Source organism: Coturnix japonica, chromosome 17, assembly GCF_054131305.1.
Source record: "Coturnix japonica strain WE chromosome 17, WE-NBRP24, whole genome shotgun sequence".
NCBI classification, from domain to species: Eukaryota; Metazoa; Chordata; class Aves; order Galliformes; family Phasianidae; genus Coturnix; species Coturnix japonica.
The window spans coordinates 5,948,613-6,019,822 of record NC_140679.1 but is presented as its reverse complement, the minus strand read 5'-3'; the positions used below and the strand labels follow the sequence as shown (position 1 = coordinate 6,019,822).

The 71,210-nt window shown below is 46.2% G+C and overlaps 1 protein-coding gene and 3 long non-coding RNA genes across 4 annotated transcripts; all 4 read left to right on the top strand.

The window, feature by feature from the left end:
- Positions 1-17,811: 17,811 nt before the first annotated feature.
- Positions 17,812-31,248, top strand: LOC146758105 (obscurin-like protein 1). The gene is made up of 4 exons (XM_085518325.1): positions 17,812-18,073; positions 27,417-27,664; positions 27,888-28,000; positions 31,140-31,248. The coding sequence occupies exons 1-4, from the start codon at positions 17,910-17,912 to the stop codon at positions 31,173-31,175; spliced, it is 561 nt and encodes a 186-aa protein (XP_085374451.1). The 5' UTR covers positions 17,812-17,909; the 3' UTR covers positions 31,176-31,248.
- Positions 31,249-33,983: 2,735 nt separating this feature from the next.
- LOC146758104 (uncharacterized) lies at positions 33,984-37,786 on the top strand. The gene is made up of 3 exons (XR_014935393.1): positions 33,984-34,069; positions 36,668-36,827; positions 37,187-37,786. It is a non-coding gene; the product is annotated as an uncharacterized LOC146758104 (long non-coding RNA).
- Position 37,787: 1 nt separating this feature from the next.
- Positions 37,788-43,295, top strand: LOC146758103 (uncharacterized). Its single transcript, XR_014935392.1, has 3 exons — positions 37,788-37,866; positions 42,233-42,391; positions 43,093-43,295. It is a non-coding gene; the product is annotated as an uncharacterized LOC146758103 (long non-coding RNA).
- Positions 43,296-46,360: 3,065 nt separating this feature from the next.
- Positions 46,361-48,893, top strand: LOC146758102 (uncharacterized). Its single transcript, XR_014935391.1, has 5 exons — positions 46,361-46,400; positions 46,666-46,808; positions 47,291-47,489; positions 48,195-48,331; positions 48,580-48,893. It is a non-coding gene; the product is annotated as an uncharacterized LOC146758102 (long non-coding RNA).
- Positions 48,894-71,210: the final 22,317 nt, after the last annotated feature.

Genomic DNA, 71,210 nt, shown 5'->3' with positions numbered 1-71,210 from the left:
CAAGTACTCAAAGGCCACAATGAGGTCTCCCCACAGCCTTCCATTCTCCAGGCTAAACAAGCCCAGATCCCTCCACCTTTCCTCATAGGAGAGCTGCTCCAGCCCTCTGATCATCACAGTGGCCCTCCTCTGGACCCCCCCCAACAGCTCCACATCCTTCCCAGGCCTGGACACAGTGCTGCAAATATGGCCTCACAAGAGCTGAGCAGGAGTGGACAATCACCTCCCTCTCCTGCTGGCCACCCCTTTTTCAGTGCAGCCCAGAACACACATGGATCTATCTTTTCCATACGGTTATTCCCATCTGTGTACATATATATACCACACCTACACCCCCACAATCTGCTACAACTCCATAGAATTTTCAAGGTTGGAAAAGACCTGGATGATCTTATGATCTTATGATCTCAGATCTTATGATCTGGATGATCTTATGATCATCCAGTCCAACCATCACCAATACTTCCCAGTTAAATCACATCCCTCAACACAACACCCAAACTTTTTGTGAACTTCCCAGGGTCGGTGACTCTACATGAGAGAAAAGGGCACTCAGATAAGGGATTCTGCATTTGCTATTAGCAGAGGTGGGATGAGACCGAGCACTGCCCCAGCTCCTGGGATAACGCAGAAGGGCTGAGACCTTCCAGCTGCTTCCACCCAGGGTCACACAGCAAAGCCGACCCTGCAGGAGTCTGCATCATTCTTTGCATGGCATTGCTAAGAGGAAGATCCCCCCCCTACCCTTGGCTCTACACTCCAGCTGCTGTCTGCCATCTGTAAAGCCACCACAGCTCTCCTACTGGAGTTCCCATCTGCACAGTGACAGCTTGGTTTCTTCTTACTGTCAAAGCAGCCACAGCCTCAGTGCTTCTCAAATCTCCCCTTTTCAGCTGATTTCCTCTTTCTAGTGACTGGGCAATTCCTCCCTCTCACAGTCATCCCTCTGCCCCACTCTGTGCCCACAGACCCACAGAGGGCACACAGAGCCAGCCCTGTCCCAGCTGCTGCTGCTGCTTCACATCTGACAGTCTCAGGAGCTGAGATCCAGGCCGAGACAGCAATGCCCAGACATGGTTTGTAGGACGTTTGTGATAGGAAATAGGGAGGTTTGTGATTAAACCTGCCCCCTAAGGAGGAAGGCAATGCTGCCTGCAGCCCCAGCAGGCATTACAAAACATCCCCATTTACAGGAGGGTTTTAAATAACACAATTCAGGAACTACAACTGCACAAATTCCCGCATGCCCTGCAATAATTTTGGGAATGGACAAGGTTCTACCACCTGTGCAATGCCATAGAAATAACAACCATCCACCTGTAAACCTCCATCCTCTCCCCTGCTGCACAAAGGGAAGCTCAACAGCAGTGCACAAATGTCCCAGCAATGTCTGAGCACTGCTCTGTGCATCCCAACCTGCTCATCCCATCCACTCCTGGCTGGGCAGCAGGATTGGGGTGGCACACTGCAATGGGCACAGAGGAACATGGAAGCCCCACACATGTGAGGAAGGGGCTGGCTGTGCTCCACACTCACGTTATCAGACGTGATTTGCCCTTCTGTGGGGAGCCTCTGCTCTTTCCCAGCTCATCCTCCAGCGTCTGGGACTCCAGGATCTCATTCAGGCTGTTGTTGGCTGCGGGGCAGCTCCATGAAGAGCCTCCCCTCCACCGACCGGCACACAACAGCCGCTCCCGCGCACTGCGGCTCAGCCAATCGGAGCCGGCGGAGCTGCCGCTGCCCGATGGGACCCCCCCCCCCCCCACATATTGACCCCCCAGACGAGGAAGAGGAGGAGGAGAGCGACGAGGAGCTGCCGCAGGAGCTGACGTTGGGGCGGGGGGGCAACGCGGGGGGGGGTCGGCAGTGGAGGGTGGGGGAGGGGGTGGGGCAGCATTACCCCTGGACCCCGTGGACCCCCCCCCCCCAGCCAAAGTGCTGCTCTCCGACCCCCGCGGGCTCTTTGTGCAGCCGCTGCCCTCCAGTTATAGGACACCCCCCCCCCCCCTATATTGCGCTTTGCTCACCCCCACCTCCGGAACCCCCCCCCCACTCACCACATCGCCCCCTACCCCCCCGGGTGGGGTTATGGGGGGTGAGGGTGGGGTCGACGATTTGCCGTAAGCCGCGCCGGGATCGTGTGACAAACCCCCCCCCCCCCATCAAGCTGTCGGGGGGGGGGCTCAGCCGTAAGGGTAAAGCGGGGGGGTTAATGACGGGGGGGGGGGCAGCGCTATAGGGAACGCAACTAATCTAACCCCCCCCCCCCCCCCATTAACACCCCATTGTTTGTGGGGGTGGTGGGGGTGGGGCACACAATAACCCCCCCAAAGGCCAAACAGCCCCAACCCCCCCCCTCAAAGCCGCTGCCTTACGCTGTGCCCCCCCTGCATGAAGGGGCCCCCCCATCGATTGAGCCCCCCCCAATCCCATCTATAGTTGAGAGCTATGCTTTTTGTAACCCCCCCCTCTTAAAGCCCCCCCCCCCAATGTTGTGCACGTTGTGCTGCCCCCCATGAGCCCCTGACCCCCCCCCTTAAAAGATGGGGTGTGGGGGGGTGGTCTCGGACCCCCCCTCCTTTAAACGATGGGGTGGGGGGGGGATTGTCACTGCCCCCCCCCCACTAAAAATGGACACCCCCCTTTTAAGGGATGGGGGGGGGTGAAGGTGGTCTCGCCCCCCCCCCCCCCCATTAAAACGGACCCCCCACCCCTTTAAAGGATGGGTGGGGGTCGGTTACAGGCCCCCCCTGGCGCTGTGTGTGTATGTGGCCCCCTCCCTGTTTTGCCCCCTCCCGTGTCGGAGTGTGCTGGGAAAGGATCTCTGTGTGGAGATTGCTTCTACTAGAGGTAGTTCTATAAGACTGTTATATAGAGCTGTGCAGGGGCTGTAAATCTGTCTGCAGAGGCTGATGATCAGTTCCAAGTGTCTGCAGTCAATGCGCATGGACAGAGCCCGTCTCTGGAATTCCCAGGGAGCGTGCACCTTGGTAAGCACAAAAACTCCATGAGCAGCTGTGTTAGTTCCCTAAAGATGTTTCCTTTGACTTTAAGGATAGTAGTGCATTAACACACCAAAGGCTTTCCTTTATTCCTAGTTCTCCTATCTCCTATCAACCTCCAGCTACCACTGAAGTGATACAAGTTCTGTTTCTGTGACAGAGACATGAATATCCTTATCTTTTGATATCTCACATGTGCAAGAGGCAGAACTTTCTGTAACAGATCTTAAGCATAGAAGTGCTTCTTCCAGCACTCATGCAGAGGGAGAAGTAGAAATGTCCCTATGATTTAATCTTCCATCTCTAAATGAGATACCAGACTTGCATCTCAAGAGCATTAAGACATCCGTGTTGTTCTTCCTCAGACCCAGTCCTGGCTGTGAAATCCCCCCTAACAACTGGTGAAGCTGTACCTGAAGGGGATGCCATGTTTACTATTGACCTTACAACAATGTGTTGCGGCACTTGGTATCTCAATGGTAAAGTCTTACAGGAAAGCGAGACCTGGATCATCAAGAGAACCCAAACTACTCCCAGCCTAATCATAAAGAACGTCACCAATAACGATGATGGAGCAGAAGTGAAATTTGTTGCCAAAAATGTTGATGTCAGCACCAAGATGAGAGTGAGAGGTGTTTGCTTTGATCCTTCTCCTTTCCTCTTACAGTCAAGGCATAGTTGCTGTGATCTGATGATTAGAACTGGGGCTGCAGGCATTCACTGCCTGTACCAAATACCTGAAATTGCATCCCATGGACTGACGTGAGTCCTGGTAATGACCTAAACATGATAGCACTGAGTGTAGGGTAAGCCAGTCTACCCAGCTGCTTGGTATCTGAACCAGATTGCTTCATGCCAGCTGATGAATGTCTGCAGTTCACAGCTATTGGCCAGTGCATTCAGTCAGCAAGTTTACCACTGCATCACCATATAGCAGTACTTTCAGCTCCAGGTTCAGACAGCCTTTCTGATTGCACTGGAATAGTTTAGAAGTAGGGGAGCAATCATTCCAATAATATCTCTATCAATCAGCTTTCCATGACCAAATAGAACAAATAAACATTCATTATGGGAGGACCTGTTTGTCATTGGGTGGAAACCTCTGCAGAAGCATGTTTAGAGCATTATTAATCAGTAGAAGGAGATGTTTGGTTGATTTTTACTTAGTAAATCTGGCAAGAAGACCAAATGAAATATCTTGAATTGCTCAGCACTGACACAATGATGAGTGCAGAAACAGAAGGTGATACTTTTTCAGAGATCTTGCAGCAAACATTGACCACGTTAGCCTGATCTAAATTGAAATAACGAGGCCTTTGCTCCTGACAGGTGCTGCAGTGAGATTTACCAATAAGAGCAAAGATGTAGAAAAGATCTGCGCTTGGCTGCGTGAGGAAGCCAAACTGCAGGCTGAGCTTTCAGACACAGGTGCTACTGTGGAGTGGATGAAGGATGGGAAGGAGCTCAAGGCCAGTGAAAAATAGGAACTGCACATTGTGGGGAAGAAACACACCCTGAAAATTCACAGCGTATCTATGGATGATGCTGCAAGTTGTCAGTGCATCTGTGAGGGGGATAAAATGCTCTTCAGTGCATCTGTGAGGGGGATAAAATGCTCTATCAGCTTTCAGTGAAAGGTATGTGACAGTCTGGGCTGTGCTCTTCCGGCCCAGGGCCAGCAGACTGCATTCACCTGACTCCCCGACAGTCCAGCTGTTGTCAGACAGCATCTGGGGTGTTTTCAGTGGCTGTTTTGACTTGAACTGGCCAATCTGCTTTGTAGAGCCATTTGATTTCTGTGTTCTGTCCTGTGATTTGTCCCTAAGATATAGAGGAAGTCAAGGGAAAGATAGGAAAAAGAGCATCCCAGCCTTCCTGCTCTTCTCTCAGGGTGGCCACGAGAGATGATGTAAACAGCTCTTTTTGTAGCAGTGATCCCAAACGTAGAAGAGACCTGTGAAGAGTCACAGGGATGTTTACTTAGCTGTCATTCCATGGTGGGCTTTTTCTGACACAGATGGAGAGAGAAACTGAACTTTCCCACGCAGGTCTCTGTTTTGCTGCAGGGTGTAGGTCTGATCTCTGAGATCCACACGCTGGGCCTTGATTGCAATAAATGAGAGCCCTTTGTTTGCTCCAGTGGAAGACTTTCCATTTCTGCAGTACCCTCTGCAGATGACACAAATGCAAATGCACCTTCTTCCCAGCAACAATTGCCTTTTTTTTTTTTACACTGAGTTTGCATGAGGCTCTTCATCATATTCTGCTGGCTTGTCACCCTTGTTGGTCCGTGGAGAAACAACAAAGCCCTAGAGTAGTGTATGCACATGAATCTTTTAAGTCAATTATTCCACTGTGTGTTAATAGGGGCCAGTTTTATCATCTAACTTCTGCGCTCCAATTAATTTCCATAAAGGAATTCTGTTTATCTTTTCAGTCCTAAGTGATATCTCCATCTTTTAGGCTCGATTTGTTTGCCAGGGGGTTACAGTGCAGTAATAGATACCCCCTCCATTGATTTCCTTCTAGTTTGCTTGTTCCAATTCTTTCCTCAGTTTTCCTATTTTAGACATTTTCTTGAAGCCTTGGGCTTCTTCCTTTGGCTCTGTCCCCTGTCCAGTGTATGTCCTTCAACTTGTGGAGATAAGGTAATCTGGTACGTGGTTTATAAAAGCTGCCAATTTGCCAGCATCTGAATTAGAATCCAGCAATTAGAACTAGGACTAAACGTGCACGTTTGATCTTATGATAAATGAATGCCTCATGGTCACCAATGTCCCTGCAGTTCTTTACCATCATACATATTTTATGTGTCCATATTTTGTTTCAGCACTGGCAAACTTCGTAATCAAAGAGACAACTGGAGGAGTAATCAGGGCCGTTGCTGGAAAACAAGCTGAATTTGTTTCTGAGACCTCTGAAGCCAATGTCATGGTGAAGTGGTACAAAAATGGCAAAGAAATAACAACCAGTAAGAAATTCACAATGGAAGATAAAGGGAAACTGCATAAGCTTGTGGCTTCAGTTGTAACGAAAGTAGACGAGGGAACATACATCTACACAATTGGAGATGACACTCTGATTTTTGATTGGAAAGTCTCAGGTAAGTTTGTGAGGCAAACATAGGATCACAATCCATGTAAAGCACTTCAGACTTAATTCATTTGATTTGTCCAACCCTGTGGGTTTCCAGTATTTAGGACAAAGTTTGCATATCTCTATTGAAGCAGTTCTGAACTTCCTGTTGTCCCTATGCAAATCCACAGTATGAGCAAATCATGTAACTGTGTTGTGATGAATTCAGGACAGCCTTAGCTCCAGCTCAGGCTGGAGTCACGACTTGAGCCCTGACATCTGGGCTTCATTCTTCTAGTTCATGAATTGCCTCAGCGCTTACATCATCTTTAAACCTATGACTGAAATGGTCCTAAGTTCTTAGCATGGGAATCCTGTCTCCTCTTTTGACAAATTAAACTCCACATTTGGAGAGTTGAGTGTCTCCTGCTGTACCCGAAGGACATTGTGATCTCTGAGGTGTCTCCCTGAGGTGCTGTAAGCACAGCCATTAGCTCATAGTGCAAGTAAAACACTGTCAGGTCAAGCCTGGAGGAGTAATGCTTGTCACTGACATGTTCCTGTTCAGGGTGGAGCTGGAGGGTAAAATAACACAAGAAATTGTCATTGAAATTCAATATCTGTGAAATTCAGCTGGCTGCATTCACAGAACCTGGCGTTAAGGTCTGTTTTTTGGTGTATATCTCGAGCCTATTTTCCATAACCCAGTTTTCATTTATGAACTGAAGCTCTACTGAAAGCCTTTCGCTGTAATCTATCTATGTGATATTGATTGATGCTATTAGTTCTTAACAGCTTGACTCTAGAGGGACTGTTCTTCTTTGGTCACCTAGTTTTAAAAGAATAGATGGCTCCTGTCTATTACAATTTTTAATGCATTATTTGTTCTCTGATGCCATAAATGTGCCTGGCATAGCAATTGGCCTTGGTATATTCAGTGACTGAAAGCAACAGTTGTTGCTGTAAGAAATGCAATACTAAGCTAGGTCTGCCTGTAGCTGACAGCCATCAGCTTGCTCCTCAGGCAGGTTCTGTCTGGATGGAATGAAGGGCTTGAAATACTGATGTGCTCATCAAACGCTGCTTGTTAGCTTAGAGACAAGGTGTTGAATTGGTTTGTTCATGTATTGAAAACACGTTACTTAGCTGCCTTCATTTTAGCTTCAGAAGAACATGTGCAGAATACAGAATTGATTAAAAGAAATAAGAACTGTCTGCATAGAACTTACTCTTTCCTTACACAGGAGAATCAAGCACACGTTTGTATGTGAGTACCTCCAGAGGTGAAACTCGATCACCCAAATGTAATGAGCAGAGACATTACAATCAGTTCTAACTGTATCTTCATGCTGAATAAGCCTGAGTCAGGATGTAAACCACTTTCTCTTTTTTTCTTCAGATGAAGCCATTAATGTTGTCAACAAGCCCAAAACGACTCCAGAAATATCAGTCAGTCCTTCTGAAGACCTGGAGCTGGTGTGTGAGGTGTCAGCTTCAAGCGGAGCTGTCGTATGGAAGAAAGATCAAACAGAGGTGAAGCAGGACCAGAGGACAACCATCATCTCCCATGGGACGCACCGCAAGCTCATGGTCAAAAATGTGACCCTGAAAGACCAAGGGAGCTACAGCTGTGAAACAAAAGATGACAAAGCAACATTCCAAGTGAAAGTCAGAGGTGAGAAAATGCTTGGAATCCCAGAGATAAAGGAACGCTTCATTTTGTGTGTCTTGCATTTGGAGGATCAACTGACAGCCTCTCTGGTGCGAAACACTTTGGCTATAGGACTTTCTTTGTCATCTAGTGTCATAGCTACACTTTTCTACATGTGCTTTTCCATCCAGGAATGAATTACTGCAACAAAGAATAGGCAAGGAGGGTAACTTGTGCAGCTCTTGTAGTCAGCTGGTGTCTGCAGGGTTACAGTGCAAGAGCACACCAGGCATGCAAGGAGTGAGAAAAGGGGAGGTGTTTGAAGAGATCTGGTTACAAAATTTGAATGACACAAATAGGTGGAAAATGCAATTAATCAGACTCATAAATGGCCTGGGTTGCAAAGGCCCACAGTGCTCATCCAGTTCCAACCCCCTTCTTCCTATGTGCAGGGTTGCCAAGCAGCAGCCCAGGCTGCCCAGAACCACATCCAGCCTGGCCTTGAATGCCTGCAGGGATGGAGCATCCACAGTCTCCTTGGGCAACCTGTTCTAGAGGGCCGTTCCCTTCTGATTTACTGGAAATGTAGAGAGACATCAGAAGAAAAAAAGATAAGGGAGGAGGTTCAGTTGTGCATGCAGGTGATCTAAATCTCATGTCCAAATCTGCTATCAGACTTCAAAATGTTTAGATTTATGATATGATATGAACTGATATGCCTATCATTTCCCAAGGCAAAATAGAGGGGAAAGTATTTTCCTGTCTTAATGAGGCATCATGATGGTCCCTGTGAAGGGCAAGTATAGTGAAAATGGGAAACTGGAGTAAGCTCTGCAGCAGACTACAGCAAAATGGTGTGACTGTTGTGATGTCCCTGCAGAGAAAGAAGACGTGTTTACAAACAAGGACAAGGTACAAAAGGAGGTGAAGGCTGTACTGACTCAAAATGCCACGCTGAGCTGCGAGGTGGCCCAGGAGAAGACGGAGGTGAAGTGGTACAAGGAGGGGAAACTGATCACCTGGAGCAAGAATTTCAAGGTGGAGTCAGAGGGCAAACAGCATCGGTTGGTGGTGAGCCAGGTGGAGAAGAAAGATGCAGGGGAGTACAGCTGCGAGGCTGCTGGCCAGAAACTCACCTTCAAGATTCATGTCACAGGTGAGAGAAATTGTTTTGACTGCATTGAACCCCCCAACAAAGAAGGAGGGGAAATTTAAGTGGTTTGACACATTCAACCCCAGCATTCAGTGATGTAGACGGTGCTTAAATTCTGTTTAATTCGTGTGCTTTTCTGTTTGCCTTCTGAAGCTATGAACACTTAGGACTTGGATAGCCTCAGCTTAAAACAGGCTGGAAATAATTTGGGAATTTCCCTGGGGATCTCAAGTAGATGCAATGATAGCAAAATGAGAAGTCAATAATTACAGGGGAAATTAAAGGTTATTAAAGATATCTTCAGGGCACAAGCACACCCCTGCAAATGCTTCTTCCTAAATAGTCTCAGAGACAGCATTTGGTCACAATGCTAGATGGCAGCATTGGTGGTTTCTATTAAATTATAGAAACCTGCACTTAAAAAGGTTTTCCCGTATTTTCTCTTGTTTTCTTCTCTATAGCAGGTGCAAAAGAAATGCTTAAAAATAGAAAGCCTTCAAGCTGGTGCTTTTCTTTCCAGAAATGGAGGAAGACAGGCATTCTATTTATTAGGAGAGTCTGATAAGAAAGTGGAAAAAAGCTTTTTACCAGGGTCTATAGCTACATAACAAGGGGCAATGGTTTCAAAAGTGAAGAGGGTAGACTCAGTTTGGACATGAGAAAAGTTCTTCATGATGAGGGTGGTGATACACTGGAACAGAAGGCTGTACTGACTCAAAATGCCACGCTGAGCTGCGAGGTGGCCCAGGAGAAGACAGAGGTGAAGTGATAAAAGGAGGGGAAACTGATCATCTTGAGCAAGAAGTTCAAGGTGGAGTCAGAGGGCAAACAGCGTCGGCTGGTGGTGAGCCAGGTGGAGAAGAAAGATGCAGGGGAGTACAGCTGCGAGGCTGCTGGCCAGAAACTCACCTTCAAGATTCATGTCACAGGTAAGACAGGTGTTGTCTGAAATTCAGCAGAGAACAGTAAAGTAAAATCTAGTTTCTATTATACAGTGATCCAGGTGCAGTAGTCTGTGCTGAGGTTTTTTCCCTATACTTGATTGCCTGGGTTTGTAGCAAGTATGTGGTTTTAGTATGGCACAAAGACCTGTTTCAGTCTGTCTGTAGAATAATAATTACTGATATATGTACAATGGAAGCAATATTCAAGATATTATTCAAATCTCTCCTGTGCCTGAGATCCCAAACTGTAAGTCTTGTTCACCAAAACATTTGACTAAGATAAGTATGTGCAGTTGTGATAAAATGTTTGCTCATTAAGACCGGGATGTGGTAGCATTGTGGTGGAGTGCTTGTTCATTAGGACCGGGATGTGATGGTGGAATATGGAGGCCACAAGGGTTGCAGAACACTCTAATTTTATGGGTAGATTGTGTACTCTGCATAGTTACAGGCAAAGCGCGCCCCGATGGATACAAAGTTTCACGGAAGGACCAACCAAGGAACGACACACCAAGTGGAACGATCACGACCGACCAATTAAAGGACAATACACTCGGGATGGACCTTACAAAAGAAGTTGCAAGGGGCGGGAAGGCGCGGCAGTTGGAGGAACGAGGATTCCCCTGTCGCCCAGCGCTGAATTGCCTTTTTGTTTTACCCGCTACAATTAATAAAAGTTTCTAATTGGAACATTATCGGCTCATTGCTTGTAAATTGATGACAATTTGGCGCCGTGACTCGGACGGGAATACTGGCGTGGGTACGAGCCTGAGGGGGCGCCCCGCCTAAATAGGCGGCCTCGGCTCCTATCCTCCCGCCCTACTCCTGCCGACGATCCGAAATTTAAAACACAAAGGCAAGGAAAAACCGGTTAACCCTTTAAATTTCGTGCACGAAAGTCCGGACGAAGACGCAGGACAGGTGAGTATAGTCCGGTCTGGGTTGGGAATCCGGCGTGTGGCGAGTGTTGTGTGCTTGTGAAGGGGGGCCGGCAGCCGGCACTAACCCGAGCGAGTGTGGACCCCACAGTAGTGCGGTTCCCATTGCCCGCGAGGGCGTGGGCCACGACCTGGGGGAAGCGAGTGAATGCAACACTGAGTGAGGGCACGCCGAAGGGTGGGTACAGGGTATAAGCGGGACCCTTTCACCACCACAACCCCTAGGGCTATGGGCTCTATGGAGGGTTATTCTTTGGTGTTCCCCTAGAGCTACGAGCACTAGGGATGATTATTATTCAGGTGTTCCCCTAGAGCTACGAGCACTAGGGATGATTATTATTCAGGTGTTCCCCTAGAGCTACGAGCACTAGGGATGATTATTATTATTTAGGTGTTCCCCTAGAGCTACGAGCACTAGGGATGATTATTATTTAGGTGTTCCCCTAGAGCTACGAGCACTAGGGATGATTATTATTCAGGTGTTCCCCTAGAGCTACGGACACTAGGGATGATTATTATTTAGGTGTTCCCCTAGAGCTACGGGCACTAGGGGGAGCTACAGACGTTGAATAAAACAAGAGAGCAAGAAGTAAAGAACGAGATGGGGCAGTGTAAAACTAAACCACCCACCCCTTCTAAACGACCATCCATTCCTAAGGACTCACCTTTAGGGTTCATGCTAATTGCCTGGACGCACTATCCAGGAACAAGAAATAAAGATAAAGCAAAGATGATTTATTATTGTATAGAAATTTGGAGCGGACAACAAATTGGCCCGGCAGTATGGTGGCCTAAGTATGGTTCTAATGAAGATTGGGTACAACAGCAATTAAATTTTTGGGTAAACTCCAAAACCCCTTTCAATCAAGAAGAAAGTGACTATGCAGCAGTATGGGTCACTCGCCCAGAGGGTTTAGGAGTCCCCATTTTTAATTTGACACGAAAAGAAAAAGATGTCGAAAAACGTAAACCTCGAAGGGAAGAGGAGGCCTTAGTGGGACCCCCACCATATGCTGTACCACCAGCAATTCCCCTACCTTCTCCTCCTCAGTTGGATCATGGGCAGATGGATTCGAGAGAGGGAGAAGTACAAAAGATAGAAGGGGGAGGGCCTGTGACACGGGCAAAGGCACGACAAAATAACCTCTACCCTTTAAGAGAAATGCTCATGGGAGGTCCACAACCTCAGATGGGGTTTATATCAGTGCCCTTAAATTCAGGGGATGTTAGAGATTTTAAGAAGGAAATGGGTAATATACTAGAAGATCCCCTGGGGGTGGCAGACAGAGTAGATCAGTTCTTAGGGCCAAATGTTTATACCTGGGAGGAACTACAATCTATTCTAAGTATACTGTTCACAGCAGAAGAGAGAGGTATGATTAGGCGTGCAGGGATGCGCATTTGGGATGCTCAACATGCCCACGGGCCTGCTGCGGATATTAAATGGCCCTTACAGAATCCGCAATGGGACCATCAAAATCAACATCATAGGACTCACATGCAGGACCTGCGAACTATCATTATCCAGGGCATTAGGGAGGCAGTCCCAAGAGGTCAGAATATAAATAAAGCTTTTAAAGAAAGACAAAAGAAGGAGGAAACACCCACTGAATGGCTAGAAAGGTTACGCAAGAATTTACAACTATATTCAGGATTGGATCCCGATACACCGATAGGCCAGGCTCTGCTCAAAACACAGTTCGTAGCTAAGGCTTGGGAAGATATCCGCAAGAAACTAGAAAAGATAGAAAATTGGCAGGATCGGGGGCTTGATGAACTTTTGAGGGAAGCTCAGAAGGTATATGTAAGAAGGGAGGAAGAAAGACATAATAGGCAGGTTAGGATGATGGTAACAGCGGTCAGAGAAAGTAGGGAATTGGAAAGGAAAATGGGGGGATGGACGCAAAATCGAATTCCAGGACAGCAAAAATTTAGGAAGCCTGAAAACAGGGAGGAGGAGAGAATATAAGATGGACTGTACTCCCCCAAGGCTTCACAGAATCCCCTAATTTGTTTGGGCAAGCCCTAGAACAGATCCTGCAAGAGTATCAGCTAGATCCTGATACCAAATTAATACAGTATGTAGATGATCTATCAATTGCTGGAGAGGATGAGGGAAAGGTTTGGAAAGAAAGTATTAAATTGCTGAACTTTTTGGGACTGAAAGGACTTAAAGTATCAAAAAGGAAATTGCAATTTGTGGAAGAGGAGGTTAGATATCTAGGGCATTACCTGAGTAAAGGAGAAAAGAAGATAGATCCTGAAAGGATACAAGGAATATTGTCCCTGACGTCGCCAAGCAATAAGAGACAAATAAGACAATTGCTGGGATTAGTGGGATATTGTAGACAATGGATCGAAAATTATAGCAGTAAAGTAAAGTTCCTATATCAAAAGCTCAGTACCGATGGATTAATAAAGTGGGATAGACAAGATGAAGAGAATCTACAAAAGCTGAAGGAGGATCTCATCAATGCCCCTGTCTTGAGCCTGCCTGACTTAAAAAGACCCTTTTATTTATTCGTTAACATAGACAGTGGTACAGCGTATGGGGTTTTAACACAGGATTGGGCAGGGAAGAAGAATTAAGAGAAGGGGAAAAATTATTTGTGGATGGATCCTCTAGAGTAGTGGAGGGAAAGAGAAGATCAGGTTATGCAATAGTAGATGGAAAGACCCTCCGGGTATTGGAATCAGGACCCTTGAGTAACACTTGGTCAGCTCAAGCTTGCGAGCTGTATGCTGTTTTACAGGCACTAAAAAGATTACAGGGAAAAGAGGGCACTATCTATACCGAATTTCCTAAAGTAGGAAGATATAAATATGTATTAGTCATAATAGACCACCTCACACATTATGTAGAGGCATTCCCCACAACTAAAGCAACAGCTCAGGTAGTAACAAAAATATTACTCGAACAAATCATCCCTAGGTATGGGGTAACAGAAGTAATAGATTCAGATCAAGGACCACACTTTACATCAAGAATCACTAGAAATATAGCTGAAGCCTTGGGAATAAAATGGGAAGAACATACTCCCTGGCACCCACAGAGTTCAGGGTGAGTAGAGAGAATGAATGGGGAACTAAAAAAGCAATTGGCCAAATTAACACTAGAAACTAAGCTCTCATGGATAAAATGCATTCCCCTTGCCCTCTTAAACCTTAGGGCCCAGCCCCGGGCTGACATAGGAATATGCCATATGATGCGGGAACCCCTAAAGATCACCCGGGGGTGTTAGATAAGAACATTCAAGCTTATATCACGGAATTAATGAAGTATAAACAGGAATTGTGGAAAAAGGGACAATTGACTCAAAGACCCCCTCTTGACATTACCCTCCATCAGATAAAGCCTGGAGATTGGGTTCTGATAAAGACCTGGAGAGAAACCACACTGCAGCCTCGCTGAGAAGGTCCCTGTCTGGTATTATTGACTACCAATACTGCCATCAGAACTGCTGAAAAAGGATGGACACATGCTAGTCGTGTTAAGGGTCCAGTACAAAATCACGAATGGAGAGTCACTAGTCCAGCGGGTGATTTGAAAGTAAAACTGTCACGAAACCCTCCGTCAAGGAAAATGAGAACATGAATTAACAATGATTGTATAAACGTATCAGTATAGAATTTAATGTAGAAGGGAATATTTTGACTATTGTGAATGCAACTGTTGGGATATATTTTAGAAAGGTAGTGGACCCACTGCGAAAACAGGAATACACAAATTGGTTATTAGCCTTCAGAGTGGCCGTGGAAATTTTAATAGAAGGGGGTAAACCTGGGGGTGAATTTGGATCCTTACCAGCATCACTTAAGTGTATAACCAGTGGGAAAAAGAATAGGGTGCAGTACCCCAAAGACCCACTTGAAAGGGAAGCAAAACCAGCCCCTCCTGAAGAATACTCTTGCTGCCGAGAAGATTATACACCCCATGGCTCGAGGCAACCGAGTCGATGGGCGAGGCAGAGGAGATAAAACATGTGGAGGAGTCTGCTCCATTATGAATGAATCCAAAGATTTAGGATCCAGAAGATACCCCAAGACTGGAAATAACTCCCCCGAGCAATTAAAGACTCACTACTGCAGTGGGAAAACTGCCTATCTAAAACTAGCTCAATTGATAATAATATTAAGTCTCATTAATGAGGGTTGGGGTACAGAGGTACAGACACATGAGCCATTTAAGTGGTCCCTAATCAGAGGGGAAGATCAGAAGGTGATAAGCACAGACGTGACCCCAGGCGCTCCCATCCTTAAAAGTCAAGTATGTGACTTAGTACCAACACAACCATGCCTGAATCGCAAGGCAATCTATGCTTGCCCAGCATCAAATCCAGGGAAAAGTTATTGTAATTACCCAGGGGAATATTATTGTGCATACTGGGGTTGTGAAACGGTTTCACTGGGATTTCTGCCAGGGGGGGGACAAGATGAATATATAACAATTAGTTGGGGTCCCTCAGGTTGTACACCTCCGACTCATGGGACTCACTCTGGTGAAGTAACATGCCAACATTTAGAGATAAAAATCCTTAAAACAGAAAACACAGTGTGGTGGATAGGAAAGACTTGGGGGGTACGAATGTGGGAGCCTGGAAGAGACCGAGGGGGCCATTTCCTTATTAAAAAAGAAAGAGTTCCGCCAGACCCCCCAATAGGTATAGGACCTAACGTAGTAATAAATAACAATCAGAATAAGACAGAAGCTGTTACTGTAGGCCCGACCGAAGCAAGCCCTTATATTACCGAATATGGCACCCTTTGGAAAATAATTCAGTCTAGTTTCAAGGTGTTAAACAACACCTACCCAGAATTAACTAAGGAGTGTTGGCTATGCTATGATATAAGACCCCTTTTTATGAAGCAATAGGGTCCGTAGCGAAGATTAGGAGAAGAAATGGGACTAACCCAGCAGAGTGCCTATGGAAAAAGGGAAGGCCTAATGTTCCAGGGATAACTCTAGCACATGTTACTGGAAATGGTGTGTGTGTGGGAACTGTACCTCTAGAAAAACGACATCTATGTAATAAAACTATAGAAGTACAAAGTCAGGAGAAACCCTCAGACTGGCTCCTACCCGCAGACAATGCTAAATGGATATGTGCCAAATTAGGGGTCACTACATGCTTATCAACTAAGATATTTAATCAAACCACCAATTACTGTGTACAAGTAATTATAGTTCCACGAATCATATATCACCCTAAAGATTATGTGATCAGTCAACAAGAAACCTCTGAACATCACCTGATTAAAAGGGAGCCATTCACAGCCCTAACCGTTGCAATGCTATTAACTATAGGAGGGGCCGGGCTGGGGACTGGAGTAGCATCTTTAATAAACCAGCCACAGGGACTGAAAACCCTTAGACAATCTGTGGATGAAGATCTACAGAAAATAGATGAAGCCATCAATGCGCTTACAAAATCGGTACGGTCTTTATCAGAAGTAGTGTTACAAAATCGAAGGGGGTTGGATCTTCTCCTATTGCAGCAAGGGGGACTATGTGTGGCTCTTAAAGAACAATGTTGCACCTACGTTGATCAAACGGGGGTAGCAATAGATACAATGGCTGAACTAAGAAAACAGTTAGAACAAAGAAAAAGAGCCCAGGAGTCTCAAAGAAGTTGGTATGAGAGTTGGTTTAATGGTTCCTCCTGGTTCACTACATTATTATCCACAATAATGGGACCAGTTATTATGATAATATTAGGTTTGACCTTTGGACCCTGTATTTTAAATAGACTAATCGTTATCGTTAAGAACAGGCTAGAGGCAGCCCACCTAATGGTAATTAGAGAAAGATATGAACCCCTTGATGGGGAACGAGAAGAGGATGCTCTAGAATGGAGTCGACAAGAACTAAAACGGTTTAATGAGCAAAACAAAATAGTACAATAAAAGAAAAGGGGGGACTGTGATAAAATGTTTGCTCATTAAGACCGGGATGTGGTAGCATTGTGGTGGAGTGCTTGTTCATTAGGACCGGGATGTGATGGTGGAATATGGAGGCCACAAGGGTTGCAGAACACTCTAATTTTATGGGTAGATTGTGTACTCTGCATAGTTACAGGCAAAGCGCGCCCCGATGGATACAAAGTTTCACGGAAGGACCAACCAAGGAACGACACACCAAGTGGAACGATCACGACCGACCAATTAAAGGACAATACACTCGGGATGGACCTTACAAAAGAAGTTGCAAGGGGCGGGAAGGCGCGGCAGTTGGAGGAACGAGGATTCCCCTGTCGCCCAGCGCTGAATTGCCTTTTTGTTTTACCCGCTACAATTAATAAAAGTTTCTAATTGGAACATTATCGGCTCATTGCTTGTAAATTGATGACACAGTGAGGCTGGAGTGCATGTTGTACGTGCAGCCTTTCATGGCAGGAGAAGCAGGAACTTCTCCTAGTAGTACACTGCCTTTTTACTATGCCTTTATGTTGGAGGCTGCATCTGGATAGGTGAGTCTACTACTCACAGTAAGAGACCTGGTAGAGCTGACTATTCCCAGAGCTCAAAGTAAGATAGATATCTGCAAATCACACACAAAGAACAAAGGACTGCGTTGGTGAGCATATTTCCTTTGTGCCTTTGACAGTCACAGTTGTGGCAATGGTAGAGGCCATGAGGAGTCTGTTCAGGAAGCCAGGAGTACTGTTCTGGGTCATGAAAAGGCAGCCAGTGGTTTGACTATCGCATGTTTATGTGTTTTGATGTTTCACAGTGGGTCTTAAGTAAAAGGAACTCAGGTTTTGGTTGCCTGCAGGACAGATGCTCTTTTGGGTTAAATATGTTTGCATAGTGACTTGCAACCATGGGACTGGTGTTCAAGGACCCTCTTGGTTCCTTCAGTTCCTAGGTTCTTTCTTGCCTAGATTTGACACTTTGTTTCAACAGAAGAGCTGATATTCTCTAGTGAAGGCTATTAGTTTGGGCACAAGTGGTAACCTAAACCTGTTCCAACCTGTACATACAAACCTGCAAGATGGTCTCATTTCAGTCCTTCTGTTTTTCTTTTCTTCCCTCAGAGCCAAAACCTGTGTTTATAAACCAGGAGCAGGTGCAGAAAGAGGTGAGTGCTGCCCTGGCAGCAAGTGCCTCCCTCAGCTGTGAAGTAGCACAGGATCCAACCGAAGTAAAATGGTACAAGGATGGAAGACTGCTTGCCTCCTCCAGAAAGTTCAGACTGGAATCTGTGGGCAAAACACGGCGTCTGGTTGTGGAGCAGCTGGAGAAGAAAGATGCTGGAGAATACATCTGCGAGGCTGCTGGCCAGAAGATGACCTTCAAGTTGGAAACAACTGGTGAGCATTCGCTTTGGGAGCACTAAGCAGCTGTTTATGTGGCTGAGAGGAGGACTGGCTGTCTTCTACCCTGTGGGCATGGAACAGCCACAATTCCCCCTGAGGGAATATTTGAATATATTAATTCCATTGGCTATGTTAGAGCTCATCATGAGGTCAGCTGTTGTTCTTTAAATGCTCGTGTCATCAATTTATAAGCAATGAGCCGATAATGTTCCAATTAGAAACTTTTATTAATTGTAGCGGGTAAAACAAAAAGGCAATTCAGCGCTGGGCGACAGGGGAATCCTCGTTCCTCCAACTGCCGCGCCTTCCCGTCCCTTGCAACTTCTTTTGTAAGGTCCATCCCGAGTGTATTGTCCTTTAATTGGTCGGTCGTGATCGTACCACTTGGTGTGTCGTTCCTTGGTTGGTCCTTCCGTGAAACTTTGTATCCATCGGGGCGCGCTTTGCCTGTAACTATGCAGAGTACACAATCTACCCATAAAATTAGAGTGTTCTGCAACCCTTGTGGCCTCCATATTCCACCATCACATCCCGGTCCTAATGAACAAGCACTCCACCACAATGCTACCACATCCCGGTCTTAATGAGCAAACATTTTATCACAGTCCCCCCTTTTCTTTTATTGTACTATTTTGTTTTGCTCATTAAACCGTTTTAGTTCTTGTCAACTCCTGGGCTCTTTTTCTTTGTTCTAACTGTTTTCTTTGTTCAGGCATTGTATCTATTGCTACCCCCGTTTGATCAACGTAGGTGCAACATTGTTCTTTAAGAGCCACACATAGTCCCCCTTGCTGCAATAGGAGAAGATCCAACCCCCTTCTATTTTGTAACACTACTTCTGATGGGACCACTTAAATGGCTCATGTGTCTGTACCTCTGTACCCCAACCCTCATTAATGAGACTTAATATTATTATCAATTGAGCTAGTTTTAGATAGGCAGTTTTCCCACTGCAGTAGTGAGTCTTTAATTGTTCGGGGGAGTTATTTCCAGTCTTGGGGTATCTTCTGGATTCTAAATCTTTGGATTCATTCATAATGGAGCAGACTCCTCCACATGTTTTATCTCCTCTGCCTCGCCCATCGACTCGGTTGCCTCGAGCCATGGGGTGTATAATCTTCTCGGCAGCAAGAGTATTCTTCAGGAGGGGCTGGTTTTGCTTCCCTTTTAAGTGGGTTTTTGGGGTACTGCACCCTATTCTTTTTCCCACTGGTTATACACTTAAGTGATGCTGGTAAGGATCTAAATTCACCCCCAGGTTTACCCCCTTCTATTAAAATTTCCACGGCCACTCTGAAGGCTAATAACCAATTTGTGTATCCCTGTTTCCGCAGTGGGTCCACTACCTTTCTAAAACATATCCCAACAGTTGCATTCACAATAGTCAAAATATTCCCTTCTACATTAAATTCTATACTGATACGTTTATACAATCATTGTTAATTCATGTTCTCATTTTCCTTGACGGAGGGTTTCGTGACAGTTTTACTTTCAAATCACCCGCTGGACTAGTGACTCTCCATTCGTGATTTTGTACTGGACCCTTAACACGACTAGCATGTGTCCATCCTTTTTCAGCAGTTCTGATGGCAGTATTGGTAGTCAATAACACCAGATAGGGACCTTCCCAGCGAGGCTGCAGTGTGGTTTCTCTCCAGGTCTTTATCAGAACCCAATCTCCAGGCTTTATTCGATGGAGGGTAATGTCCAGAGGGGGTCTTTGAGTCAATTGTCCCTTTTTCCACAATTCCTGTTTATACTTCATTAATTCCGTGATATAAGCTTGAATGTTCTTATCTACCACCCCCGGGTGATCTTTAGGGGTTCCTGCATCATATGGCATTCCGTATAACATTTCGAAGGGAGATATTCCTATGTCAGCCCGGGGCTGGGCCCTAAGGTTTAAGAGGGCAAGGGGAATGCATTTTATCCATGAGAGCTTAGTTTCTAGTGTTAATTTGGCCAATTGCTTTTTTAGTTCCCCATTCATTCTCTCTACTCGCCCTGAACTCTGTGGGTGCCAGGGAGTATGTTCTTCCCATTTTATTCCCAAGGCTTCAGCTATATTTCTAGTGATTCTTGATGTAAAGTGTGGTCCTTGATCTGAATCTATTACTTCTGTTACCCCATACCTAGGGATGATTTGCTCGAGTAATATTTTTGTTACTACCTGAGCTGTTGCTTTAGTTGTGGGGAATGCCTCTACATAATGTGTGAGGTGGTCTATTATGACTAATACATATTTATATCTTCCTACTTTAGGAAATTCGGTAAAGTCAATTTGGACTCTAGAAAATGGCCTAGTGGCCAAGGGTCTTCCCCCCATAGGCAGTTTTCTTTGTACGGCTCTGTTTATCTTTAAGCACGTAATACATCCTTGAGTAATATGTCTAGCTAAATTATGTAGGCCTATACACATGTACTTAGTGGCAAAATGATCTATTAAAGCTTGGCTTCCCCAGTGGGTCCGTTCGTGCAACTGGGTCAGCACCTGAGATGCTATTGACTTAGGCAGTACCTCTCTCCCGTCAGCTAGATACCACCTCCCTTCTGTGTTTTTAGTTATTCCCATTTGATTCAGTTTTTGGTTCTTCCTTCGGTGTAAACGAAGGGGCCTCATCATGTGTCAATTCTTCCTGCCTCTCCTGCCTCAGGACCAGTTCCCTGAGGGCAGCTTGCTTAGCTTCTAGGTCTGCTGCATTATTTCCTCTAGTCTTGTAATCGGTCCCCTGTTGGTGTCCTCTAAGGTGTACCACCGCTATCTTCTTTGGTTTTCGTAGGGCCACTAAGAGTTGCTTTATTAATTCTTGATGTATTAAGTCCTTTCCTTGGGAATTTATCAATCCCCTTTCTTCCCAAATCTTCCCAAAGGTATGTATTACCCCATAACTATATTTGGAATCGGTATAGATAGTGCCCTCTTTTCCCTGTAATCTTTTTAGTGCCTGTAAAACAGCATACAGCTCGCAAGCTTGAGCTGACCAAGTGTTACTCAAGGGTCCTGATTCCAATACCCGGAGGGTCTTTCCATCTACTATTGCATAACCTGATCTTCTCTTTCCCTCCACTACTCTAGAGGATCCATCCACAAATAATTTTTCCCCTTCTCTTAATTCTTCTTCTTCTAAATCTGGTCTGATTTTTGTTTGTTCTTCTATCGTATGTAAACAGTTATGAATGAGTCCCACATTTTCGGGTTTTCCATATAAGAATTCTGCAGGATTCTGGAGACTTGTGGTCTCCAGGGTTAAGTTAGGGGCTTCCAGTAAGATACCCTCATACTTTAGAAGACGAGAATCAGATATCCATTTTTCAGCTTTTTGTTGGAGCACATTTCTAATATTGTGGGGAGATAGTACCTTTATATTGCTGTTAAAAGTAATTTTCCTGGCTTCTTCTACCAATAACGCACACCCAACAATTGCTTGTAAGCAAGTGGGCCATCCTCGGCTCACAGGGTCTAATAATTTTGACAAATATCCAACGGGTTTCTTCTTCCCTGCCCAATCCTGTGTTAAAACCCCATACGCTGTACCACTGTCTATGTTAACGAATAAATAAAAGGGTCTTTTTAAGTCAGGCAGGCTCAAGACAGGGGCATTGATGAGATCCTCCTTCAGCTTTTGTAGATTCTCTTCATCTTGTCTATCCCACTTTATTAATCCATCGGTACTGAGCTTTTGATATAGGAACTTTACTTTACTGCTATAATTTTCGATCCATTGTCTACAATATCCCACTAATCCCAGCAATTGTCTTATTTGTCTCTTATTGCTTGGCGACGTCAGGGACAATATTCCTTGTATCCTTTCAGGATCTATCTTCTTTTCTCCTTTACTCAGGTAATGCCCTAGATATCTAACCTCCTCTTCCACAAATTGCAATTTCCTTTTTGATACTTTAAGTCCTTTCAGTCCCAAAAAGTTCAGCAATTTAATACTTTCTTTCCGAACCTTTCCCTCATCCTCTCCAGCAATTAATAGATCATCTACATACTGTATTAATTTGGTATCAGGATCTAGCTGATACTCTTGCAGGATCTGTTCTAGGGCTTGCCCAAACAAATTAGGGGATTCTGTGAAGCCTTGGGGGAGTACAGTCCACCTTAATTGCTGTTTTCTGTTAGTATCTGGGTCTTCCCACTCAAATGCAAAAAAAATCGCGGCATGTCTCATCTAAAGGGCAAGCCCAAAAAGCATCTTTTAAGTCTATGACACTATACCACAAGTTGTCGGGCCCTAATTTACTTAGCAATGTATAGGGATTAGCTACAACTGGGAACCTAGATACAGTGCGCTTGTTAATTTCCCTCAGATCATGAACCAACCGATATGTTCCATCAGGTTTCTTTACCGGTAATATAGGGGTATTAAATGGGGACATACAGGGTTCCAGTAATCCTTTGCTCACTAATCTATCTATTTCTGGTTTGAGACCCCTCCTTCCTTCCAGGGAAATAGGATATTGTTTTATTTTTACTGGGATTTCAGGATTCTTGATTTTTACCGTGAAAGGGGGTATTTTTAGTTGTCCCACACTCTCGGGGGTATACCAGACATCAGAATTGATCTCTTGTTCATCCTCTACCCTAAGAGGGCAGAGTTTGATTCTCAATTCTTTATTCTCTACTTCTAGTCCTATGCCTAATGCAATAATCAGATCCCGTCCTAACAAATTGAACTCCGCTTCAGGCAGTATCAAGAAATCACCCAACCCCACTTTGGACTCTGCTTCTATCATTACATTTTTAACTATTCCTACTGTAAAAGGTTCTCCCTTTGCTCCTATTACTTTGGTAGTTTCCCGGGAAGGTTTGCATCCGAGGGGGATCTGTTGTATAGTAGACCTTTCTGCTCCTGAATCTACTAGAAACTCTACCTCCTCAGCTTGGGGACCAATTTTCAATTTTATCAAGGGCTCCTGTTGTTTCTGGGTCCCCAATATATAGAGCCCCTGACACCCCTAGTCTTCTTGGAAGGACTTTTCGTCTCTCATTCTAACCCTGCAGTCCCTCTTCAGGTGTCCCTTTTTCCTGCAATAATAGCATATTCTCTCCTCCTCCCTGTTTTCAGGCTTCCTAAATTTTTGCTGTCCTGGAATTCGATTTTGCGTCCATCCCCCCATTTTCCTTTCCAATTCCCTACTTTCTCTGACCGCTGCTACCATCATCCTAACCTGCCTATTATGTCTTTCTTCCTCCCTTCTTACATATACCTTCTGAGCTTCCCTCAAAAGTTCATCAAGCCCCCGATCCTGCCAATTTTCTATCTTTTCTAGTTTCTTGCGGATATCTTCCCAAGCCTTAGCTACGAACTGTGTTTTGAGCAGAGCCTGGCCTATCGGTGTATCGGGATCCAATCCTGAATATAGTTGTAAATTCTTGCGTAACCTTTCTAGCCATTCAGTGGGTGTTTCCTCCTTCTTTTGTCTTTCATTAAAAGCTTTATTTATATTCTGACCTCTTGGGACTGCCTCCCTAATGCCCTGGATAATGATAGTTCGCAGGTCCTGCATGTGAGTCCTATGATGTTGATTTTGATGGTCCCATTGCGGATTCTGTAAGGGCCATTTAATATCCGCAGCGGGCCCGTGGGCATGTTGAGCATCCCAAATGCGCATCCCTGCACGCCTAATCATACCTCTCTCTTCTGCTGTGAACAGTATACTTAGAATAGATTGTAGTTCCTCCCAGGTATAAACATTTGGCCCTAAGAACTGATCTACTCTGTCTGCCACCCCCAGGGGATCTTCTAGTATATTACCCATTTCCTTCTTAAAATCTCTAACATCCCCTGAATTTAAGGGCACTGATATAAACCCCATCTGAGGTTGTGGACCTCCCATGGGCATTTCTCTTAAAGGGTAGAGGTTATTTTGTCGTGCCTTTGCCCGTGTCACAGGCCCTCTCCCTTCTATCTTTTGTACTTCCGCCTCTCTCGAATCCATCTGCCCATGATCCAACTGAGGAGGAGAAGGTAGGGGAATTGCTGGTGGTAAAGCATATGGTGGGGGTCCCACTAAGGCCTCCTCTTCCCTTCGAGGTTTACGTTTTTCGACATCTTTTTCTTTTCGTGTCAAATTAAAAATGGGGACTCCTAAACCCTCTGGACGAGTGACCCATACTGCTGCATAGTCACTTTCTTCTTGATTGAAAGGGGTTTTGGAGTTTACCCAAAAATTTAATTGCTGTTGTACCCAATCTTCATTAGAACCATACTTAGGCCACCATACTGCCGGGCCAATTTGTTGTCCGCTCCAAATTTCTATACAATAATAAATCATCTTTGCCTTATCTTTATTTCTTGTTCCTGGATAGTGCGTCCAGGCAATTAGCATGAACCCTAGAGGTGAGTCCTTAGGAATGGATGGTCGTTTAGAAGGGGTGGGTGGTTTAGTTTTACACTGCCCCATCTCGTTCTTTACTTCTTGCTCTCTTGTTTTATTCAACGTCTGTAGCTCCCCCTAGTGCCCGTAGCTCTAGGGGAACACCTAAATAATAATCATCCCTAGTGCCCGTAGCTCTAGGGGAACACCTAAATAATAATAATCATCCCTAGTGCCCGTAGCTCTAGGGGAACACCTAAATAATAATCATCCCTAGTGCCCGTAGCTCTAGGGGAACACCTAAATAATAATAATCATCCCTAGTGCCCGTAGCTCTAGGGGAACACCTAAATAATAATCATCCCTAGTGCCCGTAGCTCTAGGGGAATACCAAAGAATAACCCTCCATAGAGCCCGTAGCCCTAGGGGTTGTGGTGGTGAAAGGGTCCCGCTTATACCCTGTACCCACCCTTCGGCGTGCCCTCACTCAGTGTTGCATTCACTCGCTTCCCCCAGGTCGTGGCCCACGCCCTCGCGGGCAATGGGAACCGCACTACTGTGGGGTCCACACTCGCTCGGGTTAGTGCCGGCTGCCGGCCCCCCTTCACAAGCACACAACACTCACCACACGCCGGATTCCCAACCCAGACCGGACTATACTCACCTGTCCTGCGTCTTCGTCCGGACTTTCGTGCACGAAATTTAAAGGGTTAACCGGTTTTTCCTTGCCTTTGTGTTTTAAATTTTGGATCGTCGGCGGGAGTAGGGCGGGAGGATAGGAACCGAGGCCGCCTATTTAGGCGGGGCGCCCCCTCAGGCTCATTCCTACGCCAGTATTCCCGTCCGAGTCACGGCGCCAAATTGTCATCAATTTATAAGCAATGAGCCGATAATGTTCCAATTAGAAACTTTTATTAATTGTAGCGGGTAAAACAAAAAGGCAATTCAGCGCTGGGCGACAGGGGAATCCTCGTTCCTCCAACTGCCGCGCCTTCCCGTCCCTTGCAACTTCTTTTGTAAGGTCCATCCCGAGTGTATTGTCCTTTAATTGGTCGGTCGTGATCGTACCACTTGGTGTGTCGTTCCTTGGTTGGTCCTTCCGTGAAACTTTGTATCCATCGGGGCGCGCTTTGCCTGTAACTATGCAGAGTACACAATCTACCCATAAAATTAGAGTGTTCTGCAACCCTTGTGGCCTCCATATTCCACCATCACATCCCGGTTCTAATGAACAAGCACTCCACCACAATGCTACCACATCCCGGTCTTAATGAGCAAACATTTTATCACACTCGGAGTCTAGCAATGTGGGGAAGTGGACTGCTATTTGCTGTTGAGCTTTAGGCTAAGAAGCCTGATTTTAGAGGACCTGACTTCCCCTTTCCCTTCCCCTCTCCTCCCCTTCTCCCTGGACTGAGCCTGCATGGTTTGAGAATGATTTCAGATCAAGGTAAATGAGGAATAGCCATGTGAAAACCTGTTGTTTTACTGCACTATAAGAGACACTTAGTCAAAAGACAAGTGTGTGTTCCAAGCTTGAGATTGCAGGAGATCCTAGAAACAACTCAGCTGCTCAAACCTGTAGTCTGGCTGAATATTTTATTGTCAGTTATGGTCATAAAAGGTCATGGGTAAGTTGGTCCTTCTTGTGATATACTTCTAGGCTTTCATCAGGGAAAAGCTTAATTAGTCCAAATAATCATAGCAGAAAGCACACCAAGAGCATGAGAGTGAAATTTATACTTTCTTGACGTGAAGGAAAATTTTACCTGGTTCTGCCATTCCCCAAATGTTTGTTTCCTTATGACAAGAAGAACTTTGCAAAAGTAATTTTTTTTTTCAGTCTTGTGTGCAACACAAAAAGGGGTAGAATCTAGGAGGCCACCTGAAATGTTTTTTCCATCTGGAAGGATCCATTTAAGAGCACCCATGGACCTGGTTATGAACAAGTTTTCTTCTTTGCAAAGGCTGTTGCTTAATTAGCAGATACTGTACCTGGGAGAGTGTGAAAGACAGAACTGTTTTTCTTTTATTGTCTCAAAGTTTGCTTTCTTGAGGCCTTTCTGATGATAAGACTCTGACAGGCAACTGCTAACTATCCAGGAGGGTGAATGGTGGGTGTTATCGTGCCATCCCTGCTTAGGACTGCAAAGATAAGCAGGAACAAGACAAGCAGTCTTTTCCAGGGGTGCTGCTGGGAGGAGCAGACCCCTGCAGAAGGTGGTAAATCTTGTGTCTGGCAACAGAGACCTCCAACCCTTGCTGGCTTATCTGTGGGACAGGAATGTCAGAAAAGTTAGTTTTAAATCATTTTACAAAGAAGTGTTTGTTAAGAAGAAGAAAAACCCCCACCGAAATGGGGGATAAAAGGCCCTCGCTAAACTGGGGACTTTGGAGACAAACTCCCAAAGACACCTTTGACGGAGAATTCCCTGAGGGGAAAACTTTGTCGGAAGAACCCCGGGACCGGCTTGCTGCGGAACTCCCTGGCTGTCTCCCATCCCCTGCGGCGATCAGACGAGTTCCTGAGATCAACGGACCTACTGTGTACCTCGCTGGACCCACGGTGGTGACTATCTCGCTCTCTGCAAAGACTCCTTGCTTACGTTTCCTACTTTTTCTATCGCCTACCTTCCCTTCCCCATCTCCCTAAAAATAGCTAGGACAATAATAAACTGGTTGGACCAACATTTGAACCGTTGCTTCTTAATCTCACGCCGGGTATACACATATCAAAGAACCTTGCCTCCCTCCTACAAATTGGAGCGAGACAGAGAGGAAGAGGGAAGTAAGTTGTTTTGGAAGTCCTGATGCTATTCAAGCATTCAAGGCCAGGCTGGATGGGGCTTTGTGCAATCTGGTGTAGAGGGAAGCATCCCTGCCTACAGCAGGGGGGTTGGAACTGGATGATCTCAAAGGTCCCTTCCAACCTAAACCTTTCTCTGATTCCTTTGATGATTCTGTTTCTCAGCTGCTGGTGTGAGATCTCCAACCTCTCCCCGTTGTCTTTCAGTGCGCAGATGAAGCTGGTGAAAGGTCTGCAGCCCCTGGAATTCCCTGAGAAGGGAACTGTCACCTTTTCGGTGGAGGTGTCCCATGAGGATGTGGAAGGGACTTGGCAGAAGGACGGCGTGCGGCTGAAGCCTGCACCAAATATCACGATGGGTGCCCAGGGGAAGAAAGAAGATGACCTTGAAGATGCAGGACTCATTTCCTTTAAAGCAGAAGGCATTAATTCATCGGGGAGGCTCACTGTGACAGGTATTGGTTGGTGCAAGGTGTGATTATCTGCTCTTGTCCCAGATTACTTGAACAGCAGAACCAGCTTTCCTTCCAGCTGCAAAGAATGTTATGCACTGGGCTATTGCCACCAGAGTATCCGTGAAATATCAAGAGGATTGTTGTAACATGATTGTATCTAGCACAAGTAATGATAATGTGCTCAAATTCCAACTAAATCCACATCCTTCTTTCTCCTTCTCAGAATTGCCTGTGAAAATCAGCAGACCATTTGCAGACATTAGCGTCATTCAGAAGGACAAGGTCACGTTTGAGTGTGAGCTGTGCAGGCCCAAGGTGGACATCAAGTGGTTCAAGGTATGGCATGTAATGGTATTTTCATTTCTGACTTGTCTGGAAATGAATGAGAGCCTTTAATTTCACTTCCAAGGGATGCGAGTCTGAGCTTTTGCTTGATAGCTTTTGTACTGCTCTCTTTTCTTTATGCTCTTTTATTTGCCCAGATCAGCACTCTTTGTTATTATGTCCTGAGTTCATTTATCAAGTTGAAATTGAAGTTTGTTTTGGTTTTATTGTGAACTTTTTAGGTCATGCTGCACAAAATATTGTTGGTTGAACTACAGTACAGTCTTGAGCTTCAAGTCTAACACAGAAATTCTCAGCCGGGATTTTGTAGCCTTGTTGTGAACTGGGTTTTTGGGGTGAAATCTCAGTTTTCTTTGCACCTGACAGTGTGAGAATTTGCTCTGGCACTTTGTGTACCTCCGCGGTGCTCAGCTGTTCCTTCCCTTACTTGGGGATAACGTCATTTATTCAAGGTGATGTCCAAACAGGCTTGTTAACAGTCCTCTGCAGTGCTTTAAGCTGTCATAGGTCAGCCAGAATTTCTGCATGTTCTATAGCCATTCCTACATGTTGAAAACACTGCACTGTGCTTAAGCTTCAACATATGTTCCAGTAAGCACAGTTCCATTAATTCTAGGGGAGTGGGTGAATTAAGCATAGATCTGAAGGCTCCCTTTGCTCAGTGCAGAGATGGAAGGACTAATGGAGATCTGACTTGATATTTTCCCTTCTAGGATGGGAAGGAGCTCTGTCAAAGTAAAAAAGTGGGCATTACTTCCCAGGGAAATAAGAGAAGTCTCATTATTCACAAGTGTGAATATGAAGATCAGGGAACATCCACATGCTGAGCAGCCTAAGACAAGTTTAGGTAGTTGGCAACAGGAGTAAGGGGGCTCAGGAGGACACTGTAGAGTAGTGTGAAAAATGAGCAAAGAGAGTTACTAATTGATGCCTCTTGGAAAGTAGTCCAAGAGTGGTCCTCTTCATAAACTCTCCTCTTGTGTGTGGTTTTATCTTTCCGTGCAAGTGGCTTTTGGTTTGATTCAATTGCAGTGTAGATCTCTGCATTCCTGTCCAGTTTTTTGTTTGTTGTTTTGGAGGAGAATTAGCACAAAGGGAAGCTGTTGTGTTAGAGTGGACCAGGGTGCTGTATGGCTTGTCTCTAGGAAAACTGCACAGAGAGTTGTGTGCCATGAAATATTTGTCTTCTGTGGTCCGTGTCAGCAGTGTCAGAGTTAACACCTGTCTGTGGCTTTGTGCCATTTAGTACATAAACCCACACTTGGCAAGTCAGAGAACACTACCCTGCGTACTGAGCTATCAGCCAGCATCTGGTAGAGGCTGGGTAGAGCAGGCAGGCCTCCTCTAAGTGACAGCCAAAGGGCCTGTGAATGCCTCACCATGTCCGTGCTTCCCTCTGTAACAGGGAAGGTGATTCTCACAACTGGGGTAATAAACTGTTCCTGATGCAATGAGGTGTTCATAACAAGTGATGTGTAGATCTCCCTTATCTCATAATGTCTTTTCCTGCCTGCAGTGAATATGCAGGATACTGGATCATATACCAGCTTCTTTGAATTACTGCTCATGTCAGGAGATAAAATCTGCCTATTCTTTGAACTAACACTGGCGAGGGTTAGTTATTCTGGCTACCGAGAGAATGGCACAGCAGACTAAACTCTTTCTTTTCCTTCTTTGTCAAATGCCTTTTCATCCAACTGCGTGTCCCATAGATATTCAGAGCAGTGTTGGCTGAGGGAAGTGGAAATATTTATCTCCTGTGTGTATCTGCCACCCTATTTAGGCATGTCCCTCCTAGCAGAGTGCAGAGATTGGAGGAGTTGGATTAGGCAGTGGTTTCCCTTTTGCTCACAGAACCACTTGTTCTGTGGTCTCCCAGCTACCCTGTGCCCAGTGGCCTATGCAAGATGGAGCGGAAAAGGCACATTTTATGAACAAACAGGAACCTTTCTGGTCAGATTAATACCTGTGCTCTTTTAGAGAGATTTAGGTACTAGAGGTTTTATGTACTGGAATAGGCTCCTCAGAGAGGTGGTTGAATCGCCATCCCTGGTTGTGTTTAAGAGCCATTTGGATGTGGTACTCAGGGATATGATTTAGTGTAGGGTTTCTAGAGTTAGGGTACTGGTTAGGCTGTGGTTGGACTTGATGATCTTCAATGTCTTTTCCAACCTGGGTAAATCTATGATTCTATGCAGGAACTCTTCTCCTGATGTTAATCCAAGTTGTATCCAGGCCCTTCAGAAGGAAAAGGATATAGCAGCACAGAAATATGGTCTGATTCTGACATAAATAAGTGCAGACCTGGAGAGTTAAAAGGGATTGTGTGATGTTCAAGGGATTTTGAAGCAAAGATGTCCCCTAGGTAAGATTTGTGGCTGACATTCCCCATACATTGTTTGTGGGCACACAAGCTAAGGAGAGACTAGTGATGAGCATGCAGAGAAGCCAATGGTTCAGACAGGTTTGTAGTGACACGACATTGTAGAGTTCTGTCTCGTTCTCCTTGGCGTAGTTTGGAAAATAAAGATGAGGTGATTGGTGGTAACAATATGGCTTCATCAAGGTCAAGCCAGGGCTGACAAACTTGGTGGCCTTTCATGATGGAGTAACAGCATCAGTGGATAATGGGAGAGCAACTGACATCATCTACCTGGACTTGTGCAGAGCATTTGATCCCGTCCTGCATGACATCCTGGTCACCAAAGTGGAGAAAAATGGTTTTGATGGATGGACCAGTTGCAGGATAGGGAACTGTCTGGATGGTCACACTCAGAGAGTTGCAGTCAATAGGTCAGTCTCCAGGTGGAGGGTGGTGTTGGGACCAGTGTTCTTTAACATTTCTGTAGGCAACATGGACAATGGAATCAAATGCAGCCTCAGCAAGTTTGCAGATGACGCCATCTGCAAGTATTTGGAGGTAACCAGCTGCAGTGAAGTGAGCAATTTCAGTGCCTATTGCTGATGGTGGCAGTGAGTTCAGAAGTCACACTGAATTGATGGTACCTGTTTCCATTCTGACAAAGGCTGTAGTTTCAGCTGACTTCCCGAGGCTGCCATACGTGGTGGTGACGCAGCCTTGGGCTTGTGCGTTTGCATGACTCCCACCTTTCCTTTCTGTGTCTTGCAGGTCAGCTGGTGCTGGAAGCGGCCGGTATCTGAGTAGGAATGAAGGTGAGTGCAGGAGCAGCTGCTGAGGGGAGGAAGGAAGTCCATGCTAATGAGCTCTGAAGCATCTGCAGGTCCAGTACAAAAGGAGGCAGCAGTGATGCAGGGGGCTCCCCAGCAGGAAGCTGGCTGATCCAAATGCTTGCTGAGAGTTTGCAAGCCCAAACCCTTATGGTCTCTGTAAGGGTGGCTAATAAAAAGATGTTAACCAAGATGGTGGTAAATAGTCAAAGGTTATTAGCAAAGGGAAACTCACCAATATCGATGTTTTGACCAGAAAGCTGAGGCAGTCTCAACTGGGGAGCAATCTCCAAGAGATGCTGCCTCAGTGGTGGTCAGCCTTTAAATGAGGTCTCAGAGGAGGTGGAGTCAAGGTCCACCCCTTCTGGGAGCACAGCTAGATTACTCTCACCTGTGCTCCCGCAGCTGACCCAACACTTGCCTCAGCTGATTAATCAGAGGTTCAAGCTGTGATTTCCCATACAGTCTCAAAGCTGAAGGCAGCATCTCCTTGATCTGATGGTGGTGTGCCTGAGTGAGGGAGTGATCCAAGCTGGATGCAGAAGAGTCATCTTAATTTCTCTGCTATTTTACTTCAGATGACACCTATTGGGTGTTGGTTTCTTAAAATTTGGATCTAGGAGGTGGCCTCTCCCTTTGCTTCTGGTGAAAGCACAGAAGTGCAGCAGGAGTAGAAGACAAAGAGGAACACCAATTATTTGATTCAAATGTGTAACTGTGATGGAGATGGTGAAGAACAGATCCGCCTCAAAGACATGCTTGATCACATAAGGAATGAGCATGTGATCCAAGACAGCCAGCGTGGCTTTAGCAGGGGAAGGCCATGCCGAACCAGTCTGGTGGCCTTCTATGATGGAGTGATGGCATTTGTGGACAAAAGGAAGGAACAGATGTAATTGACCTGGACTTGAGCAAGATCTTTGACATGGCCCTCCACCACATCCTTATCTCTAAACTGGAGGGATGTGGATTTGACAGGTGGACCACCTGGTGGATAAGGGATTGGTTGAAAGGCCACAGACAGAGGGTGGTGATTCGTGGTTCGATGTCCAGGTGGAGGCCGATAACAAGTGGTGTCATCCAGGAATCTGTCTTGGGACCAGTGCTTTTTTACATGGTTATCAGTGATACCAATGATGCAATCGCGTGCACCCTCTGCTGTTTGCTGTTTGCACACAGGTGCACACAAAGGGGTGTTTGTGGAAGGTGTAGGCACGTAGGTGTTCCCAGGGGTGGTTGGCACACGTCTGTGAATGCAAAGGAGGGCACACGATGCAGTGTGTGCATGGGGGTGTGCAAAGCAGGCAGGGTGGCACACGGGTGTGCGTTTGCACATGGATAGGGGAAGGCTGGGGTTACAGGTTGACCTGTGCTGAGGTGAGTGGGAGCTCACGGTGTTGCTCAGTGGTAGATTTGTTCACACTGAGTGCTAACAGGAAACTCGCACACCCTTTTTGTTTCAGCTGTGCCAGCGCTGTGATCCCTTGCTGCTGGGGTGGGGTGTTGGAATGATGGTGTGCGTGCCAAGCTCCCATCTCTTGCAGGAATCAAGTGTAGAGCAAAAGGGATGTTTGGGCCAGGTGACTGTAAGAAGGCTGGCTGCTTTGGATGATGGCAGCTGATGGAAACAGGTGCTCTGGGGACCGTTCAGCTTTTAACAGAAGACAGGGGTCCTGCAGCAAGAACGACTAGGTTCTCAAATGGCTTCAGAAGTGCACACCGAGTACATCCCCGCAGACATTTACCGGTAGGCGGCTCTTGCAGAAGAAGATTCAAGCAGCAGAACCTTTTGCTCAGCTACAGCACACAAATGCTACAAAAGCAGGAACAACCCGCAAGCTCTGGGTCTGTTTGTCTTGCAAAGGCATGCACTAACTGCGTTTGATAGTACCCCCATCCTTGATTTCCTTCCCTGCTTCTTGTCTGATGGCACTGCTGAGCCAGGAACAAGCTGCCCAGTGTGGCAGAGCATGGTGCAAAGCTGTGCTGGGACCTCCTCCCCTTCCTCTGCTACAGATCAGTGCCCCACACGTGCCATTGGGATGCTCTGGCACGGGATGTGCCTCCAACCCAAAGCTCCTTCCCACCTCCCAAGGAAAAACAAAGCAACCCAAGCATCTCCAGCAAAGCGGCCCAGCAGACAGCAGGGAATGCAAACAGCTTCTGACTGCTCCCCTGCACTCCCGTCCTAAGTAAGAGACCCTACGAGGACTGGCTGGGAAATCAGTGCATGACACACGTGAGTGTGCACAGGATTGTGCAAAGCAGTGGGGTTCCACGAGTTTGTGTGTGTGTGTATCTCTGCTGTTATGAAAGCATGGGAAGACTGCCTTACTGAGTCCCAGATAATTACTTATCCTCAAATGATTTTTCCTGGCCAAATTTAGAGCCACTCACAGGTAATCGAGACCAACAGGCTGTTGTTGCACAGTCAACAGGCACAATCTAGATGATCAGCTGAGGAAAATAAAGCATCATGCCAAGGGTACTAGATAAGGGAGCAGCTTGAGATCTGCATATTTATGTGATACTCATGGTGTTAGACAATATTTGCCTAGAGAGGTCACATTGAATGAAAGCAAAATATAAGATGAATGAAAATATACACAGGAGAAGAAGCCTCTGAGGCTTCTGAAGTGTTATGACCAGAAGACATAAACTCTGTTAAAGCAAACATTTCTCTCTATTGTTTGTGTTATTCCAGGCAGGCCTTGATTACCGCCTGAACACATGTTGAGGAAGCCCAGCTTATGCAGCACCAGAGCTAATCCAGGGCAAAGCATATATTGGCTCAGAGGGATGTAGAGCGGTGTTTGTTTTCCCCTCTTTCCCTTCCCTCTCCACAGAGCATTTAAAGGCAGTGGAGCTCAGGTAGGCTCTCTTGGTTTCCCTTCTGAATTCTGCTAGGTTGCATTGCTTGGTAGCTCTCAGAAGCTGTCAGTGGCCACAGACTAGAAAAGTGCAATTGGTCTCAGTTCACACAGCTGGCTGGTTTGTCTCAGGCTAATCCTGAACTGCCTCAAGTGACTGCTTTGGGGCTCTACAGAACAGCAACTTCAGAGATCTCTTTCTATTACTAAGTTTTTGAAAGAGCAATTTGCTCTGTTAATTATCCATCATTTATGTGCAGTCTGTTTTGTCAGACTTGTCTTTAGCTTCCAAGTTGTATGTGAAGACTTGTTTGCACTGTAATGCACAATGTACTAAAAACTGAGAGATGTAAATGCAAAGAGTTTTTCCAGCTTTGATTTCATGTCTGGAATTTTGGAACCCACTGCTTGCAGTTGTTAATCTGTCCAAACTGGTCTGGTTTGGAATGCCCTCATCCTTCTTGAATCGCTCTGCTGTTAAAGGCAGAGCAATTCCTACAAGTGCCATGGCCCCACTGTTGTTCTAATTCTTGTTTCTTTGTTTTCCACACGCTGCTTTTCAAGCCTCCTTTTTCTTTACAGTCAAAGTGAGAACTGCACTGTGAGGTGTCTGAACCTTGTTGTGCCTCTACATAAATAGAACAGCAGCAAAGCCTGACAGGTGACTGTGCTGACAGCTCTCGTAGCCAGTAACACGTAACTGTGCTAAATCCCTTGTGACGGCTTTGATTTCATTTTTGCCAGTGAAATCCTTGTAAAAGGAACTGCAGCAGTGTGATGAGCTAAGGTGAAGATGCTGGTTTTAGTAGTGCTCTAAGCTGAGTGGAAGGGCAATTGAATGAGGGTTATATGCTTTCTCTGGGACAATAAGGCTTTTTTTCCTGAGGGAAAGAGCCAGCTTTTCATGGGCTATATGTGGGCTTTGGCAAGGGCAGACAATCCAGTCTGTCAGGAAGCCATTTGAGGTGCTTCAGGTTTGTAAGCTTGTCTTTTAGTTTTTCAGGCGGATATTTGGAGCATGGGTGTAGTGCTGTATGCTCTGCTGTGTGGGTTTTTCCTTTGGATGATGACAATATGATGGCACTCTACAGGAGGATACCAGTGGGTATCAGTGGTGCTAGAATACACTGAGAAGGGAAATAGCTGAGCTTGACAAGAGGCCTTGCTTTTCGGATGGCAGAACATGCTGAGCTGTGGGTAGAAAGGCCACAGCACAGTCTGCTGAATATTGTCCCTGTTTTTGCTGCTTTGTCTACCAGTATTTTGTGGATTTGGTTCTACACTTGGTTGGCCTATGTGGCACTGTAGCCTAATTCTGTACCATGATAGCATACAGAATTTAAGGAGAAGTATTTTCTTGCCAATGGGCTGGATTTTTTGTATCTGGTTCTTCAACTGGCTGCTCCCTATACTATCTGTAGTAAAAATATAGACACATCATTTGATTTCCCTGAAATGAATGTTCCTAAATGCCAGCCCTTCTCATGTCTACAAAGAGCAAAGTTCTGCATTTGCTATTAGAATTTCCTCTTCCAGAATCAGGAGGAAATGTAGGACCCCACAGATTGCCTTCAGAATTCAACAGTTAGTTGTGTTTCCTTTCGGAGAACTTAATCAGAATGCAGTATAAAAATTGATAATCTCATGGGTATTAAGTTGCAGGCTTGCTATTTCTGCACTGAATTTGTTTTTATTTTACATGGTTGTGATCTGAAAGTTGCTTGAAACGCAGGCACCTCGGCACTGTTGTGTAACTGAATTTCACACATTATAGATCTTGAAATATAAAACTCTGACTTGTTTTCAGTCTGCTGCTTGAGTCTAATCAGGGTCATAGTGTCTGTGTGAAGTGGAGTATGTGGGGAGATTGTTGCTGCAGATCCTGGGAAGTTGCTGTGTATTTGCAGACAATGGCTGCTGTTGGTCACTGGGTGCCACTGTTGCTCTGAAGAACAGCTGTGCTGTGCATGCAGCACAGCATGCTGTGCACGCCATGGAACTAGGAATCAAGAAGAGATAGAAGCGTCACTTCTGCTCTAGTAAAAGGTCTCATCTGCTGACAGGCTTTTGTACTTGAATTCAGAACTCAGGACCTGTTGCCATAGAGGAACTAGTTGCTGAAGTTGGATGACTCTTCCTGTTTACTCCTTGTAATATGTAGCCATAACACTAACTATTTAAAAAACATCTGAAATCATGGCTAATTATTGACTGCTGCACAGCAGAACACTACCACGGTGAGATTGGGCTGTGAGATGACTTGAAAGCTGTTTCCTCAGTATAGGTCTTATTCGTGCAGCTGGGACACCTTGATGAAGACTGTGTAACAGCTTTCTGTGTTTCACAACAAGAGAGAGTAGATCAGCATTAACGTCAGACGTAATAAACGTATGTCAGTAATTCTCTGTATTTAAGCCCGCTACTACAGTAAATAACCTTACTGTATTAACAGACTCTAACACTCACTTATTCTCAAACATGAAATATTTCACACCTTTCAGAGGTAAGGTACCACTGCAGAACTTCATAGTCTACCTAATAACTACATTTCTGAAGTTCACATTTATTCCTTTTTTCTCCTTTAATTGTGTTTTCTCAGCCTTTCTGTTATATTCTACCATGCTGAAATCCTTATGAATCTCTGGAAGTCCAGGCAGACTCAAAACAGAAACTGATGGATGAACAGCAGATGTCACATGCTGGCTTAACTCCCTGCTTTGAAATATTTCACTAATAGGTGGAAAATATCAACACGTCAGGTAGGACAACCAAGCAAATTTGGGGAATTACAGTTCACAAATACTTCAGAAAATGAATTAATTCCAGTAACTTTTGAAAATAAATGGGAAAAGCTGAACTGAGTGCTGCTAGAGATGCTGTATAAATGTCAATAATGACATTCCAAGGTGTAGAAGAGATTTAAAACATGATGGGTACTCTGGCATTAAACTGAATCTGAAAGTTGTCTCTTGCAATTGAGTTGTCTTTCTATTAAATAGAAAGTGGTAGAATTTGAAGGATTGTTAAGATTTCCATATAACCTTAGTAAGACTAGATATAAAATATAAGTTTTATCTAGGCGAGATCGTTTGTGGAGTCACTGTTACTTCTTTTTTAGGTACAGGGAATAAAGAGAACAATCGACCTACAAGGGAAAAACGTTCTTCCGTTCACGTCTGTGATATTTTCACAGTCTTAACTCAAAGGACTTCTAATGCCTGATAAGTAATTCAAGCTTATTATACTACACTGAGTCTGTCAAGCATTGTACCCACGGTTCTCATAGTAGTCAAAAAGCTGCTGAAAATCCAGCTGAATGTCGATGCTCCTTGGAGCTGGGCTGGAACTTGCCCCCAGAAATGGGAGTCCAGCTGAAATGCTGTGCAAACTGAATTAGTAGGAGCTTTGCCATTCACTTCAGTAGAGAGATTCTGGCACCAGCTTTAGTTTTCACTTCCAGCAATTGTACAATACACTAACTTTCAAGCAAAAATGAGAATAGTCTGCTTCTTTATCTCAGACATATTGTGTGAATCAGCTGAGGCCTGAAACTACCCTAATGTGATCAGACGTGAAGGTTGCACATCAAGGGGAAAATATGGCAGACATGCAGAAATTTTCTTTGTACTGACAATGTTTCTGAAGAGATCTACATCCTCTTGTTTTCTAGCAGAATTACGACCAGTTGTGGCAACCTATCTCTTGCTTCAGTCTAAGAAGGCTCATGGCAAGCACATTCCCTTGAGAATTCCATCCCAAACAGGACGTGCCAGTACCACACAGTCAGGAAGCCTGGGGGTAAGTTTTAGAGTTCAGCACAAGGTTCAGGTCAAAATGCCTCTGTGTGCTGAAGCTCTGCCCGGGTAAACAGTCTGGTGGCCTAAACATCGGTGAGGGAGCATGTGTGCAACCGGTCTTAGTCATCAAATCTTGTTCTATGATAAGGCCACCGACTCAGTGTATGAAGGAAAAGGATGTAGTCTTTCTAGATTTCAGGGAGGCCTTTGATCCTGTCCCTTTGGCTGCATGTTCCCAACCTTCCATCAGGAAGCCAGGAGTACTGTTCTGTGTCATGAAAAGGCAGCCAGTGGTTTGACTATCACATGTTTATGTGTTTTGATGTTTCACAGTGGGTCTTAAGTAAAAGGAACTCAGGTTTTGGTTGCCTGCAGGACAGATGTTCTTTTGGGTTCAATATGTTTGCATAGTGACTTGCAACCATGGGACTGGTGTTCAAGGACCCTTTTTGTTCCTTCAGTTCCTCGGTTCTTTCTTGCCTAGATTTGACACTTTGTTTCAACAGAAGAGCTGATATTCGCTTTGGGAGCACTAAGCAGCGGTTTATGTGGCTTAGAGGAAGACTGTCTGTCTTCTACCCTGTGGGCATGGAACAGCCACAGTTCCCCCTGGAAGAACATCAATGACCCACACCACTAATTGGATTCTCCTTTTTAATGTAGTGGTAGCGAGGTGAAAATGTGGCTGTGGAATATTTTTACTAAGGAACTTCTATATAGATTTTGTTCATCTTTGCGCACCTCATCACCTGATCTGTGTCAGTGAGCAGAAGCTGAAAGCAGGCATGGGATGTTCTGAAGAGCAGAGAAAGAGATAGGGAGGAAGGTGATTAAGACAATCCCCTCTGCTGCTGTGTGTCCCAGAACTGCCCAGTTCTGTGGCAAAGTGTTGTACAAGATGAAGAGGCCAAGAGATTGGGAGTAGAATGAATAGAAAATATGCCTTACTTAGGCCATACTCAGCGTATTAATACTTCTCAGTTAGTTTTAGAATTCTAGAAGTGAAAGGTAAGGAGGTAGAAGCCTGCAAGTTGTGTCCTTTTTTACAGCTGCTCTTTTCTTATGGGAGGATGAAGTGATGAAGATTGGTCTATTCTACAAGCTGTTCCAACCTTTACTCTTAGTCTTAATGCCCCTTTGTGACATCATAATGCCCTTTGTGACATCATAATGCCATTTGAGACATCATAATGACCCTTTGTGACGTGATAATGCCCCTTTGTGACGTGATAATGCCCCTTTGTGACGTCATAACACCCCTTTGTGATGTCATAACACCCCTTTCTGATGTCATAACACCCCTTTCTGACGTCATAACACCCCTTTCTGACGTCATAATGCCCCTTTCTGATGTCATAATGAGCCTTTCTGATGTCATAATTCCAAATTGTGATGTCATAATGCTTTTTTGTGACGTCATAATGCCCTTTGTGACGACATAATGCCCTTTGTGACGTCGTAATGCCCTTTGTGATGTCACAATGCTCCTTTGTGACGTCATAATGCTCCTTTGTGATGTCATAATGCCCTTTCTGACGTCACAATGCCCCTTTGTGATGTCATAATGCTTCTTTGCGATGTCATAATGCTCCTTTGTGACGTCATAATGCCCCTTTGTGATGTCATAATGCTCCTTTGTGATGTCATAATGCCCTTTCTGACATCATAATGCCCCTTTGTGATGTCATAATGCTTCTTTGTGAGGTATCTGTGGTGCCATTGATAATGAAGTATGATGAACTGGAAGGCTTTCAGTAGAATTGCAGCCCTAACATAAACAATGACATGAACTCTGGAATTCTGTGTAAAATCATTACCTAGCTTGTGGTCCGGCTCTTCAAACCAAAGGCTATGAGGTGCTGCTCTTGTTGACACAGGCTGTGAAAGATGACTTGAGCTCTAAGAGTAATTTCCCTTCTGCTCTTGATATGAACGTCAAATCCACAATTAGAATATTAAGAACATAATATAAAAGTTTTTTCTGCTGGACTGAGGACTGGGCAGTAAGATACCGGATGAGGTTTAACAAAAGCAAGTGTAGAGTCTTGCACCTGGGTAGAAATAATTGCATGCACCAGTACAGGCTGGGGGAAGAGCTGCTGGAGAGGAGCTCTGCTGAGAGGGACCTGGGCGTCCTGGTGGACAACAGATTAACCATGAGCCAGCAGTGTGCCCTTGTAGCCAAAAAAGCCAATGGCATACTGGGGTGTATTAAAAAGAGTGTGTCCAGCAGGTCGAAGGAGGTGATCCTCCCCCTCTACTCTGCCGTGGTGAGGCCTCATCTGGAATATTGTGTCCAGTTCTGGGCTCCCCAGTACAAAAAAGACAGGGATCTCTTGGAAAGAGTCCAGCGGAGGGCCACTAAGATGGTGAAGGGCCTGGAGCATCTCCCCAATGAGGAGAGACTTAGGGAACTGCATCTGTTTAGCCTTGAGAAAAGAAGGCTGAGAGGGGACTTGATCCAGGTTTATAAATACCTGAGGTGTGGGAGCCATAGTGGTGAGTCTGGTCTCTTTTCAGTAGTGCGAGGGGATAGGACTAGGGGTAATGGGATGAAAGTACAGCATAGGAAGTTCCGCACAAATGTGCGGAAGAACTTCTTTACAGTGAGGGTGACGGAGCACTGGAACAGGCTGCCCAGGGAGGTGGTGGAGTCTCCTTCTCTGGAGATATTTAAGACCCGCCTGGACACCTACCTGTGTGACATGGTGTAGGGAGCCTGCTTTGGCAGAGGGGTTGGACTCGATGATCTCTAGAGGTCCCTTCCAACCCCTACGATTCTGTGATTCTGTGATTCTGTGACTTCCATTAGCTGTTAGCCATAGTTTGGAACTTGCAAAGCAATCATATTGGAGCCTTGCTGGGCAACCTGCTCCAGTGTCTCACCACACCCACAGTAAAGCATTTCTTCCTAATATCCAATCCTAATCTACCTTCTTCCCATGTAAAGCCATTTCCCCTCATTCTGTTGCTACCTGCCCTTATAAAAAGTCCCTCCCCAGCCTTCCCTGTAGGCCCTCTTCAGATACTGGAAGGCCACTCTAAGGTCTCCTTGGAGTCTTCTCCAGGCTGCAGAGCCCCATCTCTCTCAGCCTGTGCACATAGCAGAGGTGCTTTCAGCCCTCTCTGATCACCTTCATGGCCCTCCTCTGGACCTGCCTGAACATCTCCAAGTCCTTCTTGTGTTGAGGGCTCCAGAACTGCGTGCAGTGCTCCAGATGGGGTTTCAATGAGAGGAGTGTGGAGGGGCAGCACCACCTCCCTCGACCTGCTGGTCATGCTTCTATGCTTTAAGCTTATGCTTTAAGGTCCTATATGCTTTAAGGTTTAGATAGTGCAGTCGCCTCACCTCTTCAGGTTTATCTATGAAGGTCCCTTCCAAGTGAACCGTGCTGATCCAGACAGTTCGGACTGCTCATTAAAATGTTTTAGTAAGTTGGGCTGGTCCTACGAAGTAGTTTGACTGCAGTAAGCAATGTACATGGTGCGCTGTGAGTACTGCACACATTCCTCTTGGCAGCTTGTGGAACAGACATTGTGCATTGTTTGGATTGTGTAAGCATTCCTGTTGGTCTCTTGTGATGCTTACCTTCTTAGAGCACCTTTCCTCGTTTGGCTCTACATATTTTGCTACCTTACTTGTTCTGTTTGGCTTAGCAGGGAAGGTCTTCTTCTGAAGCATCCTCAGTCTTGGTCTGGGCAGCATACTTAGAAATGACATGGATGTTACATGAGTGGGTGGTCAAAGGGGGGAAGAACTCACCTTTCTGATCTGTTTCCTTTTAGAACACAGTCCTGGAGAGGATTTGCTTTCCTTGTTTCCTGGAGACTTGGATTCTTAGATGGTTTTGACTGCAGCTATTTCTGATGTTAATTCCTTTCTCTGTACTTTTAGTAGCCAAGTACACGTGGAGTGCTTTGGAATTGTCTGAAGTTGCCAGGTTGCGTGTGATCACATATGTAACGTGGAGTTATGTGTTGTGCCAGTGATAATTCAGTGTGATGAACTTGAAGGCTTTCGGTAGAATTGCAGCCCTAAAGTAAACAATGACTTGAACTCTGGATTTCTGTGTAAAATCATTAGCTGCCTTGTGGTCTGCGTCTTCAAACCAAAGGCTATGAGGTGCTGCTCTTGTTGACACAGGCTGTGAAAGATGACTTGAAGCTCTAAGAGTAATTTCCCTTCTGCTCTTGATATGAATGTCAAACCCACAATTACAGTATTAAGAACATAATATAAAAGTTGGTGCTTCTGGCCTATTGGCTTCCATTAGCTGTTAGCCATAGTTTGGAACTTGCAAAGCAATCTTATTTAGATTTTAGTGATGAAATCTTCTGATGAAATCTTCCTTTTAATTCTGCAAAAGAATCTCAATGGAACATTTCAGTCTGAAAAGGCTCTGACATATGAAGATGTGCCAGACTGCAGCCATGTGCCAGATGTGTTTGGATCCATGGAATTTTCTGATGTAGCTTCAGTGTTTGAAGAATCTCCGCTCGATCTAAATACTCAGAGAACAAAGCAGGTGTGTGAAGATGTAGTGCTAGTTTCTTACAGAAAAAATACAGCACTTAATCCAGAAATCTGCTTCTCATTGTATCTAGTGCTTACTCCATATTTAAGTATCTAGTGGACCTTGACCAAAGGAAGATACAGATTGAGCAAAGAAGTATGTTAAGCATAAATTTTGGTGCCTTCTACCTGTAGGCCATGGTTGGTTTAATGAGAACCCTAACTCCAGTGTTTTTTGTTTTCACAGAAACAGCAAGCAAGGGAACAAGTAAAGGAGTCAGTGAGGATTTTAAAACACAATGGGAAGCGATGAGGCACAGTTCATAAGATTCTGGAGTTAGGCTAAAGGTACACAGACCTTTAAAGGTACCGAAAGAAATTCAGTCTTACTGTGTTGGACAAGAAAATCCACAGTGAAGTGATTGAAATTTTGCAGCCAAACCAAGTGATAATTCATAGTTATGTTTAGATAAGCTGGTGAGGGTTAATCGTAAATGGGGAATTGACATGAACAAATAAAAAATGGCATTTGAGAGTCTATAAGAAACGCACTTATTCTAGGAAAGAATCAGAGGTTTTAACTCTTTTGTTCAATAGACAAGTAGTGTATGATGTTTTTATAAGCATTGTGTCTGACCTTTTCAGCTGTTAGAATTTCTTTGACAGTAACTTCTCCGGCTGTGATCAGAAAACCTTTTGTTCCATCTCTGGCAGCATTCGAGGCATGATACTCAACTGGGTGATATGGAATTCACACTGTCAACTCCAGTGACAAGAAAAGTGGCATCTAAGCAGCGTGCAAACACAGAGAATGTTGATGCAGAGTCAGCGTTAAGAAATGAGCTGCCCTTTGCATTTCCTGCTCCTGCTCTTTTCAAAGAGTCAGACAGAGAAGCAAGTAGAAGGCATACCCTTTCAGGCGCCTACGTCCAAAGGTATGTTGTATCTAACAAATGAAAACCTAGAACATGTGTAGCTTAGGAATTTTTTACTTTAAATATGAATGCAATCCTTGTAGGTCCTGATATTCAGAAAGATTTCTGTGTGGGGTTTATTTGGTCACAGCACATACAGCCACCAGCCTGTACATCTAACAGTGCACTGCAAGCAGTTTAACCATCTATCAGGGCACGGTACTCGTCTATTAATGATAGAAGTTCTCACAGTTTCACAAGGATCATGCCTTGAGATGCATTCAGATAATGAGACAAGTGCTGTGCTCCTAAATCTAGCATGTGCTTCTACTTCCCATCGAGATCTAGTAGATAATTTCTTTAACATTCATGATGAGGGTTTTGTTTTTATTTTTTTCTGGTCTATTATTTTGAGTGAAAGAAAAGGGTATGCTTTTATTTAAGCGTGCTTTTGATTGCAACATGCTTCTATATTAAATGTAACCTACTGAATTCCTCATGATAGCATACCAGTACTTGTGTGTATCTGTTCTCCCTAACAGAGTAAGAAGAGACTCAGTGAACCTGGACAGTGTTACCCAGGGTTGTGAGAACAGCTGAATGATTGTTGAGAACTGGTCAACTCGTGAGCCTGAGACCTGGGATCCTCCATCCTAGGGTGGAACTTTACTGGAGCATGTGGATGCCACCAAAACAAAAGGACTGTGTACAATAGACTGAGAGTTTGCTGAGTTTCTTGGTTGACAGAAAGCACAACTAACTCAGCAGCAAGTGACATATTTGGGATAGGAGATGACAGCTGGACTTTGAACCTTAAGGACTGCCAAGAAAGAAGCCATCTGCTCAACCCCTGAGCTGCAAACTGCCAAGGAACTCCATACGTTGCCAGGAATGACAGGAGGGTGCCGACCATGGATACACAGCTACGGACTGATGGTAAACTTCAAACAGCTTGAAGTGAGTAAGGGATAGCGAGGGTGCACTGGTGCTCAATATTCAGGAAGCCTATAAATCTACAGTGGGCCAAAGAATACCAGTTTTAATATCTCATGCAGTGTTTACTGTATTGGAGGCAAAAGGTGGACATTGGCTCTCACCCCAAAGATTCCCGAAATACCAGGCCATCCTGGTGGAGCAGGGTGATATAGAAATAATTGTAACTACTATTGCCAGCCCAGTATCTTTCCTTAGCGGAACTCCCCTGGTGGAGAACCAGGATGACATGACTGCTTTGAAACAACTGAAGCTGCACATTGCAGCCGGTCGGTCGGAGCTGAAGGACGAACCCTTAGAAGATGCAGAAGACGCCTGGTTTACCAGCAGCTGCAGTTTTGTGAGACAAGGAGGCTGTAAGGCAGGACATGCAGTAACTGCTACTGAGCAGGGAATGGAAGCACAACCATCAGCCGTGGGGACTTCACCTCAGAAGGCTGAAATAACTGCCTTGACGAGAGCCTTAATGATATGGACGGATGCTAACTATGTGTTTGGGATGCCACATGCTCATAGTACCATCTGAAAAGAGCAAGTATTGCTCACACACAAGGAAAAGAGCGTGATGTAAATGTACCAAGGGTAGAGTTTGATTTTGAGTTGGATTTTCTGGGCTTTGAGACACGTCTTCCAGATGCACACTGTGTTATTTCTGATGTGTTGACCTGTTGAGGTCCAGCCTTAAATGAGGATTCAAGTAATACCATAGCAGGAATGGTTTAGATTGGAATTGGAATGCAGAAGGTTGGAGCCCGCAGGAGCAGGGAATCAATCATCTCCCTATGCTTGGCACTGGTGAGTCCTCACCTTGAGTTTTGTGTTCAGTTCTTGGCCCCTCACTGCAAGAAGGACACTGAAATTCTGAGATGTGTCCAAAGAAGAACACTGAAGGTATGAGGTATCTAGAGCACAAGTCTCTTTGCAAGCACTATCTTAGAGGCAGCCTTGATTTCTCCTGCCCCAAGCTTTGTGCCACAAGAGCTCTCCTGCTTCTCGCTGTGATGTGAGACCATATGGAAGGCTCTGCAGAGGTCCTTCCTTTTCTTGACTGTATTTTGTGTGGCTTTGGACTTGTTTTCGTCTTTCCCAAAGCCCTCTGCCCAATTCTGTGTCCTTCTCTGCAGCCTTGAATTCGATTCAGAGCAGGTTCCCAAGCTCAGTGTCTGAGACATTCACAGCGTGAGCTCCCTGTGCAAGATGTATTTCAGGGAGCTCCCGAGCCCTCTGCTGACTAAGCATCTCTATGCCAAATTCTTGGTAAGCTCAGGGCAGTGTCTTGGAAATGACACGTACCTGTTCCCTGGGCGTCCTGGCTAGTGGTTGCAGCATTGCCCCAGCTCTGAGGTCTTCTTTCTGTTAGCCCCATGAGGCATGTCTTTGCCACATCCTGCCTCTCACTTGATGGCACTTGTGGTGGTGCCAGGAGGTGCTTATTTAAGCTATTCACAATGGTTGTGAGAATTCCCTTTCCTTTGCTGTTCCCCTGCTATTGATAGTATGGGGTAAATAGCAAAGGGGACTTGGAGTCAAATGCCTGCTGTGAGGAGCTGCACTGCGCAATCAGGCTGTAAAGCCCCCCAGAGCTTGCACTGCTTGGCCTTGATGGCACAGGCTGTGTGTATAATCAGGAGGGGTGTTAACTCTTTGAAAGGGCTGATAATAGCAAGACAAGGGGAAATGGTTTTAATTTGAAAGACGGAAGATTTACGTTGGGTGGTAGGGGGAGATTCTTTACTAGGAGAGTGCTGAGGTCCTGGAACAGGCTGCCCAGGTACGTTGTGGATCCCCCATCTGTAGAGGTGTTCAAGGCCAGGTTAGATGTGGCCCTGGGCAGCCTAGTAAATGTGGAAGATAGGTGGCCCTGCCAGGCAGGGGGTGGAGCTTCATGATCCTTGAGGTCCCTTCCAACCCAGGTCATTCTGTGATTCTGTGTTCCCCTCTTGGAATGTCATTGGAATGCCTCTTGGAAGTCATCAAGTCTGCCTCAGTGCTGACCACCAGTGCACTGTCCCCATGGGACTTAATAAGTCACTTGGTGTCTCTGGCTGGGATCTGCTCGGTGATAAACATGCACATGAAGAACTTAGCGATAGAGTGGGCTCCAAACCTCTTAAGGTAAACTTCTTTTTCCATTTCAACACGATGCTTAGTTCTGCTCTCCCCCAACCCCAGGGGCACAATTTCTAGATGACAGTTTCTACTCACTTGTTTAGCTGGGACAGCTGTGTCCCTGATGATCCAGGATAATTTCGTCAGTGGCATCGCTGTTTGCCCACTGCGGAAGTCTCCAGAGCCCAACCTGACAGTTTTTGGCTACAGAAATTCAGACTTGGGGAAATGACCTTGGGGAAATGACTTGTAAGATCTGCCTTTTCTTCAGATCCCAGCAGAGCCAATCTTCCTGCGCCATTGAAGCTGCCTGCATGGAGCTGCAGACTCAGTCAGCTGTGGTGGAATTCCTCATCAGCCACACAGATGTCATCTTCTGCTCCGAATCCACACCAGTCGTGGGAGAGTGAGCAGGTGAGTGTCTTCCTCCATTAGCTTGATCTTGATCTGGCACCTTGATCCAATCCAGGTCTTCTCCAAGACCTTTGAAAATTCTATTACTGTCGAGGAGACAGCAGGCTTCTGGGCTTAGGTTAGAATATGGTGCCCCATTCCTGGATCCTTAGTGTGTCCAAACACAAGCCTTACTTGGAGAAAACCATCACTGCTGTTAAGATTTTTTGCCAGCAGGTGAAGCTTGATTGAAATGTGGCAGCAAAGCTTTCTGGAATCCCAGCCCCCTAGTTTTTCTAGGATTTTTGTTTGCCTGTTTTTGATACAGTGAGCTGCTCTTAATTGTGGCTGTGTCCTTTGCCACGAGCATACCACTGAGCACACGGTTATTTTGAGCTCCTCTACTTCCAGTGGCTCGGATGAGCAATTCTGAGAGATATGCAGTACTGGGATGGCTGTGCTGTTGCTTCCTCCGCCGTCTCACCTGTGTTTTTCCCTTGCAGGGCACAGTTCTCTGCCTGGGCCCAAGTCTGTGTGGGTCTCTCCATCCACAAAGCTGCTCACCGTGCAGGAGGCACAGGCTGAGAGGAGAGGCCAGAGCAGCTCTCCTGTTGCAACACAGAGCAGCAAGATACAAGTGGAGGAAGGGCCTGCAGCTGTACTGAGGAACTTCGACGCAATCATTGATTTTCCATCTGAAAGGTAAAGAAAGAGGAATTCCCTTTCCAGCCCCTATCATCATTGTTCAGGTGATTTCTATTGGTTTATTTTTTGTCCATTGTATCTCCAAGCACTCAACTAAAAAACAGTTGCCCTACTGGCTCAGAGGAGCCACACAAGGGCGCATTTCCTTCCTGGTTGGGCAGGCAGTCACAAGATGCAGAAAGCCACGCTAGTGTCTATCTTGGTCTGTGCTGCCTGTACCTGGAAACGCTGGGGTTTTCCAGATTTCAGGGCCACGCACCTGAAACCAATTGCACTTCTCCTGTAAGAAGAGCTGTTGGTCAGACTTGCTGGCACTAGAAATTAAAGATGGCAGTGAGCTGAGGCCGAGGAGGTGTTAACGTAAGAGTCAGAGATGCTTTTGAGCTTCCCTTACGGCTGCCCAGTTCCTCAGAAAGCAGTTACGCCTGCCAGCTCCTGTCCTTTCCTGCTGCTGAGCCTTTGCTCACATGCTCTGCATCTTGCTCAAAATGGTTGAGAGGAATGTAGCCAGCAGGACTTTTGGGGGCTAAGCTGTAGGAATGGAAGCATCTCTGAATGAATCTTTGAAACAGAGGGCTTTTCTAAGCTGTGTTTCAGCAGAAACCAGGCATTGCCAGGAGCAGGCAACTGTCATCAAGGGCTCGGTGCAGCTTGTCACTCACCCTGCACCACGACTGACAACATGCTGTTTTCTCTCTCCAGACCATGTTCTCCCAGAAAGAGGAAGGAATCACCAGCTGGCAGTTGGCGTTCCTGCTTATTCCTGGGCAAACCATCCCCTGTGGCCAAATGCCAACTGCAGAGCAGTGCCAGGGAAGCAGAAGTCGTGGTCCTGACAGGTAAGGGTGAAAATCCAGCTTTCAAAAAGCTGCTTGTCAGCAACACAGGTAGAATTCATGCTTTCAGTGGGCTTGTACCTCTTTCTGTATTCCTGCATTCGAGCCCGTGCCTGACATCTTTGGTTGACTCCTGTCTTTCCCAAATGAGTCTCGCAAGCTGCTTGAAGCCTGCTTGACAGGCAGCACCAAGCCTTTGCCTCCTTGGATAGTGAAAGTTTACACTAACTGCTGTGTATCTACTCTTTCAGGTGAATCTATCCCTTGCCAGCACAGGAACCCACCGGCAAGTAGCGATGATGCCTGGCGTGCTTCCATCAATGGAGTGCAGTTAGGATGCATGAGTCACTGCAGTTTCAAGGACAGCCTTCCACGTGACAGCAATGATGGAGAGAAGGAGGTCTGACCTATTCAGTTTTGAGCCCCTCCATGCAAGAAAACCTTGCGGTTCTGGAACGTCTTCAGCTACGAAGGTAGTGAGTGGTCTGGAGCACAAAACTTACGAGGAGCAGCTGAGGGAACTAGGATTGTTCAGCATGGAGAAGAAAAGGCTCAGGGGAAACCTTATAACTCCCTATAACTTCCTGAAGGTAGGTTGTAGTGAGCTGGGGGTTGGCCTCTTCTCTCGAGTAATCAGTGATAGAACTAGAGGGAATGGTTTTAAGCTGCGCCAGGGAAGATTCAGGCTGGACATTAGGAAATATTACTTCTCAGAAAGGGTAGTCAGGCACTGGAATGAACTGCCCAGGGAGGTGGTGGAGTCACCGACAATGGGAGTGTTCAAGAAACGTTTGGATGTGCTGTATGGAATATGATTTATCCGGGAAGTATTGGCAATGGTTGGACCAGATGATCTTCTAGGTCTTCCAACCTTGATAATTCTGTGATTCTGAGCTGAGAAGCTTTTCTTGCTCAAGTCCTGCTTCCAAGTTTAACCACCTACGGGGAAGTAGATGTCACTTTTCTAGTGTCCTTCAATTCCGTGTCCGCATTTTCCTAAAAGTAAAAGAATTTGGAGGTAACCAGCTGCAGTGAAGTGAGCGATTTCAGTGCCTGTTTCTGATGGTGGCAATGAGTTCAGAAGTCACACTGAATTGACGATTCCTGTTTCCATTCTGACAAAGGCTGTAGTTGCAGCTGACTTCCTGAGGCTGCCATACGTGGTGGTGACACAGCCTTGGCCTTGTGCGTTTGCATGACTCCCACCTTTCCTTTCTGTGTCTTGCAGGTCAGCTGGTGCTGGAAGCGGCCGGTATCTGAGTAGGAATGAAGGTGAGTGCAGGAGCAGCTGCTGAGGGGAGGAAGGAAGTCCATGCTAATGAGCTCTGAAGCATCTGCAGGTCCAGTACAAAAGGAGGCAGCAGTGATGCAGGGGGCTCCCCAGCAGGAAGCTGGCTGATCCAAATGCTTGCTGAGAGTTTGGAAGCCCAAACCCTTATGGTCTCTGTAAGGGTGGCTAATAAAAAGATGTTAACCAAGATGGTGGTAAATAGTCAAAGGTTGTTAGCAAAGGAAAACTCACCAATGTCAATGTTTTGACCAGAAAGCTGAGGCAGTCTCAACTGGGGAGCAATCTCCAAGAGATGCTGCCTCAGTGGTGGTCAGCCTTTAAATGAGGTCTCAGAGGAGGTGGAGTCAAGGTCCACCCCTTCTGGGAGCACAGCTAGATTACTCTCACCTGTGCTCCCGCAGCTGACCCAACACTTGCCTCAGCTGATTAATCAGAGGTTCAAGCTGTGATTTCCCATACAGTCTCAAAGCTGAAGGCAGCATCTCCTTGATCTGATGGTGGTGTGCCTGAGTGAGGGAGTGATCCAAGCTGGATGCAGAAGAGTCATCTTAATTTCTCTGCTATTTTACTTCAGATGACACCTATTGGGTGTTGGTTTCTTAAAATTTGGATCTAGGAGGTGGCCTCTCCCTTTGCTTCTGGTGAAAGCACAGAAGTGCAGCAGGAGTAGAAGACAAAGAGGTTTTCTTGGTGACAGGAACACCAATTATTTGATTCAAATGTGTAACTGATGTAGATGGTGAAGAACAGATCCGCCTCAAAGACATGCTTGATCACATAAGGAATGAGCATGTGATCCAAGACAGCCAGCGTGGCTTTAGCAGGGGAAGGCCATGCCGAACCAGTCTGGTGGCCTTCTATGATGGAGTGATGGCATTTGTGGACAAAAGGAAGGAACAGATGTCATTGACCTGGACTTGAGCAAGATCTTTGACATGGCCCTCCACCGCATCCTTATCTCTAAACTGGAGGGATGTGGATTTGACAGGTGGACCACCTGGTGGATAAGGGATTGGTTGAAAGGCCACAGACAGAGGGTGGTGATTCGTGGTTCGATGTCCAGGTGGAGGCCGATAACAAGTGGTGTCATCCAGGAATCTGTCTTGGGACCAGTGCTTTTTTACATGGTTATCAGTGATACCAATGATGCAATCGCGTGCACCCTCTGCTGTTTGCTGAGTGGTGCGGCTGACGCAGTGGAAGGAAGGGATGCCATTCAGAGGGAGCTCAACCGAGAGTTTGGCCTAGGTGAATCTAATGAGGTTGAACACAGCAAAGTGCAAGGTTTTGCACTTGGGCTGGAGGAATCCCAGGCATTTCTACAGACTGGGAGGAGCAGTCCTTAAGAGAAGCCCCGCAGAGAAGGACCTGGGGGTCCTGGTGGATGAAAAACAGAACGTGAGCCATCAGCGTGTTCTTGCAGCTCAGAGAGCAAATGGTCCCCTGGGCTCCATCAGAAGAGGGGATGGCCAGCAGGGACAGGGAGATGATTGATCTTCATGATCCTTGAGGTCCCTTCCAACCCGGGCCATTCTATGATTCTGTGATTACACATGCTCTCAGAAATAACGGCAGCTGTACAGAAGCTGGACATATTTTGGGACAGTTCTTGTAACCAGCTGATTTTAAGACCTTGCCCGAGTCAAGAGTCTTAATTGCATGTCAGAAGAATGCTGGGAAAGTGGTTATTCCTCATTCTTTTTCATTTGCTGATTCTTTCTCTAGGGTTCCTTTTCCAAAGGAGATTCTGGTGATGGAAGCAGTTGAAGAAAGAACCAAAGCAGCTCTTGCCAAGAGTGCTTGAAGTCCCTGTGGAGAGAAGCAAAGAACTTGGGCTTCCTCTTGGATGCTCCCCACGATGTCTCAGGAAGGAGACAACTGCTGTTCCACTTTCTGCTTTGTGTGTGGAAAGGTACGTCTGGGTTTTTTCTGCTTGTTTTTTCTTTCTTTTTCTGGCTTTGAAGGAGAAGGGGTGGATCAAGGGGAGACCCACTGGTCATTTGTTACCTCAAGAACAGGATGGATTCTGCATTGACTGTGAAAAACCTGGGCTAGTAGCATGGGCATGTTTCAGGCTGGACTCTTCTTTTGCTGCTTGGTTTCCTTTTGGCTACAGGAAGACAGCTGTCTAAAGGTGTGTTTTCAGACCCACTCTCCAAAACCATGTTTCATTGTTGCAGGTGGTTCAGTGTGCTCTTGCAGGGTAGATGCTGTAGTTTGCTGTAGAATCTGAATGGTTTCTGTTCCTAGGGGAGGACTGGGAGGAGGTAGTGAGAAGAGAATTCAATGCCTAAGGTGTATCTTAGTGAGAAATGTTGGCATGAGATGATGAAAGTCTTGAGCTGTCAAAGGCCAGTGAGGCTCAGACTCCTTAACCTTCTGGAGCAGGGTGGAAGCAAGGAGTGGGCACTGCCCTCCCACAAGCTGCACTTGGTTCTGGTCTGCCAGGTCTGTGCTGGCCTGGATTTCTTCTGAGAAGTTTGTTGGAGCTGCTTGGAGTAGTGAAGGGTCTGGAAGAAGTGCTGCTCCAGAGCTATGAGATGTGCAGCTCCTTCTGAAGTGCTCCTGAGAAGGATGGAGCGCATTTGCTGCAGCTTTCTCTGCAGATGTGCTCCTCACCTTGAAATCCTCCTGGTTTGTCCTCAGCTCCTGACCACGGCCTGTTCTCTGTTTTGCAGGCTGATAACATGCAGAAGCCGCAGCTGGTGCGTGCTATGTCATCTTTAAACATACCAGCGTTTGCGGCAGCCCATGTTATTAAGAGCCACGTCACCCAGGGGCCAGATGAGCTCTCTCTGGAGGTAAGCAGTTCCAGGCGTTCCTTGTTGTCGTGCATAGAAGAGGGCAGTCCTTTCTGCTTTGTTTTCCTACCAGATTTGCTGAATCTGGGATTGATGTTTCAATCTCTTGCAGGTCGGAGATCTGGTGAGCATTGTTGATATGAGGACATATCAACAGGCTGAGCCCCTGGTGGAGAGGCAAGCGTGGCTTTGAGGTAGGCACACGTTTTTGACTAGAGAGCACAACTTCAGTAGAGTTGGGAATCTCAGCTTGGAGCTGCTCTGTCTGCAACGGATGGCTGCTGGATGCAAACAGTTGCCCTGTGTCACTGTCAGTGGACCTTCCCTTTGGCTCTGGGCTCGGGCTAATGCTCACCTGTCTTTTTGTTCTAATTACAGGTTGGGCTTTTCCCTGGTGAGTGCATGGAACTCATCAGCGGAAAAGTTCCCTATTCCCTCCTCAATTCATTGCCAAAGCCAGGTGCGTAATTTACATTTGACAACGCGAGTTAGTCAAATAGGGTCAGAACGCTACTTTCAGTGGGTTTGTTTATGCCCAAGTTCAGCAAGCTTAGAAAGAGAGCTGCATTAAGCTCCTTGGGCACCTCCAGGGATGGGGAAAATCCATTCTTGCGTGTCCTTGTTGGGAATGTTCTTCCCGTTGTTACATGCTCTGTCGAATGCGTTGCGCTCAGCTTCGTCCAACCGAGCCAGGCCTGAAATGAACTGGTTTCTTTGTTTTGTTGCACAGAGCCAAAGAAATGGGGCAAGCTCATCAACCGCCTTCGTTCCCTGCTGAAGGCCAGCCCCGGGAGAGTGAAGCAGCCTGAGCCTCCGACATTCTCCGGATCCATGTCCTTGCTTGACATCGTTGAGAGGTATTTAGCCTTCAGGACTTGAGGGCTGAGCTGTAGGAATGGAAGCATCCTCTGCTGTTTGAAACAGAGGGCGTTTCTAAGCTGTGTTTCAGCAGAAAGCAGGCAATGCCCGGAACAGGCAACTTTTGGCCAGGGCTCGGTGCAGCTCTTCCCTCACCCTGCACCACGTCTGACAGCATGCTGTTTTCTCTGCAGAATGAGTTCTCCCAGTAAGAGGGCAGAGTCAGCAGCTGGCAGTTGGTGTTCCTGCTTCTGCCTGGGCAAACCATCCCCTGTGGCCAAACGCCGACTGCAGAGCAGTGCCAGGGAGCCCTCTGAAGCAGAAGTCTTGGTCCTGGCAGGTAAGGGTGCAAATCCAGCTTACAAAACACTGCTTGTCAGCAACACAGGTAGAATTCATGCTTTCAGTGGGCTTGTACCTCCTTCTGGCGTTCAAGTCCGTGCCTGACATCTTCAGTTGACACCTGTCTTTCCCAAATGAGTCTCTTGTCAACACAAGAGCTGGAACTGCACGTGGATCACTTTCAAGACAGTGACACTGTTGCTAGAAGCCTATTTGCTTCTGCCCACCACCACTACATAGCCAAATGGCAAGAATCTCCATGGTTCATCTTGCGAACGTTCGACACTAACTGCTGTACATCTACTCCTTCCTAGGTGACCCGAGCCCTTGTATATCCCCAAGACGCAGGGCATGTTACGATGACGCATCTTCCATCAATGAAGAGTTGTTACTAAGCACAGGATGCTGCAGTTCAGATGAAAGCCTTCCGTATAACATCAGCTATCAAGAGAAGAATGTCATCATCGTTGAAGCGCTCATTCATCCCATCCATACTGAAGCTGCTGACCTGAGCCTGCCAGACTCCTCAGGCACCAGCCTGGACTCAATGTCTCTGCAGTGCAGCCCAGCCCAAGCACAGCCCGAGTGCCCCGACAGCAGCACCACCATGCAGGCTCAGGTCAGCATCACCGAGGAGAAGCTGAGCATCTCGCAGGGGGGCACAGAATCAGGACACGAGTCCCAGGCTCTGGGCAACAGCATGGTCTCTGAGCAGCTCTCATGATTACAAGAGAGGATGAGTCCCATCTTTCCTCCAGACCTCACACCCCCTCCTTTCTCCTATTGAATAAAGGCACGCTCGTGCTCAATCAACACCTTGACTGAATTCCGAGTTTTCATTCGCAGAGATTGGGATGAGTGCAAGAAACATCAAGGCAGCTCAGCTTACAACACTCTGGCTGTGGGGTTTGCGCGGCCGAGCTCTGGGTGTGTTCCCATTTTGCCTGACTTTGGGATGCCTGCAGCGAGAGCTCTGCTGCCGTTGTGTATGGCAGCAAATAGTCTCTAGCATCCTGGATGCTGCTCATGAAAACCTCAAGCTTCCCGGCTGTAGCTCTGTGATGCTTTTCAGGGCCTTTTGATGCTCTTCGATGCCGTAGCTGCTCCCTAACACCTCTGTCCTCCCGCCGTGTCCATTCCTGGCTCCCACCTGTGAGCTGTCCCTGCAGATCATCTCCAGCCCTGCCATCATCGTGCTGCGGCAGGAGGAGCTCGCCCTGACCAACATCAGGCAGTGCTGCCTGCCTCTCACACTCTCTAGACCAAGTGTAACTACGCTGTCGTGGAGACAAATGCTTTCTGTCACATCCTCCATCCCCGCAGACATTTACTGGTAGGTGGCTCTTGCAGAAGAAGATTCAAGCAGCAGAACCTTTTGCTCAGCTACAGCACACGAATGCTACAAAAGCAGGAACAACCCACAAGATCTGGGTCTGTTTGTCCTGCACAGGCATGCACTAACTGCGTTTGATAGTACCCCCCATCCTTGATTTCCTTCCCTGCTTCTTGTCTGATGGTGCTGCTGAGCCAGGAACAAGCTGCCCAGTGTGGCAGAGCATGGTGCAGAGCTGTGCTGGGACCTCCTCCCCTTCATCTGCTGCAGATCAGTGCCACACACGTGCCATCGGGATGCTCTGGCACGGGATGTGCCTCCAACCCAAAGCTCCTTCCCACCTCCCAAGGAAAAACAAAGCAACCCAAGCATCTCCAGCAAAGCTGCCCAGCAGACAGCAGGGAATGCAAACAGCTTCTGGCTGCTCCCCTGCACTCCTGTCCTAAGTAAGAGACCCTACGAGGACTGGCTGGGAAATCAGTGCATGACACATGTGAGTGTGCACAGGATTGTGCAAAGCAGTGGGGTTCCACGAGTTTGTGTGTGTGTGTATCTTGGCTGTTATGAAAGCATGGGAAGACTTACTGAGTCCCAGATAATTACTTATCCTCAAATGATTTTTCATGGCCAAATTTAGAGCCTCTCACAGGTAATCGAGACCAACAGGCTGTTGTTGCACAATCAACAGGCACAATCTAGATGATCAGCTGAGGAAAATAAAGCATCATGCCAAGGGTACTAGATAAGTGAGCAGCTTGAGATCTGCACATTTATGTGATACTCATGGTGTTAGACAATATTTGCCTAGAGAGGTCACATTGAATTAAAGCAAAATATAAGATGAATGAAAATATGCACAGGAGAAGAAGCCTCTGAGGCTTCTGAAGTGTTATGATCAGAAGACATAAACTCTGTTAAAGCAAACATTTCTCTCTATTTTTTGTGTTATTCCAGGCAGGCCTTGATTACCGCCTGAACACATGTTGAGGAAGCCCAGCTTATGCAGCACCAGAGCTAATCCAGGGCAAAGCGTCTATTGGCTCAGAGGGATGTAGAGCGGTGTTTGTTTTCCCCTCTTTCCCTTCCCTCTCCACAGAGCATTTAAAGGCAGTGGAGCTCAGGTAGGCTCTCTTGGTTTCCCTTCTGAATTCTGCTAGGTTGCATCGCTTGGTAGCTCTCAGAAGCTGTCAGTGGCCACAGACTAGAAAAGTGCAATTGGTCTCAGTTCACACAGCTGGCTGGTTTGTGTCAGGCTAATCCTGAACTGCCTCAAGTGACTGCTTTGGGGCTCTACAGAACAGCAACTTCAGAGATCTCTTTCTATTACTAAGTGTTTGAAAGAGCAATTTGCTCTGTTAATTATCCATCATTTCTGTGCAGTCTGTTTTGTCAGACTTGTCTTTAGCTTCCAAGTTGTATGTGAAGACTTGTTTGCACTGTAATGCACAATGTACTAAAAACTGAGAGATGTAAATGCAAAGAGTTTTTCCAGCTTTGATTTCATGTCTGTAATTTTGGAACCCACTACTTGCAGTTGTTAATCTGTCCAAACTGGTCTGGTTTGGAATGCCCTCATCCTTCTTGAATCACTTTTAAAGGCGGAGCAATTCCTACAAGTGCCATGGCCCCACTGTTGTTCTAATTCTTGTTTCTTTGTTTTCTACACGCTGCTTTTCAAGCCTCCTTTTTCTTTACAGTCAAAGTGAGAACTGCACTGTGAGGTGTCTGAACCTTGTTGTGCCTCTACATAAATAGAACAGCAGCAAAGCCAGACAGGTGACTGTGCTGACAGCTCTCGTAGCCAGTAACACGTAACTGTGCTAAATCCCTTGTGACGGCTTTGATTTCATTTTTGCCAGTGAAATCCTTGTAAAAGGAACTGCAGCAGTGTGATGAGCTAAGGTGAAGATGCTGGTTTTAGTAGTGCTCTAAGCTGAGTGGAAGGGCAATTGAATGAGGGTTATATGCTTTCTCTGGGACGATAAGGCTTTTTTTCCTGAGGGAAAGAGCCAGCTTTTCATGGGCTATATGTGGGCTTTGGCAAGGGCAGACAATCCAGTCTGTCAGGAAGCCATTTGAGGTGCTTCAGGTTTGTAAGCTTGTCTTTTTGTTTTTCAGGCGGATATTTGGAGCATGGGTGTAGTGCTGTATGCTCTGCTGTGTGGGTTTTTCCTTTGGATGATGACAATATGATGGCACTCTACAGGAGGATACCAGTGGGTATCAGTGGTGCTAGAATACACTGAGAAGGGAAATAGCTGAGCTTGACAAGAGGCCTTGCTTTTCGGATGGCAGAACATGCTGAGCTGTGGGTAGAAAGGCCACAGCACAGTCTGCTAAATATTGTCCCTGTTTTTGCTGCTTTGTCTACCAGTATTTTGTGGATTTGGTTCTACACTTGGTTGGCCTATGTGGCATTGTAGCCTAATTCTGTACCATGATAGCATACAGAATTTAAGGAGAAGTATTTTCTTGCCAATGGGCTGGATTTTTTGTATCTGGTTCTTCAACTGGCTGCTCCCTATACTATCTGTAGTAAAAATATAGACACATCATTTGATTTCCCTGAAATGAATGTTCCTAAATGCCAGCTCTTCTCATGTCTACAAAGATCAAAGTTCTGCATTTGCTATTAGAAGCAGATTACAGTGAAACAACACACGAGCTGGACCTGCATGAGGATCACTTTCAAGACAGTGGCTCTGTTGCTTGAAGCCTATTTGCTTCTTCCTGCCGCCACTCTATTACCAAGTATCAACAACCTCTTTCATGATTCAACTTGGAAACGTTTGACACTAACCCTTGTGTTTCTATGCCTTCCTAGGTGATTCGAGCCCTTGTCAACCCCAAAGATCCAAACCAAGTAGTGATGTGCAGTGTGTTTCCATCAATGGAGAGTTCTTCTTAAGCACGAATCGCTGCAATTCGGATGACAGCCTTCCACATGGTAACAGTGATGGACACGAGCGGCTCATCCACGTTCATGCTCTCATATCTCCTGGCTCTGCTGAAGCTCGTGACCTGAGCCTGCCAGACACCACAGTCACCTGCCTGGATTGTGACCCAGCGCCTTTGCAGTGCTGCCCATCCCAAGCACAGCCCGAGTGCCCCAACAGCAGCACCACCATGCAGGAGCAGGTCAACATCAGTGAGGTGAAGCTGAGCATCTTAGATGGGGACTTAGAGTCAGGCTGCCAGTCCCAGGCACCAGGCAGCAGCACAAGCTCTGAGCCACTCTCATCTTGACAAGAGGAGTCCCATCTTCACCCTTGACCTCTCAAGCCCTCCTGTCTTTTATTGAATAAAGTCACTCTCATGCTCAGTCATCGCCTCGACTGCATTCTGAGCCTTCATTCACAGGGATTGGGATGAATGCAACAAACAGCAAGGCAGCTCAGCTTGCAATGCTATGGCTGTGGGGTTCGTGCAGGCAGAGCTCTGGGTTTCCATTTTGCCTGGCTTTGGGATGTCTGCAGCAAGATCTCTACCATTTTGTATGGGAGCAAATAATCTCTAGCATCCAGGTTGCTGCTCATGATAATCCCAGTCTTTCTGGCTGTTGCTTTGTGATACCTTTCAAAGCCTTCTGATACTCTTTGATGCCTTGGCTGCTCCCTAACACCTCTGTCCTCCTGCCATGTTGACTCACGTCTCCCACTTTTAAGCTGGCTTTGCAGATCATCTCCAGCCCTGTCATCATCACGCTGTAGCAGGAGGTGCTCACCTGGCCCAATGTCTGGCAGTACTGCTTGTTCTGCAGATGAGCAGCTGCCTCCTCATCTCTTCAGCAACAGTAGTTTTTCTCAGGGCAGTTAGATGCAGTCACGCTCCTCTGGATTTGGTGTGTTAAATCCATGCTGCATGGCAGCAGTCAGTGCAATACAAAGGTGTTCTGTGTGCCATAGCATTTCTCCAGGGGCTGCCAAAGGTAGAAGCACAACACAGCACCATCCTTCTGACAGTAATGTCTGTGAGTGTTAGACATGTGAGCACTGCATCATCCCCAGCGTGTCAGTGCTTTTCCACACCAACCTGACTCTCACACTCTGCACTGAATGTAACTCTGCTCTTGTGGAGACAAATGCTTTCTGTCACATCCTCCATCCCTGCAACCATTTGCCGGTAGGCAGCTCTTGCAGAAGAATCAAGCAGCAGAACCTTGTGCTCACCCTACAGCATGCAAATGCTATGAAAGCAGAAATAAACTGGCATGCTCTGGGTCTGCAAGGCTGCACAAATGGGAGAGGTAGATTGTGTTTTTGCAGTGGAAGTTTCCAGTATTTTCAGTACATAGTGTAGGCCCTAACTGAATGTATAACCCTCTTGTAAAACAGCTGTATAAGTAGTTTTTCCACCAAGAAAGTTGCTGAACAGAATTAAGTTCAGACTGGGGGCATTCTGACATGGGGAGAATTGAGACAAGCACAAGATAAATACAGGGTGGGTAGAGCCCAGCACAGGACAGAATGAATGTACTGACTTTTGGAAACATTGCCCTTCTCTGTCCGCAGAAAAGTACAAGGCAGACCTAAAAACAAGAGGTTGGTAATTGACCTTCTATGGAAATGAATCCTAGCCACAGTCTCGAGGAGTCTGTGAGCCTGAGATGCTCAACCAATGAGAGCCATGAGAGCATCACCTGCAGTGGGTTTAGGGCACAGAACAGAATTGATTTCACTGACTGGTGTGCAGTTTCTCCCTTGCCAATAGGGGATGTGCGCGCAGTATTGCAATAATGAATAAGCACTGCTGCTATCGCTGCCATCTTTGCCTAACTAGAAATCTTTGACTTTGAGAGTTTCTCACACAAGGGGAGAGGGTAAGAAAGTAAAGAGGCACAGAAAACTAAGGGAAACTGCTCTTCTTTATCTTATCTATAAAAATTGATACGATGCTGTTGTGCATTTTTTTTAATTTTATTTTTAATTTTTTGCTAATGTCAGTTAAATTGTTTTAAAATATCCACACACCAAAATCTGACTACCAAGCAAATGTAATGAAAATGAAATGAAGGTGAGTTAGTGGAAAGCACAAGGCCATATTATATTAGGCTCCAGCAAATTTACAGGCAGTCACTGCACGAAGAGGTAGATCTGAGTTGCACATTATATGATTCCCACAAAGATTAAGGAAATCTGAAGCTTTCAATATATTTTTTTAATTCTTTTTTCATTTCATTTTTAAACACCTGACCCAGACCCCAACCCTCACAGGAGCTGTAAAGATAACAGCATTAACCAGCAATGTAACTCTAATCCTAACCCTTACCCTGATTCTAAAATCGTCCCTAACTCCAAATGCAACAACAAAAATGATGCTAGAAGTTTGTAGCAAAAGGAACCTTAACCCTGATCATAATCCAAAAAAAAAATCATTATGGTAACAATAATCTTTACCTTAAGAGTAATATTAATCAGAGCCCAGATGATGCCTGCATCCAATCAGAAGCATGCTTTGCATTATTTAAGAGTTGTATTTTTTCCAATGAACTCTCTCTATTATCACGTTTATAAAGTAACAGAGTCTGTTCTTTTTCTCCTGACACTGTGCCTTACTCCTGACATCCCCTGGAAATGACCCAGATAGGGCACCATCAAAGTAATGCTAATAGTAATGTCAATCCTAAGGGTATCTCTAGCCTCAGTGTTAATGGGACGCTAACAACAATCCCAACAGCCTTAAACATTCTGGTGGTGTGAAAGAGGTGCTGCCTTGCACATGCTGGGCAGTCCCATTGCCTGTTAAATGCAGGCGGCAGCGTAGAAACATGATGCCCGTGGTCAGAATGCCCTGTGGCAGATCCTGGCACCGGAGAACTGACCGGAGAACCATGAGAGAACTGACAACAAATCACGCGACATCAGAACCGACCCAGTGGTTATTTACAAGCCTTGGGAGACCCAGACAGGATCTCAGAGTGGTGAATGTAGGTACAGAAGTTGTTACTACTCTGTTTTCTTCTAAAAGAAGTGTTTTTTTTTCATCTCAGAAGTTGGGGAGGGGGGGGGGTGGGGGGGGGAGGGCGGGAAAGGGATATCAATTTAATTACTCATTAATTTATTGACAGACATTCACGTTTGCTACGTTTGGAGAAGTTTTTATTTGTTTGCTGTGGTTTGATTTTTTTTTTTTTCTTTTTTTTTTCCCCCTTCCCTCCTCTTCCATCTTTGTGTTCTTCCCCTATAATCAAAAGAACGGATCCCCAGGGTCTGTCCCGCAGACGTTCTTTCCGTGGTCTCTGCTGCCACCTGCTGGCCAATAAGCGGAACTGCCACTGTTGGGCGTTTGGTGCCGCAGGAAGCACAACGCAGATCTGAGTTCTGACCGGTCTACGCAGCAAATCCGCCAATCTTTATTGCGATAAGCCCTCCAGACAAGAGCATAAAGTCATTGCCTGAGGGCAGGGTTAGTAGTAATGGATGTCAGTTTTGAAATTTCCAGTCCATTCACCATAGCACTTTCTGCCTCCATGTCCCATAACCAGAGCAGCTATGCTGGCATGCTCTCTTGGTTTCTGTCTAAACCACTGTACTATATCCATCAGTTCAGCTGCTGTATTATGGGCAGCAGGGTTTGGGGGGTGGACACTGGTCAGGGCACTCCCACCAGCCTATCCTGCATTTTTTTTTATTTTTTTTTTTCATTTTTGGGTTACAATCAGTCAGATCTCAAATAGATCTAGTCCAAATGGAACCTCAAAATCTGACCTTTTAGTGCCTTCATTTACAGAGTCCATTTTATACAGATTCCCTTGTACAGGGCCCCCATGGTCCTCCAGACAGTTGTTACTGATCTTCCATAGGAGAATGATTGAATTAGGTTTTTTCCCATCAAAACTGCCACCTGTCTTTCCAGTTTTTCAACACTATCATTCAATAGCTGATTTGCATCAGCCTGAGCCTCTTCAGTTATGTTCAGACAGTTCAAGGCCATTAAAAGTGGCCATGCCACCATGAACACAGCTAACTGTCATTCTCAAGTTGTAAGTATGTCTTTGCTAAGACCATGGAAATACTCAGTCAGGTGGGCCAGGGACTCATGGACCCTCCCTCCGTCCCACACAGGGCCCCATTTTTCAGTGACAGAAGCAGTGCTGCATTTTGAGGATCCTAGGAATCCCAGGACATGCCCTGACAAAAGGTCATTCAAAGGGGTAGTCTTTCCCCATCCAAACAACTCCATGATATTCACAGAATCACAGAATTGTAGGGGTTGGAAGGGACCTCCAGAGACCACTGAGTCCAGCCCCCTGCCAAAGCAGGTTCCCTACACCACGTTGCACAGCTCAGCATCCAGGCAGGTCTTGAATATCTCCAGAGAAGGAGATTCCACAACCACCCTAGGCAGCCTGTTCCAGTGCTCTGTCACTCTCACCATAAAGAAGTTATTGCACACATTAGTGCAGAATTTCCTATGGTGCAGTTTCTGTCTGTTTCCCCTTGTCCCTCCTCCACACACTGCTGAAAAGAGTCTGGCCTCACCTCTTTGCCCCCCACACCTCAAATATTTATAGAACCTGGATCCTGTCCCCTCTCAGCCTTCTTTTCTCAAGGCTAAACAGACCCAGTTCCCTCAGTCTCTCCTCATTGGGGAGATGCTCCAGGCCCTTCACCATCTTAGTGGCCCTCTGCTGGACTCTTTCCAAGAGATCCCTGTCTTTTTTGTACTGGGGAGCCCAGAACTGGACACAATATTCCAGATGAGGCCTCACCAGGGCAGAGTAGAGGGGGAGGATCACCTCCTTCGACCTGCTGGACACGCTCTTTTTAATGCACCCCAGGATGCCATTGGCTTTTTTGGCTACAAGGGCACACTGCTGGCTCATGGTTAATCTGTCGTCCACCAGGACGCCCAGATCCCTCTCAGCAGAGCTCCTCTCCAGCAGCTCTTCCCCCAGCCTGTACTGGTGCATGCAATTATTTCTACCCAGGTGCAAGACTCTACACTTGCTTTTGTTAAACCTCATCCGGTGTCTTACTGCCCAGCTCTCCAGCCTGTCCAGGTCTCGCTGAATGGCAGCACAGCCTTCAGGCGTGTCAGCCAATCCTCCCAACTTCGTGTCATCAGAAAACTTGCTGAGGGTGGTCACTATCCCCTCATCAAGGTCGTTGATGAAGATGTTGAACAAGACCGGACCCAGCACAGACCCCTGGGGGACGCCGCTAGTTACAGCCCTGCAGCCAGACACTGCACCGCCAACGACAACCCTCTGCACTCTGCCAGTCAGCCAGTTCTCGACCCACTTCACTGTCCAATCACCTATCCCATACTTCCTCAGCTTTGGTATAAGTATGTCATGGGAGACTGTATCAGTTATAGAGGTTATAGAGTTCAATTCCTGTAGTCAATTTGGCGGCCCAGGTGGGACCAGCTCTGTTCGCTGCAGGACCAGCTGAGAGGGAGACACTTTTGGCGCACCCTGAGATTTCTCTGAAGGACTCCCTTCCTCACCTGATCACTGCAGGGACAGACAAGGACCACCCATAGGTGGACCAGGTATGTGTATGGTAAGTGGAGCCCATATGTCTTGAGGAGACATCCTACACAGTTTACAGCCATACGTGCTGCTCCCAGGGAGGTGAGCTCATGGCTTTGGTTGCCAGCTGGGTAGGAAGACTCCTTGGGTGAGTTCCTATGAAAGGGAACTGTATGTCATATGAATGGAAACAAGAACAAATACTCTCTCCCAGGTAGTTGACAATAGGAGGGACCTAGGTTGGTCTCTCCTACGGGTATGGGATATAGTGGATAGCCTGTCAAATGGTAGCCTGGGTTCTCCAAGTTGTAATCACGGGGGTTATAGGTTGTATGTTCAATATTATCATCTGCTTTAAGTGTTTGGTACCGTGTGTCAAGCCGACTCTGGGAAAAACATTAACGTTTGCAACTGGTCGACCAGAGTATGAGTGTTATTAAGATTCCAGCTAGAAAACGTTGTCAGCATTGTGTAGTATGAATAAACCATGATTTTTGATCTAAATGTCAGAGTGAGTGTGGTGTGAGTGAGACACAGAACAGCTGCAGGGTGAGTGCCGAGTCCCGATCCATGTTTCCTTCCTCCTGTGAGGGAAATGGCCAGACACGGACAAAGTGAAAGACTGTGTTGTCTGTCCACTCATATGTACTTTCTGCTTGTATGTAAGAAGACGGGAGTTTGTACTCTGTAGATTAGTAAGATTGTCCTGAGGAGAGGTGTACATTCCACCCGACCAATGAGTGTCAACCCATTTATGTAATACTATGTACTGCTTGCGAGGAAGTGTGTGAGGGAGGTGGTTCAATCAGTGCTGGTTCTGTGGCACAGTGTTTATAACTGAAGAATACAGACTGTATTAAGGGAGTTTATGTGAACTGAAGAACTGTACTGTTTGACAAACAGTTTTGATGGTATAAGAAAGTGTAATTGTTAATGATATATGGAAGTGTACTTGAGGGAATGTGGAAGTGTATCTGAGCATAGAAATAGAGGAAGCATTTACAGAAGAAAAAAGGTTAAAGTGAGTTTACCTGCACTGACATGAGAGCAACACCCTGAACCTCTGCCCTGTGAGCTGAGCAGAGCAGAGCAGAGACACAGTCCTCATGTATCAGGTAGTGTTATTCTGCTTACCAAATGAATGAGTTCACTACAGAAGAGGCAAATCTTCCCCTCTGCTCCATCTGTGGCATACTCTGGAGTTCAAGGCATTGCAAAGCTATGGCACATCTACTTTCTTTCAATGATGAAAACTTAGTGTGCTCTGGGCTCTCATTTCAATTGCATCTAAAGAAGTCTAGGGTCATGCCAGCTGACAGGAAGCTGGCAAATGTTGTCTCATTGTAAGGAAGAGCAAGAAAGATGACATGGGCAATTATGGACCTGTCAGTCCAGAGCCTGGTAAAATTATGGAGAAAATGATGGTGGGAGTTATGGAAAAACAGCTGAAGGACAATTCTCTCATTGGTTGCAGCCAACACAAGTTTGTGAGGCGAAGGTCCTGTTTAATTTAAGCTCATTCTGTGACACAGTTATCCGTTTAGTTGACCAAGGGAAGCCAGTTGATGTAATCCTTGAGGATTTCAGTGGAGATTTTGATACTGTTTCTCACAACAACCTTCTGGACAGAATGTTCTGCATATGGCTAGACAGAAACACAATGTGGTGGGTGAGCAGTTGGCCAGTAGGTCAGTCCCAAAGGATTATAGTCAGTTTTTTCCATCAGGCTGGTAGATGGTCACTGTCGGGGTCCCCAGGGTTCCATTTTGGGGCCACTTTCCTTTCATGTTTATGCAGATAACTTGAATGCAGGACTAGAAGACGTTCTGAGCAAGTTTGCTGATGAGACCAGATGAGGAGGTGCTGTTGCCTCCACTGAGGGTGGAGAGGACTTGCAGAGAGATGTGGACAAGTCAGAGAAGTGGGTACCAGTTGGTACTAAGCACCAAGTGCATAACGTATAACAAGAACAAGTGCCTGATTGTGCACCGCAGAACATAAAGGACTTCAAACTCTGGGAGAATGTGCAAACGAGGGCACTGGAACTGAGAGATCTGAAGTTCAGAGTTTCACAGGGATTGACTGCTTGTTCAGACTGGGCCCTTCTCACATCCCTTCTCACATCCTGCAATGAAACATAGGTCTCATATGGGACATGAACCTCACAGCGTCCTTGCACCACATGTAGAGCCTGGGATCTTCTGTCCCCATGTCTTTCATTTAACATCATACGGACCTCCAACCCATTGCCCCAGGAAATGCCCAGAGCCAACATGACATACAGGACCTCTCTACCACTGGTCTTGCAATCAGGGCTTGACTTGTCTGCTTTGTAAGGCAAAGGAGAGGTTTCTTAGCATGCCAGTGCCTTTGCCTGCCTATAGTCATGGCTTCCAGTTATCTTCTCTAACAAGTCCCTTGGGAAGCTTACTTGGTAATGTTCCTCAGCGGGCCCATTAATACTCCAAGAAACTTCACTGTTACTTCTGACTTTGTCTTGTTGAGCACTTTGTGCAAACTTCTCTCTGCACTAGAGGCTGATGAACTCAGCATCAAATGCACCCTGGGACCATTATAACCTAAAGAATCTCCTGTGCCTTATGCCATCTTGTTATCTTCTTCAGGTTATCAGAACTTGTTCAGCAAAAAGGAGGGATATCTGGAGAGAGCTTAAAGAATCCAGTATAAATTTATTGTCTATTTATTTATAGTTGGGTTTAAAGAAGACATTAAAGCAGCACTGTGCAACTGATACCAATCCAGGATGTCCCAATGAGTTCTGTACTGTTACTGTGTTGACAAAGGTCCTTCTCAACCTCCCCACACAATTTCTGCTCACAATGGACCTATGGGACTTGCATCACTTTTCTTCACATCACTCTTCTCCTCTGCATTCATCCGCTCAGTGTTAAAACTGCTTTGCACCAACTCCCACTGGCTTTCCTCAGAGAACCAGCTACACATGGAAAAGGAAAGATTTCTCTTTTTTATCTGGCCAGCAAATGGAAAGAAAGGTGATGCAATTGAATGAACAGTAAAACACAGTGATCAACTGCATGCCATGTTCAAGCTGCATCTATTGAAGTTTGTCTTTCATATGGAATACTTTTAAAAGAAATGATTTATTCTGAGGTAGGATAGGATAGATTGAATCACAGTGAAGTAGTTGACAACAGAGGCCATCAGACTCTGAGAGATGGAGCAAATTCCAGTAATCTCCCTGGGATAGATCAGCCAGGTAGTTGAGAGGTATCAACTTAAAATTGATCAGGACTTGTGAGTATTTCACACATTGAGACGGGTTAACACATTCTCACTGATTCTCAGACTTTGGGGAGATGGAACAAATTCCAGTAATCCCCCTGAAAGTCAGAAATCAGACAGGTATCTTGGGAGGTATCTGACTGAACAAAGAGCAAGGGATGGAGAAATCTGGAGGGCAGTGGGAGTAGTTTGTGCCCAAATGGCCTGCTGAAAACATGCCCTTAACCATGGCCATTTATTTAGGAGAGCTGAAAAAACTTGGAGGATGAGACACATCAAATAGGCAGCAGGGAAGAGTAGTGCTGGGCACCGGGCTATAGTCACAGGGCATTGGCACTGGCACCACTGTCTGTGTCTCTGAATCTGAAGACATTTGTGTCCAGCGAACACAGTTCTGGAAAACATTGTAGTTTCAGTAAAAGAAAAAAAAAGACATCAAATCACCTCAAAGATTCATATTTACAACTTAAAATGGAACAAGACTCATGAGAATTTTTCATGTTGAGAAGGGTTAACACATTTTCATTGATTTCCATCTTTGTCTTCAATTATTTGTTTCAGTTTTATTGACATTTATGATCAACTATTAAGCTTACAGCCTCAAAATAAATAAAAAGAGATACATTTGCATCTTGCACGTGGCCTGATGCCCCTTTCACCTTCGCAGTTCCCACAAGTCCTTCCATGCCGGAGAGTATGAGATCCAGCAGAGCACCTCTCCTCTTTGGTTCCTCCACTGCTTGGTCAAGAAGCTGCCATCTGTGCTCTCCAGGGATCTGCTGGATGCCACATGCCCTGCTGTGCTGTCCCTGCTGCAGATAATGGAGTGACAAAGGCCACCAAATGGGACAAGGGACAGACAACATCAGATTCCCATCTGTCTGCAGAGGGCACCTTCCATTTACTCTCCCTGATCAGGAAGACAGGAAAAGACACTGATGGTCTCCTCTGTTTGCCATTTCCATTAGCTCTGACCTGTCTGCTCTTCCATCCCCAGGCAGAGCTCAGTGCACTCTCACAGAGGGCATTCACCCTTCTTTATCTCCTCGCCCATCCATCCTAAAGACTCGGTATCCCCCTTGTGCTACAGTGCAGTTGTGGAAGCCATTAAACTGTGTCCCCATGGTCCAAACAGGAGCTCAGGCCTGCAGCTCTATCAAGATTTCTAGCTTCTTGTGTGTTGGTGTTTGCATTAGTGCAAAACCACAGAAGTAAACATCCTAATTGGAAAGCATCACTGGACATAGCCTGACTGGATAGCTAATCTATGGTATCAGTGTGCAGAAGGTGGCACACAAACATTAGACTGATCGTGGGCCTTGGAGTTGACACAGCAACATGGTCACACCATGGGCATGGCTTTCCTGATGGCCCTGTGCTGCTCTTGCAGCTGTGAGTGAATTCACCAGACAGCCAGTGCTATCCCCTCTCTGGCCCTCGGCTGATGCCCAGGAAGGAGCTGTCTATCTCAGGGATTTCCCACATGGTTTACAAGCACTGGCACACATCAGGAGCAGCCCAGGCACCTTGGGCATCACCCAGTGTCTGTGTGTGAGCAGCTGCCTCCCAGCTGAAGGTCCGAGGACTCAGAGCAGGAGCTCACATGCAGGCAACTCCTTGTGCTCTTCTGAACTGAACCAGAGGAATCCCAGCTCCTGTGGGTGTGTAGGGAGCTGAATCCCATTTCAGCTCCAGGATTTCTGTCAAGGGATGAGACTCCTGCACTGCCTCAGCTGGATCACTGCCCTGCACAGGGAAAGTCCAAACCTTGCCTTCCTTGTCTGGTTGCCCTTATTGTTTCATCAAACGATCTCTGGGAGCACTCCCCATATGTCTCCAATCAGTCACTGACCACTGGACATGTGGTGGTTAATTGAGCGAATTTCAAAGCACAGTCATGATGCTGTTGTCTTTCAGGAGCTGTTGGCCATGAGGACCCAGGGACATGTCAGGGGAGACAAGTCGGAAAGATAAAAATGACATAATCTGCTGCTTGCCTGTCCAGGCTCCTGGGACACAGGGAGCTCATAAAAGTGTGCAGGGCTGCAGAGAGACAGCTGTGCCCAGGAGCAGCTCTTGTGCACAGCACAGCCTGCAGGTGACAGAAGGAGAGGAGAGAAACTGAAGAGAGCTTGCAGGATGTGTGTGGTGTGAGCGGGCTGTGAGCTCACTGCAGGAGCATTGCTCACAGACCATGACAAGGTAAGTCTCACAGCTGACCATGAGCTGCTTTTAATTAAGGGGTAACTATAACTGGGACATCCCATAGGAGATCTGACTGCAGGCACTGCATGTTTCTTTACTGTGGAAAAAGCTTTCTGCTCCAGCTGAGACGGGTGCCCAGGGCTGTCCTGCAGAGCAGGGTCCCTGCTGTGCCCCAGGGGCTGTGTGCCGGGTATGGGACTCTGCCGCCTGCCAGGCTCAGCACTCAGCCTGCCCGGGGAGCTGCCCAGGGCGCTGCGGGGAGACGTGTGGGGTAAGGAGCCCCCCGGCAGGGTTTGTGCTGCCACAGCTGCTGCCTGGGGCAGGGGATCACAGCTCCAGTGCACAACTGAATGTTTCTGAGGGCACTTTGCAAGAGGAGAGCCAAGGCAGGGGGTTTCCATTTCCTGTTCTGAGGCAAAGAGGTTTGGAGTCAGAAATCTAAAAGGGGCAATAAGAGTTCTGAGAATTTTTCATCAATCAATTGCTTGTTTTGTGAACACTCACACATGATGTGCTTTCAGTCTCCCCTTTCTCGAAGGATGGAATTATCTTCATTTTCTGTAGGCATGAATAATTCACTTATCCTACAAACAGGCAGCATTTTCTAACTGAAACTGAATGCCACAGAAGCTCGGGTAGGGGGCTCTAAGAGCACTTGGGGTAAAGATATGAGACATGAAACAGATGAAAATATCCAGGGAGAAGGGATAAGAAAATAAGAGGAAGGTTAGAGCTCCATATGCTGCTTCTGCTTAAGGAATGCTGATCTACATGAAATTAAATGCAAGTAATGGTGCTAAATGTACACTGTTGTAGGAGAATTAAAACATTTCATAGTATAGCAGGAGTAGTGCCTCTGAGAATGGTCTGGACTTGTCATTATCTTCTGCACTCTGAGCAGGACTCCAAGCCCAACAACAGCAGATGCCCAACAGCAGCTCCATCAGTGAGTTCCTCCTGCTGCCGTTGGCAGACACGCGGCAGCTGCAGCTCCTGCACTTCTGGCTCTTCCTGGGCATCTACCTGGCTGCCCTCCTGGGCAACGGCCTCATCAGCACAGCCGTAGCCTGCGACCGCCGCCTGCACACCCCCATGTACTTCTTCCTCCTCAACCTGGCCCTCCTCGACCTGGGCAGCATCTCCACCACTCTCCCCAAAGCCATGCCCAACGCCCTCTGGGACAACAGGGCCATCTCCTACACAGGATGTGCTGCACAGCTCTTTTTCTTTACCTTCTTCCTCTCAGCAGAGTATTCTCTTCTCACCATCATGTCCTATGACCGCTATGTTGCCATCTGCAAGCCCCTGCACTACGGGACCTTGATGGACAGCAGAGCTTGTGCCACCATGGCAGCAGCTGCCTGGGGCACTGGGGTTCTCAATTCCCTGCTGCACACTGGCAGTACGTTTTCACTGCCTCTCTGCCAAGGCAATGTTGTCAACCAGTTTTTCTGTGAAATTCCCCAGATCCTCAAGCTCTCCTGCTCAGAATCAAATCTCAGGGAAGTTGTGTTTCTCATTTTTACTATCAGTTTAGACGTAGGCTGCTATGTTTTCATAGTTGTGTCCTATGTGCAGATCTTCGTGGCTGTGCTGAGGATGCCCTCTGAGCAGGGACGGCGCAAAGCCTTCTCCACGTGCCTCCCTCACCTGGCCGTGGTCTCCCTGTTTCTCAGCACTGGTGCTTTTGCCTACCTGAAGCCCCCCTCCATTCCCTCCCCACTCCTGGATCTGACAGTGGCACTTCTGTACTCAGTGGTTCCTCCAACACTGAACCCTTTTATCTACAGCATGAGGAACAGGGAGATCAAGCACGCTCTCAGGAAGGTGTTGCAATACTCACTATTCCCGCTTCAATAAAGTGCACATCTTCATCGCATGATTCCCAGTGATGGTTCTTCATCTTTTATGCATCTTTGATTGATTGATTATGTGAGATATAGCAACGTGCAAAAAAAATGTTATTGAACTTATAAATAAAAATTTGTTTCACTTCTTTCACACCTACTATCCATTTTCTCACTCCAAGAGCTCATGTAAACATGGAACCAGATTCCCCGAATAGGTTAAGAGATAAATAAATAGCATTCAAAATACGCTTTTCCTTAGCTCTTCTCTTATCCAACTTTGTCTGGATTTGGGGAAGGTACAGCCACAGATAGAAGCACAACTAGTTCTTTTCATTCCTCCTCTCTTTACACTGATACAGTGCACAGAGGATTCGAGTCCTCTCATTTCTACAGGCCTGAAGGTCTTGTGTGTCTCACAGCAGTCCCGTCGTCTCTACAGCAGCACTCAGTGGTTTGCTTAAT

Bases quoted from the DNA above. Each gene is read 5' to 3' on its own strand.
- LOC146758105 (XM_085518325.1), top strand. From the start codon at position 17,910: ATGGTACAAGGATGGAAGACTGCTTGCCTCCTCCAGAAAGTTCAGACT. The intron at 18,074-27,416 runs GTGAGCATTCGC...GTTGTCTTTCAG, and splicing joins CTTCAAGTTGGAAACAACTG to TGCGCAGATGAAGCTGGTGA. The intron at 27,665-27,887 runs GTATTGGTTGGT...TCTCCTTCTCAG, and splicing joins GGGGAGGCTCACTGTGACAG to AATTGCCTGTGAAAATCAGC.